The sequence below is a fragment of the Triticum urartu genome, chromosome 4A, assembly GCF_056163025.1.
Source record: "Triticum urartu cultivar PI428250 chromosome 4A, HENAU_Tu73, whole genome shotgun sequence".
NCBI lineage: Eukaryota > Viridiplantae > Streptophyta > Magnoliopsida > Poales > Poaceae > Triticum > Triticum urartu.
Window position 1 is genome coordinate 563695351 of NC_141876.1, and position 72089 is coordinate 563767439.

The 72089-nt window shown below is 43.6% G+C and overlaps 1 protein-coding gene and 1 pseudogene across 1 annotated transcript; one reads left to right on the forward strand and one right to left on the reverse strand.

Moving 5' to 3' along the window:
* The first annotated feature begins 1147 nt into the window (after positions 1 to 1147).
* On the forward strand, positions 1148 to 5043 carry LOC147976641 (uncharacterized). Its single transcript, XM_087518949.1, has 4 exons — positions 1148 to 1595; positions 2149 to 2332; positions 2415 to 3210; positions 5001 to 5043. Exons 1-3 carry the CDS (start codon positions 1237 to 1239, stop codon positions 3207 to 3209), a joined length of 1338 nt encoding a protein of 445 aa, XP_087375075.1. The 5' UTR covers positions 1148 to 1236; the 3' UTR covers position 3210; positions 5001 to 5043.
* A 23030-nt stretch (positions 5044 to 28073) lies between these two features.
* Positions 28074 to 28697, reverse strand: LOC125554194 (BURP domain-containing protein 4-like; annotated as a pseudogene).
* Between the last annotated feature and the right edge of the window lie 43392 nt (positions 28698 to 72089).

A 72089-nucleotide genomic window follows, 5' to 3' on the forward strand; every position in this document is an offset into this window, starting at 1 on the left:
ATCAAGCGCCACCATGATCCGGGAACACAGACATGTTTTCTACAGGGTCACTTCAAATCTGGATGCAGGGTATTGCCTTGGGTTTGGTCAAGTATCAAGACAAGTTAATTATTGGTAGGTCACGATCAAACTAGCACCTCAAACGCAAAACTAGAAAAAAAGAAGAAGAAGACAACAGTCCACGAGTGGGAAAGCAGAGAGGACCACGAACTCGGACTCCGCCTTGAGCCGCCCATGCGAATCCGCTGCCGAGTCGCTGCCTGGCAGCCGCCGGCCAATGCGCCTGTTTCCCGAGCCGCGGCCTTGCTCCGCCAAACTGTTGCCGCTGCACCCCTCCTTGGCATCGCTCCTTCACTGCTAAGGCCTGTTTCGAGCGACCTAGCCTCGCCCGCCCGCACGCCCGGACCGGGTCATTGTTCCGGTCGGCTCCGGCACACCCCTGCTGGCCTACACGCTTCCGGCCTGCGGCTTACGCGCCCGCGCGCCCCAGCCGCCTGCTCGTTGGTTTGACTCCGACTTACCGCCGATCCGCTGTGCCCGCGCGCCTGAGCCGCCCGCTCGTCGGTTTGGTTCCGCCTCGCCGTCCATCTGGACGCCCGCTAGCTCTGCCCGAGGCACCGCATCTCCGATTCTCCGGCCTCGCTCTGAGTCGCCATCGGGCTTGTACAGCCGTTCACGCTAGGACTCTCTCTTCTGCGCTAGGCCGCCTCGTCTCGTGCTTGAGACGCAGTCTGCCTAAGTCGCTGCAACGGGCTCATCCTCCGCCCTCCTTCTAGCACCCGCCCCCGAACCGCCTGCTGATTCTGTTCCATCGTTCAAGGGAGGATCTGAGACAGTCATTCAAAACCTGATGCCGACACGGATCTGGAGCAGTTTAGAGCAAGTATAATAAGGCTAACTCAGCTGGCTATAAGCCCTTCCACGTCAGCCAAATCACATCTGGAGGGGAGAGAAAGAGGGAGAGAGAAGCGAACGGGCGCTTCGTCAAGCGCCGGGCTGCGGCACAAGATACGAGAGCTTTGCGCCCGCTTGCAGCCCGTGGCGAGCGCTAGAGCCGGCGCTCTCGATCCCCTGCGCCTCTCCCGCCTCCCGCGCTTCTCCTTCCTCCTTCGCGCGCAAAAATCAGCCCGTGCCGTCGCCCCAAATAGCTTCCTCGCGCCAAATCAAGCCTTCCAAATTTCCCCAAATCGCCACCTCTCCCGAACCCTAGAACTGTCGCCGGCGCACATCAAGGAGATGGGTCAGCAGTCCAAACGGACACGCGCGCCGGCACCTCGTGAAGCCCCTCCACCAGCGCCTCTGCTCACCCCGCCGCCAGCGCATCTCCTAGTCCCGCCGCCGGCGCATCTGCTGGTCTCGCCGGCGCCTAAGTCCGCCCCGCCGCCGGGGATCCCATCGGCCTTCCCTTCAAAGCAGAGAACAAGCACTTGGATCCCCCCAAGACCACAAGAGTCTCTGGCGGCTAGTCTGCAGCAACCAAGTGAATCGGGTCCTACGGCTCAAGGTCCTTGTTGGGCACCGCCTGCCTGCATCGGTGGCTCTACATCACCTTGGTACATGGCTGGCAATATGGACTACTCTGATCCACAAGTATGGTATGAATTTTCTCCATTGCTTATCTCAACTCTGAATCGTGGTGTCATTTCTTAGAGCTGCTGACACTTGTATGATATGCTAGTTAGATGATACAACATCAGAAATCTATCTACTACTCTACTGTCTATTTTCAGAGTTCATTTTTATTAGCTTAGTAATGATAGAAAAAGAAAACTTTCTTCTGCTAGATGATCTTTCTTTGATGTACAGGAGCACGTGACTTCTCGTTTGCTGAATCTTGGATTGCAGTGTAGTGTAACTTTTCAGTTTCCACATGATAGTGTGTATGATATATGACTGCATAAACTATTTTTCCTTTAAATACTTGCTGTGATCAATTCAGATTTTTCTTTTAAATAGTTGTTGTGATCAATTCAGATTTTTCTTTTAAATAGTTGTTGTGATCAATTCAGATTATTTTTCCTTTAAATAGTTGTTGTGATCAACTAGTATGCATCTCAAATGTATTGTATTCAGATTTTACAAATATGAGTATATACTTGCATTTAGTTCGGTGCTGATCGCTCTTCGTTTCTTTATGTCGTTGGGCAGGGGAGTGGATTCTCACCCACCTGGTGGTTACCTTAGTTACTTTCAGAACACGGCAGGCCCCACACAACCTATGCACAATGGGAGTTCACCGCAACCAGTCAATGCTGGCGATGACACAAATGGTGGTGATTGTGGAAGGACCGAAAAACGCTTGCTATGGACAAAACAAGAAGATCTTCGATTGGTATGTCTCTTTTTGCATTCATGCTGGCTCCATGTGTTTCATTACTAGCAAATTCAATTAACCCCTTCTGATAATATTGTAGGTCAGTGCTTGGTTGAATAATTCCAATGACCCAATCCAATCAAACTACAGGAAGAATGAACAATATTGGAAAGATGTTACTGCTGTCTACAATAGTACCACCCCAAAAAACAGGGAACGACTAGTCAAGCAAGTGAAAGATCGCTTTGGGAGAATTAAGAAAAGGGTTGCATGGTTTTGCGCGAGTTATAAGGAGGCTAGTGCTTTGTATGCTAGTGGTGAATCTGATGCAGATTTAAAGAAGAGGGCAATGCAAACTTATGAGGAAGATCACAAAAAAGATGGTCCGTTTATGTTTGAGCATTGCTGGGAAATTCTTAAAAAGGAACCAAAATGGGACGCGTATTTGGAACGCCTAGAAGGTCTGGAGCCGGACAAGAGGAAGTTTAGTGTTGATGATGAAGTAGGGAAGCATTCCACTATAGATGATGATGATGATGAAGATGAACGTCCACCGGGTGGCAAGCAAGCTAAGGAGAAGCAGAAACGAAAAAGAAAGGATGAAGTTTGTATAATAGATCTTGAAGATGGGCTTCAAAAGTTTGTAGATGCCCAGAATGCAGCAAATGAAGGCCGCAAAGAGATGTTAGAGACCCAAAGGCGTGTTTCTGCTGAGAATCTTGAAGCACGGAAGCTTGCTCACCTTGCGGCAAAAGATCACAAAGAGTCGGTCATGCTAGAAACATATCGCTCATTGGTGATGCAAGACACAACCGGGATGCCTGAAGATGTGAGATCTGAGCATGTGTTGGCATTGAAGTGTTTAAGGGAGAAGCTATTTGGCAAAATGGTCTAAGGTATTTCCTACTGTCCGTTGTCTTAATTAAAAGTGGTCATGTACTTAAATTGTAGTCAATGGTCCAGTACTCTAGTTACATTGTAGTCAATGCAGTCCAGATAACCATGCAATAGTGGAAAAACTCATCTAGTCAATAGTCAAATTATACTTAACTTCTATGCATTCCAGATAACCATGGAGTGGAAAAACTCATGTAGTCAATAGTCAAATTACACTTAACTTCTATGCAGTCCATAGTAATTATACGCCCAGGTAAACAAGACACATCCATATAATGCTCCATCTCCTCTTCAAACTCTTCCACCCAAACCCATCTTCCTTCCTCTACTTCTCATCTTCCTACCAAGCCTACCGACCCATCTTCCTCACCCACCATGTCCGATTCATCATCATACACAGATGATTCTGATGAGCTAGCCCCATCCAAAATCATGGAAGCCTATGTTGCTGAGCAAAATGCCCTAGACTCCTTTGCTGAGAGGCTCATGATAAAAATCAAGGCTAGGCTCGGATATGGATCATTGCAGCGACGATACGGTCCAAGGAAGGTCATTCGGAGGGATCATGAAGGTGCTCACGAGCGTCTGGTGGAGGATTACTTTGCTGCAGATCCACTCTACCCCGAGAGTATGTTTCGTACAAGATTCCGTATGAATAGAGGTCTCTTCCTCTGCATTGTGAATGCCCTAGGTGAGTGGTCCCCCTATTTCACTTATAGGGCAGATTGTTCTAGTAGAATAGGGCTCTCGCCATTGCAAAAGTGTACAGCAGCCATGCGCATGCTAGCCTATGGCACCCCTGCAGACGCACTTGATGAGTACTTGAAGATTGGGAAGTGCACTGCATTAGAGTGTTTGGACAAGTTTGCAAAGGGGGTGATTCAGGTTTTTGGTGGGGAGTACTTGCGACGCCCCACACGGGAGGATGTTGAGCGTCTTCTTCAGGTTAACGAGTCTCGAGGTTTCCCTGGAATGCTAGGAAGTATTGATTGCATGCATTGGCGATGGGAGAAGTGTCCTCTTGCATGGAGGGGGCAATTCACCCGCGGCGATTATGGAGTACCAACGATGATCCTAGAAGCCGTTGCTTCCCAGGACCTTCGTATTTGGCATGCTTTTTTTGGAGTTGCTGGGTCAAATAATGATCTGAATGTGCTCAATCAATCCCCACTATTTTTTGATGCACTGAAAGGAGAAGGCCCTCAAGTCCAATTTTCTGTCAATGGGAATGAGTATACCACAGGTTACTACCTTGCTGATGGTATATACCCAGAATGGGCTGCCTTCATGAAGACTATACCACTTCCCCAAATAGAGAAGCACAAGTTGTTTGCCCAGAAGCAAGAAGGGGCAAGGAAAGATGTCGAGCGCGCTTTTGGGGTATTACAGTCCCGTTTTACCATTGTCCGTCGGCCTGCACGTCTATGGAAGAGAAAGAGTGTTGGAAGGATCATGAGGGCTTGTGTGATTCTCCACAATATGATAATCGAAGATGAGAGAGAGCAGGCAAAAATTCATATTGACTTGAATGAGATTCCGAGGGCTTCATTTGCTCTACCTCCCGAAGTGAATGTTGGTGGTAATCTATGTTTCGCAGATGTGTTGCGTAGAAAAGCTACTATTCGTGCTCGTCCACAGCATGCCCAACTTAAAAGTGATTTAGTCGAGCATATCTGGCATAAGTTTCAAAACAGCCATCATAATTAATCAAGGTGGGATATTGATATCTGCATGTTCATATTCCTTTTTTTACTGTAACCTTGATATGTTACATGCATTTTTATTTCAGGAGTGAGCTGTGATGTGGTGATTGCGGCAACTGTTATTTATAGGTATACTTTCTCTGATCTTAAATTGTTCTTTTCGTTAACCAAATAGTTCTGTACTCTATAGTTTAGTCAGTGTGAATATATTATTGCTCAAGAAATTTATTTGATCTGCCAACATGCTTGTATAGAGAGTGAGGTCTTCTTTATAGCTTGTTCCTCTTTCTATTGTTACAGTATTTGTTTTTACTGAACCTGTGTAGCTATACAGGATTTATAGAAGTGATTTTCTCCAGCATTACTACTCAGTGTTACTTCTTGATGTCACATGCTGTAAGTTTGCATTGGCTAAATTTTTAAGCTTGACCCGGTTCCTTTTCCATAAAGTGGTTGAAGGTTATTGATGCAAATGAGTGGTTGCTCCTTTCCAGCGAAGTACCCTCCATGCTTTATGACTTTTGTCATCGTCCAGATCAAAACTATGATTGTTGCTTGTGGTCGTGAATGGCTTGTTTGCCGGAGATGTTATCTATTATGTTTGCTGAATGCTTTCTTAAAGACTTATGTAATCTTAAGTAATTACTCATGATGCTATGGAGTAGTATGATGCTGTGTGACATGTTTGGAGTACTATGATGCTGTATGACATATGTTTGTTGCCTAAATGCCAGTCAGTCTTCCCATTTCCTGGTTGCATGGATGGCATGTATATGTATGCTCTTTGAAATGGCCACAAAGATGTTGTTTACTGTAGATCACAGCAGATCATATGCACCTGCAAGCAATAAATACTTCATATTAAATGGAGCCATGCTAATAGCCAGCCAAAACGCCAGACTACTATATGAGAGAAGGCTTTATGATGACGTGGCATTGCTATATAGCCAGCAGCCGGCTGTGCTATTATCTTTGCTCTTACTAGTACTCCATAATGCTAGCTGAAGAAGAGTTCACGTGAAATCCCAAGCACCACTAGTATCTGCACAAAAATTGAGGGCTAATTGATTTTGAGCACATGTACCTAAAAAGGGAAAAGGAAAAGAAGATGGTGTGGTGAAGGAAAATTGGTCCTCTGCGTAAAATCAAACAAAGATTCAATGGCCTCCAGTCTTCAATTACTGTGCGTAGCCACGTTTCCAAACTACAGAGTCGCCGCTGCGGGCCTGATTCCCCTGTCGTTGTTGAGTCACCCTCGGGCCTCGCTGCTGCTAAATCGCCACCACACTCGCCTCCTGTACAAGTCACCTCTGCGTAGAGCCACCGTCTGCTCCAAGTCACACCCCGCTTCTAAAGCCGTCGGCCATGCGGCTGCTGCGAGTCGCCCTGTGGCCTTGCCTTATTCAAACCGTCGTCGCGCCTCGCCTGTTCGAACCGACCTACGTCGGCTGCTCTGCAGTTCGCCGGCCGGCCGCTGGTTCCTTTGCCTCCGCACGCCGTTGAGGTGCCTGCCTCGATCCGCTGTCCGCGCGCTCGGGCTGAGTCGCCCTCGGGCCAACTCCGGTGTGCCCTGTACGGCCGCTCCAGCCGCTTCTTCCGCTGCGACTCGCCTCCGCTTTGACAAGGTGCCCCCTGCTGGCGTGATCTTGTCTCGCTAGTACAAAGCAAAAGAAAATGGGGGGTTCAGCCGGAGGATAATGGAGCTGTGCATGCATGCATGTTGATTCGAGGGATCCCAATGGGCCTGGATCATTATTCTTTACAAAAGGTGTCACACAAAGGGCGCGCACTAATATTGTTTTTACAATAGCGTTGTTCCATGCTGCTTGACGGATACGTGAACAAGTCACCGCCCCTGCTGCATCAACATCTGCGATTGACCCGCTTATCTGCGCCCGCATACAATGTAGTGGCCGACTCATCTGTTTGCTCTCGCGACCGACTTGGCCGTGATTAATTTCAGCTTCACCATGGTGATCATCTACTTTACGGTGGATAATTCCTGGCCTAACATATCAGGTGATATTCATCCAGTATATTTTTATATTACATATTACTTTCTTTAAAAAGAGCGATTACTTTGTCTTGTGAAGTTCTCCAATACAGGACAAGTTATATCACTGAGCTGTTGACTGACTCATACCGGTTTATATCACGGTCAAATATAGAGAATCTCAAGACAACTCCTCGAGTCGCCTTAAGACATGGGGGCTACAATGGCATGACTCAGCAAAATTGGCCAGTATCAATAATCCAGAACTCCGGGTCACTGAAGGGAAGATAACCCGGTCCCGGAGGCTACCGCCATATTGGTGAAAACTTAAAAGGCCGTCAGAAAATTTCCGGCTCAAAATAAAGATTCTGGTTTAAAATCCGGTTTAAGAGACATCTCTCTCCCACAAAGCTTTGAACCTCTCAAATCCAGTTCAAACATCTGGCTCAAGGTAAATTTATCTCTTACAAAGCTTTTAAACTCTCAAATCCGGTTCAAACATCCGGCTCAAGGATAATCTGTCTCTCACAAAGTTTTGAAGCTTTCAAATCCGGTTTAAAGTTCCGGTTCAAAAAGAATTAATCTCTCGCAAGATTCTAGTTCTCAGAAAAATTAAAGGTTGCCAAAGAGAACTTGCTGCCATGATGCACGGTTCAAATATGGGTGTCCTGCCTTATGGGCTCATCTTCATATGATTACTTGGGGGCTTTCTGTTCAAACATAGGTGTATTCACCAAAGAGAACATGGCGTCACTACCCTCTTGATGCGGCTATCAAGACAATATTATCATCAGGGGCCAAAGAGAGTTTGTTGCACACCACAACTCAAACATAGGCACCCGACGAGCACAGCTCAGAAATATATCACATGGGGGCTTCTGCTTGCAAAGCGGAGTCCTGTCCATTAATCTGGCTATCACGCCACAACAAAGCTTGGGAGCTTCACACCCAAGGGACCAAAGAGAGTCTTGTTGCTACGCACAACTCAAACATAGGCACTCATTGAGCACAGCTCACAAAGTTACTTGGGGGCTCTTTGTGTAAAGTAACAAAGAGTTTGAAAGGACCCTTGTAATTCGGTATCGACCCACGGCTTGGAAGCCTGGTATATTCACCTAAAACCCCGGGTTAACCTGCCTTCATCAAGTAAGCCACTCCTATCCAGGTAATCCTGGCATGACCCGCCGAACGTTTGACAAGTTACTCTTATACAGACCCTGAACTTGTCAAAGTTAAAATGACGATTGGTTAGTTGGAGGCCCATCTTAAAAGGCATTGTCAAATGGTTTAACTCAGTGGCCTGGCAGCCCATGAAAAGCCTCAAGTTTGGGCCTGGCAGCCCTTGAAAAGCCTCGACTACAAGTTTTTTCATTTTCTTTTTGTCAAAGTTTCTTCTCCTTTGATAAGGTTTTAAGGTAAACCGGCGTCCATTGACCCGGCCAGACTATAAGTCATTTCATCAGTCCGGTGTTTCTTAACCCGGCACAAGCTTTCAACTATCAGTTGTTAGTACAAACTCAATTATAAACCGGAGTTTTCTTAGCCCGGTCTGGCGTTGGCTATAAGTTGCCAGGATGATTATCCGGTGTTTATTACAACCCGACACGGTTTTATTACAAACCGGCAAAATATGACGGGAGTTATCATACTCAAGATTTGGGTTATCACCCTTACTAAAAAAAGTTGGTAAACCAACGATGTGATTCAATGTCACAGGTATGATTTATTTCATATTTGATTATTCTTAAGTGCAGCCTTGGTTATAAACCCGGGTTATATGTTGGGCATTATGACCCGTCCGGCGGTAAACCGCCAGGACACTTTAAACTTGTTGTATGCAGAAACAGGTTGAATAAAGCATAATTACAAATCACCAGTGTTTATTGACCCGGCCTGGCTTTGGACTATAAGTTGCCAGTATATATTTGGATTGCGCCATTGGAATTATGCGCTTATAAATCATTGGGTATATTATTCAAATAGCCAACATGGCTGGATTTTTATTATGGTTATCAATAACCAATATTATGATTAAGGTTTTCAAAGTCGCTTTAGCACAATGGCTATCATATTATCAATAGATATGATTTATTCTACAATTGAAGGGATAGTCCCGAGTTGCTGCAGGCTTACGACCTGGCACTTGGGGGCTACATTATTTTAGTTGAAATTACATCAAATACACAAGTCTCATGTCGCTGCAAGCATGCACCATGACACTTGGGGGCTAATGCAAAGTCATTTTTGCTCACCTTATTGAAGACCCGACTCATCACATTGTAATGAGCCGGCCCTTGGGGGCTACCAATTGCCTCTGTCAACAATTTAAGGTACAAAGCTTTTTATCCATTACATTGAAAGGTCCACTGCTCAGTTGGTAAAGCACAAGGCTCTTAACCTTGTGGACGTGAATTCAAGCCCCATGATGGGGGTTACATCATATGATGTTATTTCATTGAAGAATATATCAAAGTCCCAGCTCAATATTATCTTACTGAGCCGACCCTTGGGGGCTACACGTTGTTGTTCAAAATTTACAAGATTATATTTACAAAGTCCCTGCTCATTGTTGCATAATGACCCGGCCCTTGGGGGCTACACTGGTTGAAGTTTTATGAGCATCAAGCAATTATAAGTCCCAGGTTGCTGCAAGCATGACAACCCGGCACTCGGGGGCTACATATGTGGAATACTCAATTCTGACTAGTGACTGGGATGAACAACATGGATTTCTTCAAAATTGGTAGTATTTATATTGAAGCAAGTCTTAAGCCATCACTTTGTTCTGCTCAAGACTTGGGGGCTACAGGTATTATATTATTATCGAAGAAATATTTTCAAATTCTCTATTTGAGCAAACTAGATTGACCCGGCGTCACCAATCATTATGACCCTGTGGCTGCAACCCGGCGTCATCAATAATCATGAACCGGCATTGGCAACAATCATGACCCGAAATTATCAGTTTTTATAACCCAACAATGGTGGTAATCATAAACCGGCAAGTTCTACATCTTCAAGCCGGATGAATATCAGATGAGTATTTCAAGACAAATATTTCTTAAGTCGGCGCTTTGGAGGCCGACTCAAGTGGATTATTCTTCACAATATTTCTCTGTGAGAAACCAATCACAACAAATTGAGTATGAAGCTGGCTTATTGGCCTGGATTTTCTAGAAGAAGGAAATGACAAGGAATTAAGGATGATCAGGTGCCGGTTTACAAGAATTCTTAACCCGGAGCATAATCTGTCAAGTTTGTTCTTGTGTTTGTTTTACAGGATCAGTTTAACATGGATAAATCCAAATTAAACTGGGGGCTAATGTCGGGGATATACCCCGCGGCGTAAACAGGCCGAGAGTATAACCCGGCTGGACTTGGCGGTTTACTTGAGACCCGGTTTACACTTGGGGATTCACTGGCGACCCGCCCTGACCTGGCGGTTTACAAGCAACCCGCCAGAACATTATGACACACTGATGACCCGGCGGACGGGTCATATGAATGACAAGGCCCAAGGCCCAGAAGGCCGGTTTATGTTAATGGTGGGCCGGTTTAAGAGGAAAGGTGTGAGGAATATTTACCTTACAAGAAGTTAAGACCCGGACTTGTATCTGGTTTGTATTCGAAGGTAGACTAGTCCTAATCATAATAGGACTCCACATATAACCCGCCCCTCTAACTTATATAAGGAGAGGCAAGGCTCCCCAAAAGGGACAAGTTCCACAAGTTGGACAAGTTAGGTTTAGACAATAGCTCTCGAGATAGAGCACTCTTGTAACCGTGATCATCATGATCAATATCAATGAAGCAGGATGTAGGCTCCACCGTGAGGGGCCGAACCTGGGTAAAACATCGCGTCTCTCCTCCTGCTCAACCCCTCTCAAGCTACCACATAGATGTGTTGGCCTCGCGACTAAGTCCTGACACTAAGGACATCTGCCGTGACAATTCCACGACAGATTCGTCTCGTTGTTCTGAGCAACTTTCATGTATAAAACTTTTTCATCCGAGTTACAGATTATTTTCTATGATTTTTCAAAGATTTAAACAATATTTTGAAATTATTATTAATTCAAAAATAAAATAGTAAAATGCTTTTTTCCACCTTGTGTGGTGCCAGCCACAGTCAAAGACATGTGGGGCCAAGTCAAAGTAAACAACAGAGCAATCTGTTGACTGGGTCAAGCAGTGAATAGTGTATCGGTCCCGCGTGTCATTGTCTCGGAATAAACTAGGGCTAATTAAACTGGTTAATTAAAGGGGGGAGGTCCCACTTGCCATAGGTTAGTAACTAAACTAACCGGCCAGCCCATCTAGCAGTGGCCGAGCTGGGTACTTGCGTGCACACCCTCACGCACGTAACCATGGCCGAGCCATGGCCATGGCACGGCCGGCCAGCAGGAGCTGCGACGAGCGCAGCAGTAGGCAGCAGTAAAGCAGCAGGAGCAGCGGCAACAGATGGTGGCAGCGACAGCATGCCGAAGCAGCGTGGAACAGGGGTGAGCGGCGGCGACGACCAAACAACAGCACGCAGCGGGCAGTAAGCAGAGTAGCAGCACCAAGGCAGCAGCAGTGCCACTCAAAGCAGAAGCTCAGAGCACGCACATACGTACGCAAACGCCTCGGCAGAAGCAACAATGGGGCGCGGGCTCGGTGGCGTGGCCGCGGGGCGCTGCCCGAGGGGCGTAAGCGAGGTGAGGCAGGGCCCGGCTGGCGGGAGGCGCGCACTGAAGGGCGCCGGCGGCAACAAGAGGGCGCGGGGCCATGGACGGCAGCAGCATACGGGTGTGCGCGTGCGTACACGACCAAGGCGAACTCGTGGACGACGACTATGGCGCGGATCGAGTGTACAAGGAGGGGGGATGGAGGAGGAGCTCACCGCGGTGCGGATGACGAGCTCGGGGAGGCGGCGAGCGTACGAGCCGCCCCGGCTTGAGCTGATGCCCGGGACGGACGAAGCCGGCCGCCGCGGACCTCCTGGATGTCCTCCCACGCGAAGACGGCGACGGTGATGATGGTGCGGCGACGAAAGCTTCGGGTGCGTGCGGGGGAGCGACCAACAGCGCGAGGGAGGAAGAAGTGGCAGCTAGGGTTCGATCGGGGAAGAGAGGAGGGGCTTGAGGTGGCCTTGAGTCATCCGGGAGGCGTGGGATGGCCACCACGCACGGCATGGCCGATGGATGGGCGCCACGATCCCCCGTCTCTCTGTAGCAGGTAGAAGGAGAGGGAAGGTGGGCTGGGCCGGCCATTTGGCTAGTTGGGACAAAGTGCCTAGTAGAATAGGCCCTCCTCTTTTCCCTTTTTTTATTTTCTGATTATTTATTTCCTCTCTATTTTTCATTTAACTCCTGCACTAAATGACTTTTGCAAAAAGTGCTATTGGCCAGAATAAATACTAGGCGATATCTAGCACTGCTATAAAATGGTTGGGGTAATATTTGAAATCATTAGATATTTGATCAAATGCAAATGGATCAAAGTGGTTGTTTTAGTCACTGTTTTTGGGTGACAACTTTTAAATAAGCAAACAAGTGACCTAGTTTTACTCCACCCTAATTAACTATGTATTATTTGCCATCACATGAACTTTTTAGTTTTTCTTATTTTTAAATTTAAATTTTTCACTTGAAATTGGAATTGGAATTTGGTTTGGATCCTTATCAAGGGCAATTTGACTTAGTCAAACTTGATGGCATGGCACAATTAACGGAGGATTACTATTGCTTAATTATTCGGGCATCACAATTCTCCTCCACTACAAGAAATCTCGTCCCGAGATTTAAGAGGTAGCATAAGGGGGTTGGAACTGGTTACGAAATTCTATTGAGTCTCCTAAGTCTCGGTTGCTTTTTTTAAGATGTCGATCCATAGCGTTGATTTCGTCATTCCTATGCATCAATGCATCATGATGAAGTTGTCATCCTTTCTTCGGGAACTCCATCGTACTTATGAAAGAATAAAGGGTGGGTATTCTGGGGGAACGGTCCTCTGCAAGGTTGACTATCTGGTAGATAACATCGGGGAAGGTGGCGGAAAGTAACTCTCGAACTGAAACTTTAGAAAATACCGAGAGCAAAGTAAGAAAGTACCATGAGAAGTTTCAAGCGGGTAGGCAATCGCTCGAAGCCTGAAACAAAGTGTAAAAGGGGGTCCAGAGCAATGGGAATAAGTTTTGTGTTTGATACCAGAATAGATCACTAGGCAGGTGGCCCATGAATTACATACGAAGTCAAGCGTGAGGAATAACTTTGACAACAAGGTGTACAAGAGAGTCAGGTTTCAATCCTGGGACCTGTGGGTTATGGGTCAAGATGGCAACGGGCCCCCAAAACCCGCGTCCCCGCGGGTTTTTACCCTATTAGGGGACGGGGATGGGTGTCTTTTCATCCCCGCGGGGCTGTTGTTGGGCACATTACACAACCCGACGCGTTTCGTGGGTTTGCACCCGTTTCGTTAGTCCCCGAACCCGAAACCCGGCAAAATACTTTTTTTTACCAAGCACTGATCCAACACGGCCTAATCCAAAACTACTGAGCCTGAGCGACCGAGCCCCCACCCCCCAGCGTCGAAGGCCAAACCAACCCCTTGTTGGGTGGCCTTCGTGGAAGAGGAGGCAGAGGGCTTTCAAATCCGATTCCCGAGCCTCCATCCAACTTCAACGTCCGCAAGAAGTTAAAGACGAGGTGAGTAACCCTGATCTCTCACAATATGAGATGGATGGTGCTAGGGTTTGTGATGGATGATGTTAATTTTCTATGAATTCATGGATTAGATTTGCTAGGGTTTGGTTTAGACTATAGTATATGGTCTTTTTTCATGAAAGTTTCAGAAGTTAAGTTGAAGCTATTACACTTCTGCAGGAAAGAAAAAAATAGATTCGGAATCCTTGTACAAACAATATGCAGTGTTTTTTTCTGGTCATCATATTGCAGGCTACATGTACAAATTGCTACTGTTTTAGTAGACTTGCAAGAAATACCTATAGTAGAGTCCAGATTAAAATGATTTGTGAACTATAAATTCTATTTCAAAACTTATGTATTGGACCATTTCGTCTCGTTTGTGCTCGTGATTTGTGAACCAAGAATTCTATTTTAGAACTTGTGTAATTGCACATCTTGTTGAACCATGTATGGCTGAAAGCTAATCATCTTTGTTGCTGAAATCTGATCATCTTTGTTGCTGGAATGTTGTATCATGCTGCTGAAAAACACTCTATATAGCTGTTGAACCATCTAATATTGTTTTTTGTTGAAATTTGCTCAAGTTATGCTGCTGAAATCTGCTTTTTTGCTGTTGAAATGTTATTCTTTATCGCCACTATGTTTGTTTAAATATTTTGATTTTCTCGCAGGTTCCCCGTGGGTTCCCCGAAACCCGATGGGTTTAGGGGACGGGCGGAAAACTAGCCCCGCGCATAGTGATGGGGACGGGGACGGGTTTACAATTTTCTCGTGGGGATGGGTTTGGGATGGCAGAACCCGATGGGTTTCATCCCCGTTGCCATCTTGAGTTATGGGCCCACCATGTGGGATAAAAGTAGGAAGGGCACTCACATCTTGCGTGGTCATGAAAGCAAGGCCTGTCAGGGAATAGTCTGTCAGTTATGTCAGCAACAACGTCGGTACCAAGGGCGAGGGATGAAGAGAACCATTTTCCTGCTCGTTGAAACAAGGCGGACCAATAGGCAAAGTTCTCGTCCATCGGTGGTTACCAGAATGCCATCAACAAAAGCAACAGGGTCTTACTGACACGGTTGTACACAAAGGTGTTTACATAAGTATGTGAATATTATTGTTTAGATAATATAGATCACAAGATAGGTTAAACCAAACAATGGAAAGGAAAATATGATTATCAGATTAAACAGAACAATGGAAAGGAAAATGTGTTTAAACACATATTTCAGTGGTATACCCTTCCCAAGGACAAGTAGAGTATGATATCCATGACAGGATACCGAAGGCATGGTCATTTAGATAAAAGGGGTAAGAAGAATCATGATGTGTACCCATACAACGGTGTTTGGATAACTGATCAAGAAACATTTAGCATTGCGCTTTCAATGTTCTTATTGAAAATCGAAGTACCATAGACATGCTTCGAGATAGCATTGACATGGTCATTGGGTAAATATCAGACTTTGGATACACAAAGGATCCATCAAAAACAACTTATAGAATAAGCCTTACAATTTCCTCATGGACGAATGGCTAACCTTGCTAAAAAGGAAACTATAACGATAGGTCCTCCAGCCAGGGGTGCTAGGCATGACATCACCTTACTGGGTTATATAAAGACCAATGTTATGACTCTTGGAAAATGTTCCAACCATCATATCCGACCGAGGTTCAGATCCAATTGGTGTTAGGATACCTCAGACTCAGGATGCCTGAGAAGAAAAGGTGCAACACAAATTGACGAGATGACATCGCAAGATTCTCGGGAAATGAAATATGGAAGTGAGTTCCGAAACAAGAGTTCATCATTAAACCTAGGAGAGGATGAGGAAGTGGCTGATGGACTCAGCGACAATTCCTCGAGGTTTTCAAAAAGATGGATTTCCACAATTATGTGAACAAGGAGATAACATTTGTTAGACCAAATGATATAATGATGTATGTTTGAGGAAAACATCCACAATTAAACATTGGTTAAAAGGTGCACATGAAATATGGGTTGGGTTGGCGATTTAGCAACCATCACACTAAATTGGAATTATTGTCCATTAACTCCGAAGCAATAGGGTTGCTAGAAATATTAAATTCTCACAACAGAGTTCACTTATTGGTATTCCGGGTGGAACACGGGGACCAAGCAAAGAGTGGTGATGGTCCAAAGCATTACTGTATCAAGAATCCTTAAGAGGTGGTGAAACTCTCACAACATTATTGACATAAAAGACAGTAATATTTCAAGGTAGATCATAATACAAGCTGAATAGCAAGTTGCATCCATGTCATGAACAAGTTTGTGATGGAGGGAAGGCCATAAAGTTGTCGTTGATAACACAAATCCTCAAGGGGGAGGATGGTATTTCTCATCATGAATTCAATTGATATCCTAGAAGAGCTCAGAATACTGATGATGATCACGTCACAGTTGTCGAGAGATTTCATGAAGATATAATTGATTGGCGATGACATCAAGTTAAAGGAATGATGAAGCGAAAGGTTAGTGGAACCACGGATACGACACAAACTCGAAATCAAGCATTGATGTTCAAGTAAATACGATATGACAAGGAAGGTCGACGTAAGCTTAGCTCATCATCATAAATTGTGCCCCGGGAAGAAGGACCAGGTAGCACAGTTTAAAATTTTAACACAATAATGATATATCCAATCAGGCTAGGAATGACTTGAAGGATTAATAAACTCATAAGCAACGGAGATTATTTAGAGTTATTGAATCGGAGTGCGGAATTGATTCACTTATCGGTGTCCTTGAGTGTCTAACAACTCAGAACCCGGGGAAACTTGGAATCGGTGACAAATACTACTTGAAGAAGAACTCATAAGAAGTAATATGGTTCTGTGATATTATCGAGATACCACGGGATAATACTCCAAGGTAGATTATTATAGAGGTTGGACGGGCGCATTGATCTGCAGACGACAAGTGGTTTAACTTGTCCGAGAAATGGGATCAAAGAAGAAGAATCATGGTCGGAACCACGGTTGCAAAGGACTAAACATAGATACAAGACGAACTTATAACAAGGGGATTATTATTATTACAAGAAGCTTCGATGATAAGTTCCACATCGGGTCCATGGGCATGAACGCAAAGGCTCAAGGTTGACTCCCACTTTTTCAATGCACAACCTTTCATTTTACTTCTCGCTTTTGATGAAGTTGTAGTGTAGAATTTTTATCTGGCGAAACAACAAAAGAGTATGACTCGCAAAAACTTTTGGGTTCATATGGTTTGGGAAAGGCATAGGTTCAACCCATCGGGGCATCTTAGGAGCAAAAACCAACAATTTCAAGAATAAATAACACAAGCGCGATAGTATAGCATGCTTGAGAAAAGCAGAGGATACAATTTACCAAGGGCATTATGTATCCGAGGAAAGGCTCACAAGCTTATTGAATACGAAGGACGTTGTCAGATAAAATCCAACAAAGGATCTGATGTGAGCATCGGTACTCAACCAGAGGAAGAAAGAATGCAAGGAGATCAGATTATAGAAACAACTGACTAACTCAAAGCTCAATGCAAAGGAATTATGAATTCCAAGACAAGGGATCATAAGCAATGCTCTGATTAGGGATGGATAAGTTGAATAGCCTTATGGGTACAATCGATGGCAATTTGATTGGTCAAGATCCAGCTCATGTTCAAAATGACATTTGAGCCGGGAGGATGAATTTTAGTTTTGACTGATGATTGCGACCATTCACAATCATATCGAATCAACGGACTCAAAATGATAATGACAAAGGATGTCAATAAGATTACTATACTTATGGGATTAACCATAATGCAAGCAAGCAAGGATTTCAAGAGCAATAAGCTGCTGAGGATTTTTTGGAAGATCAAATAGTATTTAGAAGACTTTGGTAAAACACATGAACAACTTGGGAGAAACAAATCCTTGGTGTGTGTGAGGATTAATTTATAGGTGTATTCAGGTGACAAGGAACTACAAGGCAGTAGGCACAAGGATTCTCAGATCAACAACGAGTATTTCGGGGTATCTTGTAATAACAAGAGCAACTGGGGACTGAAGTAAGAATGGCAAGTGCATGTTGTTATCTATAGGGTTTGACGGTGGAAGGGATGCAAACGCAATGAGCACAAGCTCTCGGGATAACATCGGAGAGTACCTTCTGAATCTTATGGTGCAGCAGGCGATCATCTGTAATAAGGGGCTCTCCGAAAGGAAGTAATTACGAGAACCTAGAGTTAGAATTAGCAAAATCTTTTAACCCTATTAGAAGAGAGATCAGAGTCCCAAATTATAGACGAGGAATAAAAAGATCCTAATACCACCCCAATGGCGACCTGGGCCCATAAGCCACACAGCCATGTTAGTAAAAGTTTTGTAATGACTAGACTCAACTTCGGCCGAGGAGTGTGGAAGGGGGATTCCTACAGGCAGTTGGCTCTGATACGAACTTGTGACACCCCCGATTTGACCATACACTAATAATACACGCAAATGTGTACGATCAAGATCAAGGACTCACGGGAAGATATCACAACACAACTCTAGACACCAATTAAAATAATACAAGCTTTATATTACGAGCCAGGGGGCCTCGAGGGCTCGAATACATAAGCTCAAATACACAAGAGTCAGCGTAAGCAATAATATCTGAGTACAGACATAAGTCAAACAAATTTGCCTTAAGAAAGCTAGCAAAAAAGTAGCAACGATCGGAAAGGCAAGGCCTCCTGCCTGGGACCTCCTAACTACTCCTCGAAGCTGAACTCCACGTAGAATCATCCTCGGGATCCTCTGGCTCCTGGACTCCATCATATGATCGCATTAACCAGGAAAGGGAAAAAAGAAGTAGCAAAGCAACCATGAGTACTCATCCAAAGTACTCGCAAGCAAAGGGTAGTATCTGTGAACTGAAATGCAGAATGCCAGAATAAGAAGGGGATAGCTAGTCCTATCGAGGACTACGCTTCTGACAGCCTCCATCTTGCAGCATGTAGAAGAGAGTAGATGGTAAGTTCACCAAGTATCATCGCATAACATAATCCTATCTGGCGATCCTCTCCTCGTCGCCCTGTTAGAAAGCGATCACCGAGTTGTATCTGGCACTTGAAAGGGTGTGTTTTATTAAGTATCTGGTTCTAATTGTCATAAGGTCAAGGTACAACTCCGGATCATCCTTTTACCGAGGGACACGGCTATTTGAATAGATAAACTTCCCTGCAGGGGTGCACCACATTTCCCAACATGCTCGATCCCCTTTGGCCGGACACACTTTCCTGGTTCATGCCCCGCCTCGGGAGATCAACACGTCGCAGCCCCACCTAGGCACAACAGAGAGGTCAACATGCCGGTCTAAATCCTATGGCGCGGGGGTCTAGGCCCATCACCCATTGCACACCTGCATGTTGCGAACATGGCCGGAAAGAGACCTAGCCTCCCTAATACAAGAGAAGGCGTTCCAGTTCAATCCGGCGCGTGCCGCTTAGTCGCTGACGTAAAAAATGCTTCGGCTGATACCACGACGTCGAGTGCCCATAACTGTTCCCGCATAGTTGGTTAGTGCGTATAGGCCAGTTGACAGACTTAGATCAAATACCAAGATCTTGTTAAGCGTGTTATTTTGAAGTAATCGCGAACGCTGACCAGGGCCAGGCCCACCTCTCTCCTAGGTGGTCTCAACCTGCCCTGTCGCTCTGCCACAAAGTAACAGTCGGGGGCCGTCGGGAACCCAGGCCCACCACTACCTGGATGGAACCACCTGGCCCTTCAGCCCCCACATCGGAATCACTTGCGGGTACTCTACGAGCCGACCCGACTTTAGTCACCACATGTATCACATATTATGTATATAAGTATATACCCGTGATCACCTCCCAAGTGATCACGACCCGATAGTATAGCATGGCAGACGGACAAGAATGTAGGGCCACTGATGGAATACTAGCATTCTATACTAAGCATTTAGGATTGCAGGTAAAGGTAACAACAGTAGTAGCAAGGACAGGCTATGCATCAGAATAGGATTAACGGAAAACAGTAACATGCTACACTACTCTAATGCAAGCAGTAGAGAGAAGAATATGTGATATTTGGTGATCAAGAGGGGCTTGCCTGGTTGCTCTGGCAAGAAGGAGGGGTCATCTTCAATGTAGTCAAACACACAGACATCGACATCAGTCTCGGAGTATACCGGAAAGAAGTAACGGAGGGGGAACACAATAAATAATAGAGCAATCAAATGTAACACAAAGCAGCGGCAATACGTTGTGCTAGGAGTGACCTAACGTAGGGATAGGCGATACCAGCGAATGAGGGAAACATCCGGAAAGTATTCCCGGTGTTTCGCGTTTTCGGACAGATGAACCGGAGAGGGGAAATTGTGTATTCGCTATGCTAGGGATGTGTGGCAGGCGAACGGGCTGCGTATTCGGATTCGTCTCGTCGTTGTGAGCAACTTTCATGTATAAAACTTTTTCATCCGAGTTACGGATTATTTTCTACGATTTTTCAAAGATTCAAATAATATTCTGAAATTATTATTAATTCGAAAATAAAATAGTAAAATGCTTTTTTTCACCTTGTGCGGTGCCAGCCACAGTCAAAGACATGTGGGGCCAAGTCAAAGTAAACAACAGAGCAATCTGTTGACTGGGTCAAGCAGTGAATAGTGTATGGGTCCCGCATGTCATTGTCTCGAGATAAACTAGGGCTAATTAAACTGGTTAATTAAAGGGGGAGGTCCCACTTGCCATAGGTTAGTAACTACCCTAACCAATCTAATCCAATCCTAATTAATCTAAACTAACCGGCTAGCCCATCTAACAGTGGCCGAGCTGGGCACTTGCGTGCACACGCTCACGCACGTAACCATGGCCGAGCCGTGGCCATGGCACGGCCGGCCAGCAGCAGCTGCGACGAGCGCAGCAGTAGGCAGCAGTAAAGCAGCAGGAGCAGCGCAACAGATGGTGGCAGCGACAGCAGGCCGAAGCAGCGTGGAGCAGGGGCGAGCGGCGGCGACGACCAAACAACAGCACGCAGCGGGCAGTAAGCAGAGTAGCAGCGCCAAGGCAGCAGCAGTGCCACTCAGAGCAGAAGCTCAGAGCACGCACATACGTACGCGTACGCCCCGGCAGAAGCAGTAATGGGGCGCGGGCTCAGTGGCGTGGCCGCGGGGCGCTGCCGGGGGACGAAGCGAGGTGATGTAGGGCCCGGCTAGAGGGAGGCGCGCACTGGAGGGCGCCGGCGGCAGCAGGAGGGCGCGGGGCCATGGACGGCAGCAGCATACGGGTGTGCGTGTGCGTACACGACCAAGGCGAACTCGTGGATGACGACTATGGCGCGGATCAAGTGTACAAGGAGGGGGGGTGGAGGAGGAGCTCACCGCGGTGCGGATGACGAGCTCGGGGAGGCCGGATGTGGACCGGAATGGTGGGAATCAACGATGCCCGCCGGCAATGTACGTGATGAAGACGACGGCGATGGCGAGCGTACGAGCCGCCTCGGCTTGAGCTGATGCCCGGGACGGACGAAGCCGGCCGCCGCGGACGTCCTGGATGTCCTCCCACGCGAAGGCGGCGACGGTGGCCGTGACGGTCATGATGGTGCGGCGACGATAGCTTCGGGTGTGTGCGGGGGAGCGAGCAATGGCGCGAGGGAGGAAGAAGTGGCGGCTAGGGTTCGACCGGGGGAGAGAGGAGGGGCTTGAGGTGGCCTTGTAGTCATCGGGGAGGCGTGGGATGGCCGCCACGCACGGCATGGCCGACGGATGGGCGCCACGATCCCCCGTCTCTCTGTAGCAGGTAGAAGGAGAGGGGAGGTGGGCTAGGCTGGCCATTTGGCTAGTTGGGCCAAAGTGCCCAGTAGAATAGGCCCTCCTCTTTTCCCTTTTTATTTTCTGTTTTTTTATTTCCTCTCTATTTTCCATTTAATTCCTGCACTAAATGACTTTTGCAAAAAGTTCTATTGGCCAGAATAAATACTAGACGATATCTAGCACTGCTATAAAATGGTTGGGGTAATATTTAAAATCATTACATATTTGATCAATTGCAAATGGATCAAAGTGGTTGTTTTAGTCACTATTTTTGGGTGACAACTTTTAAATAAGCAAACAAGTGACCTAGTTTTACTCCACCCTAATTAATTATGGATTATTTGCCATCACATGAAATTTTTAGTTTTTCTTATTTTTGAATTTAAAATTTTCACTTGAAATTGGAATTTGAATTTGGCTTGGATCCTTATCAAGGGCAATTTGACTTAGTCAAACTTGATGACATGGCACCATTAACGGAGGATTACTATTGCTTAATTATCCGAGCGTCACACCATAAGTGGCTCTCATAATATATTCATAAGGCAATTTAATTTTCTTTCTTGGAAAGTGTTTCATGCCTTTCCTTAATGAAAATTGAAATCTAATGTTTCCTTCTTTCATATCAATAATTGCACCAATCGTTCTAAGGAAATGTCTATCAAGAATAATAGGACATGTAGGATTGCAATTTATATCTAGAACAATGAAATCTACGGGCACATGGTTCCTATTTGCAACAATAAGAACATCATTAATCCTTCCCATAGGTTTCTTAATAGTGGAATCCACAAGATGCAAATTTAAAGAACAATCTTCAAATTCATGAAAACCTAACACATCACATAAAGTTTTTGGAAACGTGGAAACACTAGCAGCCAAATCACACAAAGAATGGCGCTCATAATCTTTAATCTTAATCTTAATAGTAGGTTCCCACTCATTATAAAGTTTTCTAGGGATAGAAACTTCCAATTCAAGCTTTCCTTCAAAAGATTGTATCATAGCATCAACGATATGTTTAGTAAAAGCTTTGTTTTGATTATAAGCATGAGGAGAATTCAACATGGATTGAATCAAGTAAATACAATTTATTAAAGAACACTTACCATAATTAAATTCCTTGAAACCAAATGAGTGGGTTCATCGCTACTTAAAGTTTTGACCTCTCCAATCCCACTTTTATCAATTTTTGTATCAAGATCTAAAAACTCTGAATCATGGGGACTCCTTTTAACTAAAGTTGACTCATCTCCAGTCCCATCTTTATCAAGATTTATATTGGAAAACAAAGATTCAATAGGAGTCATATCAATCACTTTAAGATCTTCATCATTATTTTCACGAAAACTAGAAGAACACGTTTTTACAAACCAATGTTTTTTAGCACACATCTTAGCGGTTATTTCTTTGCACTCATCAATGGAAATTCTCATAGATTTCAGAGACTCATTGATATCATGCTTGAGTGGAATAGATCTAAGTTTTAAAGAATCAACATCAAGAGAAATTATATCCATGTCCTAGCCAAATCATCAATCTTAAGCTATTTTTCCTCAATCAAAGCACTAAAATTATTTTGCGAACTCATAAATTCTTTAACACTATTCTCAAAATCACAGGGCATCTTATTATAATTTCCATAATAATTGTTGTAGGAATTGTCATAATTATTAGAGAAATTACTAGGAAACGGCCTAGGATTAAAATTACCTCTATACGCATTATTACCAAAATTGTTCCTACCAACAAAATTCACATCCATAGATTCATTATTATTCTCAATCAAAGTAGACAAAGGCATATCATTAGTATCAATAGGAGCACTCCTGATAGAAAATAATTTCATAAGCTCATCCATCTTTCCACTCAAAACATTAATATCTCCAATCACATGCACTTTTTTACTAGTGGAAGATCTTTCGGTATGCCATTGAGAATAATGAACCATAATATTATCTAGGAGTTTAGTAGCTTCTCATAAAGTAATTTCCATAAAAGTACCTCCCGTAACCGAATCTAAAAGATTTCTAGAAGCAAAATTCAATCCGGCATAAAAAATTTGTATAATCATCCAGAAATTCAAACCATGAGTAGGGCAATTTCGTATCATCAATTTCATCCTCTCCCAAGATTGTGCAACATGTTCATGATCAAGTTCCTTAAAATTCATAATATCGTTCCTAAGGTAGATGATCTTAGCAGGAGGAAAATACTTGGAAATAAAAGCATCTTTACACTTATTCCATGAATCGATACTATTTTTAGGCAAAGATGAAAACCAAGTTTTAGCACGATCTCGAAGCGAGAACGGAAATAACTTCAATTTAACAATATCATTATCCACATCTTTTTTATTTTGCATATCACACAAATCAACGAAATTGTTTAGATGGGATGTGGCATCTTCACTAGGAAGGCCGGAAAATTGATCTTTCATAACAAGATTCAACAAAGCGGCATTAATTTCACAAGATTCCGCATTAGTAGCGGGAGCAATCGGAGTACAAATAAAATCATTGTTATTGGTATTGGAAAATTCACACAATTTGGTATTCTCTTGAGCCATCGTGACAAAGCAAGCAATCCAACACACGGGCACACAAAAAGCAAGGGAAGAATACGAACGGAAGAGGGGCAAAGAAAAGGCAAATCTTTTTGAAAATCGTTTTAGAAGTGGGGGAGAGGAAAATGAGAGGCCAATGGCGAATAATGTAATGCTAGAGATGAGAGTTTATGATGGGTACTTGGTATGTCTTGACTTGTCGTAGATCTTCCCGGCAATGGTGCCAGAAATTCTTCCTGCTACCTCTTGAGCTTGCGTTAGTTTTTCCCTTGAAGAGGAAAGGGTGATGCAGCAAAGTAGAGTAAGTATTTCCCTCAATTTGAGAACCAAGGTATCAATCCAGTAGGAGACAACGCACAAGTCACTGAATACCTGCACAAACAATCAAACAACTTGCACCCAACACGATAAAGGGGTTGTCAATCCCTTCATGGTCACTCGCAAAAGTGAGATCTGATGGAGATAGATAAACGGTAAAGTAAATATTTTTTGTATTTTTGATTTATAGATTGGAAAGTAAAAGATTGCAAAGGAAGTAAATCAGAAACTAAAATTGTAGATCAGAAACTTTTTATGATGGAAAATACACCCGGGGGCCATAGGTTTCACTAGAGGCTTCTCTCAAGATAGAAAATATTACGGTGGGTGAACAAGTTACTGTCGAGCAATTGATAGAAGAGCGAAAGTTATAACGATATCTAAGGCAAAGATCATGAATATAGGCATCACATCCGTGTCAAGTAGACCGACTCCTGCTTGCATCTACTACTATTACTCCACACATTGACCGCTATCCAGCATGCATCTAGAGTATTAAGTTCATAAAGAACAGAGTAACGCTTTAATCAAGATGACATGATGTAGAGGAATTAACTCAAGCAATATGATGAAAAACCCCATCTTTTTATCCTCGATGGCAACAATACAATACGTGTCTTGCTGCCCCTACTGTCACTGGGAAAGGGCACCGCAAGATTGAACCCAAAGCTAAGCACTTCTCCTATTGCAAGAAAAACCAATCTAGTTGGCCAAACCAAATCTATAGTTCGAACAGACTTGCAATGATATCAAATCATGCATATAAGAATTCAGAGAAGATTCAAATAATATTCATAGATAAGCTGATCATAAATCCACAATTCATCGGATCTCAGCAAACACACCGCAAAAAAGTATTACATCGAATAGATCTCCAAGAACATCGAGGAGAACATGGTATTGAGAATCAAAGAGAGAGAATAAGCCATCTACTCCCTCCGTCCTAGAATACTTGTCATCAAAATGGATAAAAAGGGAAGTATCTAGCACTAAAATACGTCTAGATACATCTCCTTTTATCCATTTTGATGACAAGTATTTCCGGACGGATGGAGAAACTACTAGCTATGGACCCGTAGGTCAGTGGTAAACTACACACGCTTCATCAGAAGGGCAATGGTATTGATGTAGAAGCTCTCCGTGATCGAATCCCCCTCCGGCAGGACATCAGAAAAGGCTCCTAGATGGGATCTCAAGGGTACAGAAGGTTGTGGCAGTGGAAAAGTGTTTTCGTGACTCTCTCTGTTGGTTTTGGGATATATAAGAATATATAGGCGAAGAAACTAGGTCAGTGGAGTCATGAGGGGCCCACAAGGGTGGGGGCGCGCCCTCCGTCCTTGTGGTCGCCTCATGGCTTCTCTGACTTGCACTCCAAGTCCTCTAGATGTCTTCTGGTCCAAGAAAAATCATCGCGAAAGTTTTGTTCCGTTTGGTATTCCTTTTCTGTGAAACTCTAAAACAAGGAAAAAAAATAGGAACTGGCACTGGCACTGGGCTCTAGGTTAATATGTTAGTCCCAGAAATAATATAAAATAGCGTATTAATGTATATAAAACATCCAAAACAGATAATATAATAGCATGGAACAATAAAAAATTATAGATACGTTGGAGACGTATCAAGTAGCAACCGCCTTACGAGGAGAGCACAATCCACCACCACGCGTCTGAGCCCTGGGGCGCGCCCTGGTGTCTTGTGGGGGTTGTGGGCCTCCTTTTGCATTGATTCCACCTCCCAAAAATCATATATAGTCCAAAATAATTCTCCGTAAAATTTTATTGCATTTGGACTTCGTTTGATATGGATATTCCGCGAAACAAAAAACATGCAACAAACAGAAACTCACACTGGGCAATGGATCTATATGTTAGTCCAATAAATCATATAAAATGTTGCCAAAAATATGTGAAAGTTGTGTAATATTGGCATGAAACAATAAAAAATTATAGATATAACGGAGATGTATGAGAGCCAAATCAATTATAAAAAATAGCTTATTGTGAATAGAATATTTACATGCTTATATCTCAGCTTATGGTGGAACCTACCCAAGATGGGTGAATCCCCTAGAGATCTTGGGTCGCTGCTCCGAGCATTTGCCTCCAGCTAGTATCGCATCTGCTAGATGCTGAGAGAAGAGAGGAGCACGAGAACGAAAGAAAATCGAAAGAGGCGAGGGCAGAGGAGTTGTTAAGCCAAGAGAAATCGCGTTGGCAAGAGGAGAGAGGTGACGGGAACGAGACTTGTGGTGAGGTTGGTTGATGCAAAAAGGTCGAGAGGGCAGAGAATATCTTGCTTAAGCAGTGTGGTCAAAAGGGTGGCATTGTAGAAACCGTACAAATCGCAGAACAAAAATATCCAGTCGGAAATCAAATCCAAACTGGCAAGAAAACCAAATCCACATGTCAACGCCCCGGTGCAGCTCTCCGTAACACTGGGAATTCACCCTAGCCGGGTTCTTAGCTAGTTCAAATTCTCTCTATATATATTCAGCTTCCTGTATATGCACTAATCTTTTGGTGTATTATAATTAACCCGGGCTTAGATATCTTAATTACCTTGCTCCATGTCATGGTGACTAAATAAAAATATGATATTGGAGAAATAGTCTAGTATCATAATAATTAACAATGGAGCCAAATGACAATTGAGCCTAACTCTGATGGTTAGGTTCTTTGTGGTGAAACTAGACCATCAGAGTGTAAGTTCTAAATTTGGCACCGGTGCACGCATTTACCTGCATATATTTCAGGATTTTCGGCGATGTTTGTTCAGCGGGAGGACACGTTTTCATTAACTACGAGGCACATGTGATGACTTCGTCAAGCTCAAGATATTATGTCGGTGTGCGTGTGTGCGTTTATAGGGGTGAGTATATGTGCGTGTATGTGACCGTCTTTGATTGTACTGTGTTAAAAAACAATGGAGCCAAATCAATGACAAAAAAGATTAGCTTATTGTGAATAGAATATTTACATGCTTATATCTCACCTTATATGTATAATCGGTGCTTGTTAAAAGTTTATTGATCTTCAACTTGATTATTCATGTTGGTTTGCCCATCACTTCTACGGGCAATGCACGACAAGTCGTGTTTCCCCATACAGTATCTAAGGGTCCGTTAGATGGTGACATCACATGAAAAGTAACGGGGACAGTTTTGCCCCAGGCACGCGTTCCTATGTTTGGTTGGGAAAGAGAACGTGAATGCACCCATTCCGTAAAAGGGAATGTAACCCTCAGATCTGGAACGCAACAGTTCCTCTAAATCGGCGGAACAACACATAATCCCATCCACTCACTCTTAACCATGTTCTAGCCCGTCTCTCGATTGCGCCACTCCCTCTCTCGTTTCTCCGGTAGTGCCGCACTACGGGGTATACGGTTAGAGGAGGATCAGTGGCGGTGTATCACCTAGCAGTGACCCCTTCTTCTCCTGAAGTTATATCTTCCAATGGCAGCGTCCGAGACATCGTGGACCTATCTCTCCTTCACTAGGGACGACCAAGATGACATAGGTCCACCTCTCCTTGACTATCGACGGGGTGGCGGAAGCCAACAATGGCTCGTCCGAGCAGACGAGAAGCATAACTAATAATGCGCACGTGCATCATCATTGGTAATTAATTAGAGTTACTTGGGATGCAATAAAAGAAAATCTTGGTCGGTAGCAGTCCAAAAACTCCCAGAATCTGGTGGTTATTAAGCATTTTTTAACAAAAATACAGCCACTCCGCACACTTTATTGATCGGATAACTAGATTACATAGTTCAATAGGAACTTTAAATATATCTAATAGAACATGATGTAATTGGTAGGCATGTAGTGACAAATAGGTTCATCACGCTTTCCGTCTAATAGCTCAAAGTACTGGGTGTCCCAATTAGATGTGTTCATGTGACACATGGCTATTGCCGTCACGCGCGGCATGCCATTTTTCAAACCCTTGAGTTGCACCCTCAAAGACTGCACCTCTTTCGGCCGATGGCAATAAAAGACCTCGTACGGAAAATCCATAGGATGGCATGGCATCATGTTATTGTTGAGTTGGGTGATCTGTTCCACAACGTACATGGAGTTGGGGGTCTCATTCCCATGAATCCTTGTAATGGCTGCTCGTGCACCACTGACCCCTAATTCTCTGGTGGCGAACCTTGACATTGCTTCACGAGATGCGAAGCACATGTGAGGCTCCTCCTTGTCAACCGGTTTGCCGCATGAACGAAGGGTGTCAGCTACCTGCTTTGCCTTGGTCGAGCCATGAGGTATCATGAAATGCGAAAGGATGGTTGTCAAGTACTTTGACTCCAATGGAGTAGAGGCAAAATGAACAAACTTTGGTGCACCATCTCATGCAAACATGGTTCCTTTAGGAAGTGTAGTGCCGATGTGCAAATTCTTCTCCAGGAATAACATGCCGGTTTGAACTTTTATATGCTTGTGTTTTGTTGGTGCTTCAATGTAGGAAGCCGCATTGTTATTAATTAAACCAACAGTTTAGCTGAAATACTGACATAGTAATGTTAATTTTGGAGATTAAATGCATATCTATTTCATGAGTATTAACAAACTAACACATCATATTAAAAATAATCTCAACTTGATATGGTAGCACAAGTACTTACGAGAGTGTGCATGATCTGGATCCCGATGTCCCGCATAAGCACTTGCATCAAAACCGGTTTTTTCTACAAAAAATAACAAAGTATGAGTTACTTCAGAACGAACATATTCTTCCACTTGATAAGAAACGTAGCACAAGTACTTACCAGAAGGTGGATGATCTGGATCCCAATGTACCGCATAAGCACTTGCACCAAATCCTTTCTCTTTTGAGGGGAATAATATGTGAGTTGATTAAGAATTAACACATTCTCCACTTGCTAAGATATCACAGGTACTTACCAGAAGGTGCACCATCTGGACTCCAAGATACCTTATAAGCGCTTGCCTCAAAACCTTTTTATTTTGCAAGAAATAACAAACCATGAGTTTTCAGGACTAACTTGGTAAGATAGCACAAATACTTACCAGAATGTGCAACTTCTGGGCTCCAAGTCACCTTGTAAGCACTTTCGCTGAAACCTTTTTCTTCTGTAGGAAATAACAAACTATGATTTTATTCCGGATTAACACATTCTCGACTTTGTGAGGTAGCACAAGTACTTACTGGAATGTGTATCTTCTGGTTTCCAATCCACCTTATAAGCACTTGCCCCAAAACCTTTTTCTTCTACAGGAAATAACAAACCATGAGTTCATTCAGGATTAACACATACTCGACTTGTGAGGTAGCACAAGTACTTACTCGAAGGTGGGTTCCAGTCCACCTTATAAGCACTTGCCCCAAAACCTTCTTCTTCTGCAAGAAATAACAAACCATGAGTTCATTCGGGACTAACACATTCTCTACTTGGTAAGGTAGCACAAGTACTTACTCGAAGGTGGGTTCCAATCCACCTTATAAGCACTTGCCCCAAAACATTTTTCTTCTGCAGGAAATAACAAACCATGAGTTCATCGAGACTAACACATTCTTGACTTGGTAAGGTAGCATAAGTACTTACTCGAAGGTGGGTTCCAATCCACCTTATAAGCACTTGCCCCAAAACCTTTTTCTTCTGTAGGAAATAACAAACTATGAGTATATTTTCTCAACATGGCAAGGTAGCACAAGTACTTACTTGAAGGGGAGTCCCAATGTACCGCATACGCACTTTCACCAAAATTGTCTTTTTCTAGAGGAAATAACAACCTATGAGTTAATTCACAATTAACAAATTTCTTTAGTTGGTAAGGTAGCACAAGTACTTACGAGGAGGATCCCAATGCACCGCATAAGCACTTTCACCAAAACCGTTTTCTTCTACAGTAAATAAGAGTTAGGCGTTGACTCACAATTAACAAATTTGTCAACTTGGGAAGGTAGCACAAGTATTTACTAGAATGTGCATGATCTGGATCCCAGTGAGCCGCATAAGCGCTCGCACCAAAAGCATTTTCTTCTGCAGGAAATAACAAACTATATGAGGTGATTCAGACTTGACACACCCTCAACTTGGTAATGCTAGCAATAGTACTTACGAGAAGATGGAGGTTCACCCCTGTCGCTGGACTCAGCAAAGGCCGGGACGAGAGAAAAAAACACTACTGCTATAAGCTTGATCGCCATTTCTAGATCATTATGAATTGAATTTCGTTGGGTGAGGAGGGCGGAAGGGTCTAGTTGCCTATTTATACAGCTCGGCCATTCTTTAGTTGTGGTAGGTAAAAAACACCCATTTTTACTAGCATTTACCGCATTCCATATATAGTTTGAAACTATATATGGAAAGAAATTAAATATTACTCCCTCCATTCTTAAATATTTATCTTTCTACAGATTTCAAATGGACTAATACATACGGATGTATATAGACATATTTTAGAGTGTAGATTCACTCATTTTGCTTTGTATGTAGTCACTTGTTGAAATCTCTAGAAAGACAAATATTTAGGAACGGAGGGAGTGCCTATCTTAGTTCCTAAGGGAACTTTGTACTCCTCCTGGTGCCATAGTATCTGACCAAAGATAATTCATGAGGAAACATTTTACTCCTATTCCTTAGTACTGATTAACTGCAAAAGTACCATTAAAAAACTGTCATGATATCTCTCCCCAAAATCACTGGCTTTAATTAACTGCCATAATAAGTGGGTTTTTACTTTTAGAAATTAATCTCTTGGATAGTCTGGACGGAATGGCACTGAACGATGTGAAACAATTGAGTGGATTTTTTTAGGTAATATCACCCGGAGTCACAAAACTTACATCACATGTTTAGTTTGATGCTAAAACTTTGAAAATACAGTTTTGTGGTCACCTAACTTGACTCAGCATGCATATACAGTCACAGTACACGTATGTCGCATATCCATCTGTATGGCACCACTTATCAGTGAGTAGTAGCAGCAGACACGAGATAGTTTTACAAAAACACATTCAGATTTTTTTTAGTTGCAGAGAAAGTCAACCACCACGACACATATTTGCACAAAATTCCTTCACATTTTTTATTTACTGAAAAACCCGACAACAGTACTACCATTATATGCGACAATTGACAATAGAAAATAGGGTCGCTGGGACTCACCTGCAAACAACAGGTTTAACACGGTACACTCCAGCCAATACAACCTCCAGGTTAGTCTATATAACACAGATAACTAACTTATATATTATTTCTGAGGAAGTTAACAAATTTTTTTTAGGGGTACAAACTTTTTTTGTTTTTTAGGGGTAGAACCAAGCTTTATTCATTAAAAACCACCAAATTTAGGATACATGTTTGGTCGTGGGGTTGGCCCAACCAAACATTTTTTTTGAGAAATACTATTTTTTATTGGAAGACAACACATGCGGAGCTTAAATGGGCAGCATATACTGCGGTCCATTTGCACACGCTATTTTTTTAAGATATTGTTTAAAAATAGTAATAAAGTTATGTTCAATTATTTATGTGTTAAATATATTATACATACAGATGATGATTAATAAATATAAACTTGTGCATTATATATGAAATATTCGTTAAAATGCAAGTAATAAATACACTTAAGATATTTGTAAACCATAAGTAATAAAATTAAGTTCAAATATTTACGTGTTAAAATACTATACATACAAACCATGATTAGTAAATAAAACATTTAAATATAAACCTATGTATTATATAAAATATATTTAATTGATATAGACATTGAAAATGTTTAGTAGATAAATATGTTTAATGGATCCAAGAAATATAAATTTGTGGCTTATATTTAAACTACGCAGAATGATGAATACAACCATTTGCTAAATATTTATGAATATTCACCTGTGTATAATTTTTACTCATGACTTATATTCAAAAACAATATAAATTAAATATTATCCATGATTGAATGTCCATATTAATAGTTTAAATTTAAAATTATGAATATTTTTAATCATGCAAAAATCAAACTACGCAAATGCGTGTATACTTATTGAAATGTTTGTATAATTTAAATAATATTTTTCGAATAATAATTATGAAAACAAAATATGTAGTACACAAATTTATATAACACACAGCTTTATATAATACTCAGGTTTATAAAATATTTAGTAAATATTTTTATCTTAAAAATTATTTGCCAAAAAATGTTTTTAGGGGTAAAACAATTTATATAAATACATGTGAAAAATATGTAACAACTACTTTTATATAACACACATGTTTTACAAATATCTTAAAAAAGTAGCGCGTTCAAAATGGGCAGAAATATACGCAGTACATTGAAGCTCCACATGCGTCACTTTTGAGTACATAGGAGTTCGTTATGGAGATTAGACATACTGAACTGGTGGTGAAAAGGATAAAGCGTTTTGTGTTAAAAGAGATGGTCGTTTCTTCGAGTCCTAGGGTATCCTGGGTTTTTTTTTGTTAATTTTGGTATAAATGTGTTGCAGTAATTGGCTTTTTCGTAAATAAAACATATGAGGGTGCTTTTTGTAAAAAATATGTCATGCCCAGCTCCATCGCTCACCTACAGGTGGGTCCATACACATGGATACACTCAGATACACGTACTATGACCGTATCTACGCGCCTGAGTCAAGTTAAGTGATCACAAAACCGTAGTTTTAAAGTTCTAGCACCAAATTGAACATACACCCCAAGTTCTATGACTCCGGATGATATTACCCTTTTTTTGTACTTCCATGACTTTATTTAATTAATAATCATATCCTTTACAATGAGAAAAATCAAGAAATCGGGAGGTTTTTCATGCCACACCCTTGACTCCTGACCCAAGAAACTAAAACAGGCAATAGTATATGTGCACACTCGTTTACATCATGTACACAACGATTTACCGTCGCCTTGTCGAAAGAACTCACTAACCTTCGACAAATGTCATTAATTACCGCACCTGACACCCGATAGTCGTCTGGATTCTGGATAGCTTAAACAATCTTCATAGAATCACTCTGAATGGACAAAGAAAAAATGTCCATCTCATCAACAAGTCGTTGTCCCAACAATAGCGCAAACACCTCCATCGTCGGACCGTCTATTACATTGGGTTTATATTCCGTGGCCGCGACAACAAAACCCCCCTTCGAGTCTTGTAAAATAGCACCACTCAGGGGCGGGGCTAAGGGGGACGAGCCCCCCACCCCAATGGTCGTGTCATACCTATGTATACAGTAATCTACGTCAAGTAGATTCGGGTCATGGGTGGCACCCACCTGATACTGGTTCTGTAAAATAAATACTGATGCAGCAATTGACAGAGATGGGGGCCGGGGGGAGTCGCAAGAACCCCTACCGCCTTTAAGGGAGCCTGGTGCAAACCTTTAATGAGTATTACTGATCCTTTGATTGCCGAAGCAGCTTCAGTTCGAGAAGGAATTATTTTTGCAGTGCTTCGGGGTTTCAACAAAGTGGTCACTGAGACAAGATCCCCTGGAGGTGGTGAACCTTTGGAACACTTGCCACAACTCTCATTCAGTAGTGGCACCTATGTTTTCAGAAATAGTAGAGCTGGTCAATAATTTTGATTCCTTTGTAATTCAACATATAATGTGATACGTCTCCAACCTATCTATAATTTTTGATTTTTCCATGCTATTATATTATCTGTTTTGGATGTTTATGGACTTTATTATGCACTTTTATATTATTTTGGGGACTAACCTATTAACCGAAAGCCCAGTGCAAATTGTTGTTTTTTTGCCTATTTCAGTGTTTCACAAAAAAAGAATATCAAATGGAATCCAAACGGAATGAAACCTTCGCGATGATCTTTTTTTGGAACAAACACAATCCAGGAGACTTGGAGTGGACGTCAAGGAAGCAGCGAGGCGACCACGAGGTAGGGTGGCGTGCCTAGGGGGCAGGCGCGCCCCCCACCCTCGTGGGCCCCTCGCAGCTCCACCGACCTACTTCTTTCGCCTGTATATACTCTTATACCCTGAAAGCATCCAGGAGAGCCACGAAACCACTTTTCCACCGCCACAACCTTCTGTACCCGTGAGATCCCATCAGGGGACCTTTTTCGGCGATCTGCCAAAGGGGGATACGATCACGGAGGGCTTCTACATCAACACCATAGCCTCTCCGATGATGTGTGAGTAGTTTACCACAGACCTTCGGGTCCATAGTTATTAGCTAGATGGCTTCTTCTCTCTCTTTGGATCTCAATACAAAGTTCTCCTCGATGTTTTTGGAGATCGATTCGATGTAATTCTTTTAGTGGTGTGTTTGCCAAGATCCGATGAATTGTGGGTTTATGATTAAGATTATCTATGCCCAATATTTGATTCTTCTCTGGATTTTTATATGCATGATTTGATATCTTTGCAAGTCTCTTCGAATTATCAGTTTGATTTGGCCTACTAGATTGATCTTTCTGGGAGAAGTGCTTAGCTTTGGGTTATATCTTGCGGTGTCCTTTCCCAGTGACAGCAGGGGCAGCAAGGCACGCATTGTATTGTTGCCATCGAGGATAAAAAGATGGGGTTTACATCATATTGCTTGAGTTTATCCATCATGCCTATGTTCATGATCATGCCTAGATATCATCATAACTATGCACTTTTCTATCAATTGCTCGGCAGTAATTTGTTCACCGACTGTAATATTTGCTATCTTGAGAGAATCCACTAGTGAAACCTATGGTTCCCGGGTCTACTTTACATCATATAAGTTTCCAATCTACAATTCTAGTCTACTATTTATTTTGCAATCTTTACTTTTCAATCTATACAACAAAAATACCAAAAATATTTATCTTATTATCTCTGTCAGATCTCACTTTCGTAAGTAACCGTGAAGGGATTGACAACCCCTTTATCGTGTTGGTTGCGAGGTTCTTGTTTGTTTGTGCAGGTACTAGGTGACTTACGTGTAGTTTCCTACTGGATTGATACCTTGGTTCTCAAAAACTGAGGGAAATACTTACCCTACTTTGCTGTATCACCCTTTCATCTTCAAGGGAAAACCAAGGCATGCTCAAGAGGTAGCAAGAAGGATTTCTAGCGTCGTTGCTAGGGAGATCGACGCGAAGTCAAGACATACTGAGTACCCATCACAAACTCTTATCCCTCGCATTACATTATTTGCCATTCACATCATGTTTTCCTCTCCCCCACTTCACCCTTGCCATTTTATTCGCCTCTTTTCCGTTTGACCTTTTTCTGTTCACCTTCTTTCGCTTGCCTCTTGTGTGATTGTTTGTTGGATTGATTGTTTGTCACGATGGCTCAAGATAATACTGAATTATGTGACTTTTCCAATACCAACAATAATGATTTTATTAGCACTCCGATTGCTCCTCTTACCGATGCTGAATCTTGTGAAATTAATACTGCTTTGCTGAATCTTGTCATGAAAGATCAATTTGCTGGCCTTCCTAGTGAAGATGCCGCTACCCATCTAAAGAGCTTTGTTGATTTATGTGATGTGCAAAAGAAGAAAGACGTGGATAATGATATTGTTAAATTGAAGCGTTTTCGCTTAGAGATCGTGCTAAAACTTGGTTCTCTTCTTTGCCTAAAAATAGTATTGATTCATGGAATAAGTGGAAAGATGCTTTTATCTCTAAGTATTTTCCTCCCGCTAAGATCATCTCTCTTAGAAACGAAATTATGAACTTTAAGAAACTTGATCATGAGCACGTTGCATAAGCTTGGGAGAGGATGAAATTAATGATACGTAATTGCCCTACACATGGTTTGAATTTATGGATGATTATACAGAAATTTTTATGCTGGATTGAATTTTGCTTCTAGAAATCTTTTAGATTCGGCCGTGGGAGCACTTTCATGGAAATCACTTTAGGAGAAGCAACTAAACTCCTATATAATATTATGGTTAATTATTCTCAATGGCACCCTGAAAGTTCTACTAACAAAAAAGTTCATGCGATTGAAGAGATTAATGTTTTGAGTGGAAAGATGGATGAACTTATGAAATTGTTTGCTAATAAGAGTGTTTCTTCTGATCCTAATGATATGCCTTTGTCCACTTTTATTGAGAATAATAATGAATCTATGGATGTGAATTTTGTTGGTAGGAACAATTTTGGTAACAACGCGTATAGAGGAAATTTTAATTCTAGGCCATTTCCTAGCAATTCCTCTAATAATTATGGTAATTCCTACAACAACTCTTATGGAAATTTTAATAAGATGCCCTCTGATTTTGAGACTAGTGTTAAAGAATTTATGAATTCGCAAAAGAATTTCAATGCTTTGCTTGAAGAAAAATTGCTTAAGATTGATGAGTTGGCTAGGAACGTGGATAGAATTTCTCTTGATGTTGATTCTTTGAAAGTTAGATCTATTCCACCTAAGCATGATATCAATGAGTCTCTCAAAGCCATGAGAATTTCCATTGATGAGTGCAAAGAAAGAACCGCTAGGATGCATGCTAAAAAAGATTGCTTTGTGAAGGCGTGTTCTTCTAGTTTTCATGATAATTATGATGAAGATCTAAAAGTGATTAGTGTGTCTCCTATTAAATCATATAGGAATCTTAATAAATATGGGACTGGATATGAGTCAACTTTAGTTAGAAGGCGTCCCAATGATTCGGAGTTTTTAGATCTTGATGCAAAAATTGGTAAAAGTGGGATTGAAGAGGTCAAAACTTTACATAGCAATGAACCCACTATTTTGGATTTCAAGGAATTTAATTATGATAATTGCTCTTTGATAGATTTTATTTCCTTGTTGCAATCCTTGCTAAATTCTCCTCATGGTTATGATCAAAACAAAGCTTTTTACTAAACATATCGTTGATGCTTTAATGCAATCCCATAAAGAAAAACTTGAACTAGAAGTTTCTATTCCTAGAAAACTTTATGATGAGTGGGAACCTACTATTAAAATTAAGATTAAAGATCATGAATGCTATGCTTTATGTGATTTGGGTGCTAGTGTTTCCACGATTCCAAAAACTTTGTGTGATGTGTTTGGTTTCCGTGAATTTGATGATTGTTCTTTAAATTTGCATCTTGCAGATTCCACCATTAAGAAACCTATGGGAAGGATTAATGATGTTCTTATTGTTGAAAATAGGAATTATTTTCCCATAGATTTCATTGTTCTTGATATAGATTGCAATCCTACATGTCCTATTATTCTTGGTAGACCTTTCCTTAGAACGATTGGTGCAATTATTGACATGAAAGAAGGAAATATTAGATTCCAATTTCCGTTAAGGAAAGGCATGCAACACTTTCCTAGAAAGAAAATTAAATTACCTTATGAATCTATTATGAGAGCCACATATGGATTGCATACCAAAGATGACAATACCTAGATCTATTCTTGTTTTTATGCCTAGCTAGGGGCGTTAAACGATAGCGCTTGTTGGGAGGCAACCCAATTTTATTTTTGTTTCTTGCCTTTTGTTCCTGTTTATTAATAAATAAATCATCTATCCTCTGTTATGATTGTATTTTTTTATGTTTTAATTAGTGTTTGTGACAAGTAAAGCCTTTAGGACCTTCTTGGGTGATTGTTATTTGATCTTGCTGAAAAAACAGAAAGTATGCGCTCACGAGAATAATTTTCATTTTTAACCAGAGGGCGATAAAATACTGATTCCAACTGCAGTAGATAAATATACAAATTATTTAGGATGTCCTAATTTCTAAGGATTTTTGGAGTTACAGAAGTACTCGGAACCTACAGATTACTACAGACTGTTCCTTTTTTGATAGATTCTGTTTTACGTGTGTTGTTTGCTTATTTTGATGAATCTATGGCTAGTATCGGGGGGCATGAACCATAGAGAAGTTGGAATACAGTAGGTTTAACACCAATATAAATAAAGAATGAGTTTATTATAGTACCTTAAGGTGGTGATTTGTTTTCTTATACTAACGGAGCTCATGAGATTTTCTGTTGAGTTCTGTGTTGTGAAGTTTTCAAGTTTTTGGGTAAAGATTTGATGGATTTTGGAATAAGGAGTGGCAAGAGCCTAATCTTGGGGATGCCCAAGGCACCCCAAGGTAAAATTCGAGGACAACCAAAAGCCTAAGCTTGGGGATGCCCCGGAAGGCATCCCCTCTTTCGTCTTCATCTATCGGTAACTTTACTTGAGGCTATATTTTTATTCACCACATGATATGTGTTTTGCTTGGAGCGTCTTCTATGACTTGAGTCTTTGCCTTTTAGTTTACCAAAATCATCCTTGTTGTACACACCTTTTCGAGAGACATACATGATTCGGAATTTATTACAATACTCTATGTGCTTCACTTATATCTTTTGAGCTAGATAATTTTGCTCTAGTGCTTCACTTGTATCTTTTTAGAGCACGGTGGTGGTTTTATTTTATAGAAATTATTGATCTCTCATGCTTCACTTATATTATTTTGAGAGTCTTTTAGAACAACATGGTAATTTGCTTTGGTTATGAAATTAGTCCTAATATGATAGACACCCAGGATGGGTATAATAAAAACCTTCATATAGAGTGCATTAAATGTTATGAGAAGTTTGATTCTTGATAGTTGTTTTGAGATATAAATGTGGTAATATTAGAGTTGTGCTAGTTGAGTAATTATGGAATTGAGAAATACTTGTGTTGAAGTTGGCAAGTCCCATAGCATGCACATATGGTAAAAGTTGTGTGACAAATTTGAAGCATGGGGGGTTCTTTGATTGCTTTCCTTATGAGTGGCGGTCGGGGACAAGCGATGGTCTTTTCCTACCAATCTATCCCCCTAGGAGCATGCACGTAGTGCTTGGTTTTGATGACTTGTAGATTTTTGCAATAAGTATGTGAGTTCTTTATGACTAATGTTGAGTCCATGGATTATACGCACTCTCACCCTTCCATCATTGCTAGCCTCTTCGGTACCATGCATTGCCCTTTCTCACCTGAAGAGTTGGTGCAAACTTCGCCGGTGCATCCAAACCCCGTGATATGATACGCTCTATCACACATAAGCCTCCTTATATCTTCATCAAAACAACCACCATACCTACCTATTATGGCATTTCCATAGCCATTTCGTGATATATTGCCATGCAACTTTCCACCGTTCCGTTTATTATGACATGCTCCATCATTGTCATATTGCTTTGCATGATCATGTAGTTGACATCGTATTTGTGGCAAAGCCACCTTCATAATTTTTTCATACATGTCACTCTTGATTCATTGCATATCCCGGTACACCGCCGGAGGCATTCACATAGAGTCATATTTTGTTCTAAGTATCGAGTTGTAATTATTGAGTTGTAAGTAAATAAAAGTGTGATGATTTTCATTATTAGAGCATTGTCCCATGTGAGTAAATTTCTTCGAAAAAACAGAAAGGCCATAAAAAAAGAGCCCCAAAAAATGAGAGAAAAAGAGAGAAGGGGCAATGTTACTATCCTTTTTCCACACACGTGCTTCAAAGTAGCACCATGATCTTCATGATAGAGAGTCTCTTATGTTGTCACTTTCATATACTAGTGGGATTTTTTTTCATTATAGAACTTGGCTTGTATATTCCAACAATGGGCTTCCTCAAAGTGCCCTAGGTCTTCGTGAGCAAGCAAGTTGGATGCACACCCACTTAGTTTCTTTTGTTGAGCTTTCATATATTTATAGCTCTAGTGCATCTGTTGCATGGCAATCCCTACTCCTTGCATTGACATCAATTGATGGGCATCTCCATAGCCCGTTGATTAGCCGCGTCAATGTGAGACTTCCTCCCTTTTTATCTTCTCACACAACCTCCATCATCATATTCTACTCCACCCATAGTGCTATATACATGGCTCACGCTCATATATTGCGTGAAAGTTGAAAGAGTTTGAAAATACTAAAGTATGAAACAATTGCTTGGCTTGTCATTGGGGTTGTGCATGATGGGAGCATTTTGTGTGACGAAAATGAAGCATGACCAAACTATATGATTTTGTAGGGATAAGCTTTCTTTGGCTATTTTATTTTGATAAGACATGATTGCTTGGTTAGCATTGCTTGGAGTATTATTATTTTTATGTTAATATTAAACTTCTATCTAGAATCTTTTGGATCTAAACATTCATGCCGCAATAAAGAGAATACATTGACCATTATGTTAGGTAGCATTCCACATCAAAAATTCTATTTTTATCATTTACCTACTCGAGGACGAGCAAGAATTAAGCTTGGGGATGCTTGATACGTCTCCAACGTATCTATAATTTTTGATTGTTCCATGCTATTATATTATCTGTTTTGGATGTTTATGGGATTTATTATGCACTTTTATATTATTTTTGGGACTAACCTATTAACCGAAGGCCCAGTGCAAATTGTTGTTTTTTTGCCTATTTCAGTGTTTCGCAGAAAAGGAATATCAAACGGAATCCAAACGGAATGAAACCTTCGCGAGGATCTTTTTTGGAACAAACGCAATCCAGGAGACTTGGAGTGGACGTCAAGGAAGCAGCGAAGCGGCCACGAGGTAGGGCGGCACGCCCAGGGGGGCCAGGCGCGCCCCCACCCTCGTGGGCCCCTCACAGCTCCACCGACCTACTTCTTTCGCCTATATATATACTCTTATACCCTGAAAACATCCAGGAGAGCCACAAAACCACTTTTCCACCACCGCAACCTTCTGTACCCGTGAGATCCCATCTGGGGACCTTTTTCGGCGATCTGCTGGAGGGGGATTCGATCATGGAGGGCTTCTACATCAACACCATAGCCTCTCCGATGATGTGTGAGTAGTTTACCACAGACCTTTGGGTCCATAGTTATTAGTTAGATGGCTTCTTCTCTCTCTTTGGATCTCAATATAAAGTTCTCCTCAATGTTCTTGGAGATCTATTCAATGTAATTCTTTTAGCGGTGTGTTTGCCGAGATCCAATGAATTGTGGGTTTATGATTAAGATTATCTATGAACAATATTTGATTCTTCTCTGAATTCTTATATGCATGATTTGATATATTTGCAAGTCTCTTCGAATTATCAGTTTGGTTTGGCCTACTAGATTGATCTTTCTTACAATGGGAGAAGTGCTTAGCTTTGGGTTCAATCTTGCGGTGTCCTTTCCCAGTGACAACAGGGGCAGCAAGGCACGTATAGTATTGTTGCCATCGAGGATAAAAAGATGGGGTTTATATCATATTGCTTGATTTTATCCCTCTACATCATTTCATCTTGCCTAATGCGTTACTCTGTTCTTTTGAACTTAATACTCTAGATGCATGCTGGATAGCGGTCGATGTATGGAGTAATAGTAGTAGATGCAAAATCGTTTCGGTCTACTTGACACGGACGTGATGCCTATGTTCATTATCATGCCTAGATATCATCGTAACTTTGCGCTTTTCTAACAATTGCTCGGCAGTAATTTGTTAACCCACCGTAATATTTGCTATCTTGAGATAATCCACTAGTGAAACCTATGGTTCCCGTGTCTACTTTACATCATATAAGTTTCCGATCTACAATTCTAGTTTACTATTTATTTTGCAATCTTTACTTTTTAATCTATACAACAAAAATACCAAAAATATTTATCTTATTATCTCTATCATATCTCACTTTCGTAAGTGACCGTGAAGGGATTAACAACCCCTTTATCGCGTTGGTTGCGAGGTTCTTGTTTGTTTGTGCAGGTACTAGGTGACTTGCATGTAGTCTCCTACTGGATTGATACCTTGGTTCTCAAAAACTGAGGGAAATACTTATGCTACTTTGCTGCATCACCCTTTCCTCTTCAAGGGAAAACCAATGCATGCTCAAGAGGTAGCATAATGTGATCAGCCAACAGTCATTACTGATCAGTAGTCTTCAGGCACGTGCTCTCCCCCATCCTGACCATCTCACCAACGGCGTCTGCAGCAGTACCAAGTGCAAGCATGCTTAGAGCAGTCGGGCACTTCTGCTTGGCCGAGAAATAGAGTTGGTCGCAGCAATCCCTTCTGAGCTTGAAGTAGTCGTCGTGTGCCTCCACTCCCTCCACAATGCGCAAAAATAATGGTTTCCGCATGCGAAAACGGCGATGGAACCATGGATCATCCGTGAAAGTAGGCTTGGGAGCAAAGTTGTCATTGTGCAATAGCTTTGCTCTAGACACCCTGTCCCGGTTGATCACTCTTCTCCCTTTGATTGAGCCCTTGAAGTTGAGAATGTGCTCCATTTGCCAGTCCATTTCCTCTTGCATGCTCATGAGCATGATCATGCCCACTGCTTCGCCCGAATCCGACGAATCAAAGAACTCATGTTGAATCATTTTGTCAAGCTCCGTCGGTCCATACTCCTCGTCCAATGAAACATCGGAATCCATCATTTACCTAACAAAATAACATAAAATGTGGTTGGACAATGTGTCGAACACATCAAGCGCTAGGCGGAGTCAGAGAGTTGCCAGAACTATCACCACGGTGTTCGGGCCGGTGACGACGTCCCCCGCGGCGAGGATGGGTGGGCCCTTCCGGAGCTGGCGGCAGAGATCCTGGGAACAGCTGCGGAGCGGGCACGGTGGCGGAGCGCGAGACAGATGGCGCTGAGGAGGAAGAAGAGAGGAGATAGCAAATGGATCCAGCTGGTCTTCGGGGTGGATTTCATGCAACTGGGGGTGAGGTCGGACTGTCAGGTCCAACATGGCGGGTGTACCCGGGCACGCCCGGGCGCCCCCGTATCCGCCCCATATTTGGGCTAGATATGGGGGTGTCGGTCAGCCCGGGTGTTTGAGGGCCGTTTGAGGGGCCCGTTGTCGATGTCAAAACTGGGAGATCTCGGGTAGGGGGTCCCGAACTGTGTGTTTGAGGATCTAAGGTAACAAGAGACAGGGACACGATGTTTACCCAAGTTCGGGCCCTCTTGATGGAGGTAATACCCTACTTCTTGCTTGATTATCTTGTATGAATATGATGTTTACAAGAGTTGATCTACCTCAAGATCGTAATGGCTAAACCCTAGATGTCTAGCCTGTATGATTACGATTATCCTTGCCTCTACGGACTAAACCCTTCGGTTTATATAGACATCGGAGGGACCTAGGGTTGTACAGAGTCGGTTTACAGAGAAAGGAATCGTCATATCCGAACACGGGGGGGGGGGGGGGGGAGTCTTCTGTCTTGTATCTTCACGGCCCATTAGTCTGGCCCATGTCACATAGCCCGGATGCCCGAGGACCCCTTAATCCAGGACTCCCTTAGTAGCCCCTGAACCTGGCTTCAATGACAATGTGTCCGGCGCGCAGATTGTCTTCGGCATTGCAAGGCGGGTTCCTCCTCCGAACACTTCAAAGTAGTCCTCGAACATAGAAAACATGTCCGGCTCTGCGAACAGACACCACATACAACCACAACAGGGTATAATATATAACAAGTCCCATCTACTAATGACTTTGGTGGCGAGACGTTACGTCCCTTGCCTGGTTATTATTTTGAACCGTCTTTTCAGCCTCTCGCTCCACGTTATGAGGCGTGGTCTTTATTGGCACATCTTGTCAAAGCAGAGATCGTTCCCGCTTATCACGGGATTCTTATCAATATGGGCGTGGGTAATCCAACCGTGTCGTTTGCACGATCCCTTGGGAATAGGAGAGCTTTAAGGCCTGTGAGTAGGCGTTCGATATTCATCGCCTTTATAAAGTGGCACATACCCATCTTTCTCCCCCATGCCTACCTCTTCCTCAGCCTTTCCAGCCCCGAGCTCCAGCGCCCAGGTCTCGATTTCTTTCATTGCTACCTGCTACCTCTTGAGCACTCGTTGGTTTTCCCTTGAAGAGGAAAGGGTGATGCAGTAAAGCAGCGTAAGTATTTCCCTCAGTTTTTGAGAACCAAGGTATCAATCCAGTAGGAGACCACGCGCGAGTCACCTCGTACCTACACAAACAAATAAGAACCTCGCAACCAACGCGATAAAGGGGTTGTCAATCCCTTCACGGCCACTTGCAAGAGTGAGATCTGATAGAGATGATAATAATAAGATAAATATTTTTGGTATTTTTATGATATAGATTGAAAGTAAAAGATAGCAAAATAAAGTAGATTGGAAACATGTATGATGGAAAATAGACTCGAGGGCCATAGGTTTCACTACTGGCTTCTCTCAAGATAGAATAAGTATTACGGTGGGTAAACAAATTACTATTGAGCAATTGATAGAAAAGCGAATAATTATGAGAATATCTAGGCATGATCATGTATATAGGCATCACGTCCGAGACAAGTAGACCGAAATGATTCTGCATCTACTACTATTACTCCACACATCAACCGCTATGCAGCATGCATCTAGAGTGTTAAGTTCATAAGAACAGAGTAACGCCTTAAGCAAGATGACATGATGTAGAGGGATAAACTCATGCAATATGATATAAACCCAATCTTTTTATCCTCGATGGCAACAATACAATACGTGTCGTTTCCCTTTCTGTCACTGGGATCGAGCACCGCAAGATTGAACCCAAAGCTAAGAACTTGTCCCATTGCAAGAAAGATCAATCTAGTAGGCCAAACCAAACTGATAATTCGAAGAGACTTGCAAAGATAAACCAATCATACATAAAAGAATTCAGAGAAGATTCAAATATTGTTCATAGATAAACTTGATCATAAACCCACAATTCATCGGATCTCGACAAACACACCGCAAAAGAAGATTACATCGAATAGATCTCTAAGAGAATCGAGGAGAACTTTGTATTGAGATCCAAAGAGAGAGAAGAAGCCATCTAGCTACTAGCTATGGACCCGAAGGTCTGAAGTAAACTACTCACACATCATCGGAGAGGCCATGGAGTTGATGTAGAGGCCCTCCGTGATCAATGCCCCCTCCGGCGGAGCTCCGAAATAGGCCCCAAGATGGGATCTATTGGGTACAGAAGGTTGTGGCGGTGGAATTAAGTTTTCGTGGTGATCCTGGATGTTTGGGGGGTATATGGATATATATATAGGAGGAAGAAGTACGTCGGTGGAGCAATGAGGGGCCCATGAGGGTGGAGGGCGCGCCCCCTGCCTCGTGGCCTCCTTGATTGATTCTTGAGTCCACTCCAAGTCTCCTGGATCACGTTTGTTCCAAAAATAACGCTCCCGAAGGTTTCATTCCGTTTGGACTCCGTTTGATATTCCTTTTCGGCGAAACTCTAAAATAGGCAAAAATTACAACAATTTGGGCTGGGCCTCCGGTTAATAGGTTAGTCCCAAAAATAATATTAAAGTGTAAAAATAATCCCATTAACATCCAAAATAGATAATATAATAGCATGGAGCAATCAAAAATTATAGATACGTTGGAGACGTATCAGCATCCCCAAGCTTAATTCCTACTCGCCCTCGAGTAGGTAAATGATAAAAACAGAATTTTTGATGTGGAATGCTTCCTAACATATTTCTCAATTTAATTTTTCTTTATTGTGGCATGAATGTTCAGATCCGAAAGATTCAAGATAAAAGTTTAATATTGACATAGAAATAATAATATTTCTAGCATACTAACTAAGCAATCATGTCTTCTCAAAAGAACATGGCCAAAGAAAGTTATCCCTACAAAATCATATAGTCTGGCTATGCTCTATCTTGATCACACAAAATATTAAATCATGCACAACCCTGATGACAAGCCAATCAATTGTTTCATACTTTTGATGTTCTCAAACTCTTTCAATCTTCACGCAGTATATGAGCGTGAGCCATGGATATAGCACTATGGTGGAATAGAATGGTGGTTGTGGAGAAGACAAAAAGGAGAAGATAGTCTCACATCAACTAGGCGTGATACGGGCTATGGAGATGCCCATTAATAGATATCAATGTGAGTGAGTAGGGATTGCCATGCAACGGATGCACTAGAGCTATAAGTGTATGAAAGCTCAACAAAAGAAACTAAGTGGGTGTACATCCAACTTGCTTGCTCACGAAGACCTAGGGAAATTTGAGGAAGCCCATCATTGGAATATACAAGACAAGTTCTATAATGTAAAATTCTCACTAGTTTATGAAAGTGACAACATAAGAGACTCTCTATCATGAAGATCATGGTGCTACTTTGAAGCAAAAGTGTGGAAAAAGGATAGTAACATTGCCCCTTCTCTCTTTTTCTCTAATTTCATTTTTTCTCTTTTTTGGGCCTTTTTCTTTTTCTTTTTTGGCCTCTTTTTTTTCGTCCGGAGTCTCATCCCGACTTGTGGGGGAATCATAGTCTCAATCATCCTTTCCTCACTGGGACAATGCTCTAATAATGATGATCATCACACTTCTTTTTACTTACAACTCAAGAATTACAACTCAATACTTAGAACAAAATATGACTCTATGTGAATGCCTCCGGCGGTGTATTGGGATATGCAATGAATCAAGAGTGACATGTATAAAAAAAATTATGAACGGTGGCTTTGCCACAAATACGATGTCAACTACATGATCTTGCAAAGCAATATGACAATGATGAAGCGTGTCATAGCAAACGGAACGGTGGAAAGTTGCATGGCAATATATCTCGGAATGGCTATGGAAATGCCATAAAAGGTAGGTATGGTGGCTGTTTTGAGGAATGTATATGGTGGGTTTATGGTACCGGCGAAAGTTGCATGGTACTAGAGAGGCTAGCAATTGTGGAAGGGTGAGGGTGCGTATAATCCATGGACTCAACATTAGTCATAAAGAACTCACATACTTATTGCAAAAATCTATTAGTTATCGAAACAAAGTACTACGTGCATGCTCCTAGGGGGATAGATTGGTAGGAAAAGACCATCGCTCGTCCCCGGCCGCCACTCATAAGGAAGGCAATCAATAAAGAAATCATGCTCCGACTTCATCACATAACGGTTCACCATACGTGCATGCTACGGGAATCACAAACTTCAACACAAGTATTTCTCAAATTCACTACTACTCAACTAGCATGACTCTAATATCACCCTCTCCATATCTCAAAACAATCATCAAGTATCAAACTTCTCTTAGTATTCAATGCACTTATATGAAAGTTTTTATTATGCCTAAAAGCAAATTGCCATGTTGTTCTAAAGGACTCTCAAAATAATATAAGTGAAGCATGAGATATAAATTATTTCTATAAAATAGAACCACCGCCGTGCTCTGAAAGATATAAGTGAAGTACTAGAGCAAAAACTATATAGCTCAAAAGATATAGGTGAAGCACATAGAGTATTCTAATAAATTCTAGTTCACGTGTCTCTCTCTCAGAAGGTGTGTACAGCAAGGATGATTGTGGTAAACTAAAAAGCAAAGACTCAAATCATACAAGACGCTCCAAGCAAAACACATATCATGTGGTGAATAAAAATATAGCTCCAAGTAAAGTTACCGATGAACGAAGACAAAAGAGGGGATGCCTTCTGGGGCATCCCCAAGCTCAGGCTTTTTGGTGTCCTTGTATTTTACCTTGGGGTGCCATGGGCATCCCCAAGATTAGTCTCTTGCCACTACTTGTTCCATAATGCATCGAATCTTTACCCAAAACTTGAAAACTTCACAACACAAAACTTAACAAGAGAATCTCGTGAGCTCCGTTAGCGAAAGAAAACAAAACACCACTTCAAGGTACTGTAATGAACTCATTATTTATTTATATTGGTGTTAAACCTACTGTATTGCAACTTCTCTATGGTTTATAAACTCTTTTACTAGCCATAGATTCATCAAAATAAGCAAACAACACGCGAAAAACAGAATCTGTCAAAAACAGAACAGTCTGTAGTAATCTGTAACTAACGCAAACTTATGGAACCCAAAAAATCTAAAATAAATTTCTGGACGTGAGTAATTTATTTATTAATCATATTAAAAAATAATTAACTAAATATCACTCTCCAATAAACAATGGCAGCAATTCTCGTGAGCGCTAAAGTTTCTGTTTTTTACAGCAAGATCAAAAAGACTTTCCCCAAGTCTTCCCAACGGTTCTACTTGGCACAAACACTAATTAAACACAAAAAACACAACCAAAACAGAGGCTAGATAAATTTTTTATTACTAAACAGGAGCAAAAAGCAAGGAATAAAAATAAAATTGGGTTGCCTCCCAACAAGCGCTATCGTTTAACTCCCTTAGCTAGGCATAAAAGCAAGGACAGATCTAGGTATTGCCATCTTTGGTAGGCAATCCATAAGTGGTCTCATAATAGATTCATATGGTAATTTAACTTTATTTCTAGGGAAATGTTCCATGCCTTTCCTTAATGGAAATTGGAATTTAATATTCCCTTCCTTCATATCAATAATTGCACCAATCGTTCTAAGGAAAGGTCTATGAAGAATAATAGGACATGAAGGATTGCAATCTATATAAAGAACAATGAAATATACGGGCACATAATTCCTATTTGCAACGATAAGAACATCATTAATCTTTCCCATAGGTTTCTTAATAGTGGAATCCGCAAGGTGCAAGTTTAGAGAACAATCATCAAATTCACGGAAACCTAGAAAATCACACAAAGTATTTGGAATCGTGGAAACACTAGCACCCAAATCACACAAAGCATAGCACTCATGATCTTTAATTTTAATTTTAATTGTAGGTTCCCACTCATCATAAAGTTTTCTAGGGATAGAAACTTCCAACTCAAGCTTTTCTTCATAAGATTGCATCAAAGCATCAACGATATGTTTAGTAAAAGCTTTATTTTGACTATAAGCATGAGGAGAATTTAGCACGGATTGCAACAAGGAAATACAATCTAGCAAAGATAAATTATCATAATTAAATTACTTGAAATCCAAGATAGTGGGTTCATTGCTATTTACAGTTTTAACCTCTTCAATCCCACTTTTACCAACTTTTGCATCAAGATCTAAAAAATCCGAATCATTGGGACGCCTTCTAACTAAAGTTGACTTATCTCTAGTCCCATCATTATCAAGATTCATATTGCAAAACAATGATTTAATAGGGGACACATCAATCACTTTTAGATCTTCATCCTTATTATCGTGAAAACTAGAGGAACACACTTTTACAAAACAATCTCTTTTAGCACGCATCCTAGCAGTTCTTTCTTTGCACTCATCAATGGAAATTATCATGGCTTTGAGAGACTCATTGATATCATGCTTAGGTGGAATAGATCTAAGTTTCAAAGAATCAACATCAAGAGAAATTCTATCCACGTTCCTAGCCAACTCATCAATCTTAAGCAATTTTTCTTCAATCAAAGCATTGAAACTCTTTTGTGAAGTAATAAATTCTTATTATAATTTCCATAAGAATTGTTGTAGGAATTACCATAATTATTAGAGGAATTACTAGGAAACGGCCTAGAATTAAAATTACCTCTATACGCGTTATTACCAAAATTGTTCCTACCAACAAAATTCACACCCATAGATTCATTATTATTCTCAATCAAAGTAGACAAAGGCATATCATTTGGATCAGTAGGAGCACTCTCATTAGCAAACAATTTCATAAGTTCATCCATCTTTCCACTCAAAACATTAATCTCTTCAATTGCATGCACCTTTTTACTAGTAGATCTTTCAGTGTGCCATTGATAATAATTAACCATAATATTATCTAGGAGTTTGGTAGCTTCTCCTAAAGTGATTTCCATAAAAGTGCCTCCCGCGGCTGAATGTAAAAGATTTCTAGAAGCAAAATTCAATATGGAATAATTTTTTTGTATAATCATCCATAAATTCAAACCATGTGTTGGGTAATTACATATAATTGATTTCATCCTCTCCCAAGCTTGTGCAACATGATCAAGTTTCTTAAAATTCATAATATCATTTCTAAGAGAGAGGATCTTAGCGGGAGGAAAATACTTAGAGATAAAAGCATCTTTGCACTTACTCCATGAATCAATACTATTTTTAGGCAAAGATGAAAACCAAGCTTTAGCACGATCTCTAAGCGAAAATGGAAATAGCTTAAGTTTAACAATATCATTATCCACATCTTTCTTCTTTTGAATGTCACACAAATCAACAAAGTTGTTTAGATGGGAAGCGGCATCTTCACTAGGAAGGCCAGAAAACGGATATTTCATGACAAGATTCAGCAAAGCAGTATTAATTTCACAAGATTCAGCATCAGTAAGAGGAGCAATCGGAGTGCTAATAAAATCATTATTGTTGGTATTGGCAAAGTCACACAGTTTAGTATTATCTTGAGCCATCGTGACAAGCAAGCAATCAAACACACAAGCAAACAAGAAACAAGCGAAAAAGAGGTGAATGGAAATATAGGGCGAATAAAACAGCAAGGGTGAAGTGGGGGAGAGGAAAACGAGAGGCAAATGGCAAATAATGTAATGTGAAGGATAAGAGTTGTGATGGGTACTTGGTATGTCTTGACTTGGCATAGATCTCCCCGGCAACGACGCGAGAAATCCTTCTTGCTACCTCTTGAGCACTGCGTTGGTTTTCCCTTAAAGAGGAAAGGGTGATGCAGTAAAGCAGCGTAAGTATTTCCCTCAGTTTTTGAGAACCAAGGTATCAATCTAGTAGGAGACCACGCGCGAGTCACCTCGTACCTACAAAAACAAATAAGAACCTCGCAACCAATGCGATAAAGGGGTTGTCAATCCCTTCACGGCCACTTGCAAGAGTGAGATCTGATAGAGATTATAATAATAAGATAAATATTTTTGGTATTTTTATGATATAGATTGAAAGTAAAAGATAGCAAACTAAAGTAGATTGGAAACTTGTATGATGGAAAATAGACCCGGGGGCCATAGGTTTCACTAGTGGCTTCTCTCAAGATAGAATAAGTATTACGGTGGGTAAACAAATTACTGTCGAGCAATTGATAGAAAAGCGAATAATTATGAGAATATCTAGGCATGATCATATATATAGGCATCACGTCCGAGACAAGTAGACTGAAATGATTCTGCATCTACTACTATTACTCCACACATCGACCTCTATCTAGCATGCATCTAGAGTGTTAAGTTCATAAGAACAGAGTAACGCCTTAAGCAAGATGACATGATGTAGAGGGATAAACTCATGCAATATGATATAAACCCCATCTTTTTATCCTCGATGGCAACAATAAAATATGTGTCGTTTCCCTTTCTATCACTGGGATCGAGCACTGCAAGATTGAACCGAAAGCTAAGCACTTCTCCCATTGCAAGAAAGATCAATCTAGTAGGCCAAACCAAACTGATAATTCAAAGAGACTTGCAAAGATAAACCAATCATACATAAAAGAATTCAGAGAAGATTCAAATATTGTTCGTAGATAAACTTTACCATAAACCCACAATTCATCAGATCTCGACAAACACACCGCAAAAGAAGATTACATCGAATAGATCTCCAAGAGAATCGAGGAGAACTTTGTATTGTGATCCAAAGAGAGAGAAGAAGCCATCTAGATACTATCTATGGACCCGAAGGTCTGAAGTAAACTACTCACGCATCATCGGAGAGGCCATGGAGTTGATGTAGAGGCCCTCCGTGATCAATGCCCCCTCCAGTGAAGCTCCGAAAAAGGCCCCAAGATGGGATCTCTTGGGTACATAAGGTTGCGGTGGTGGAATTAGGTTTTCATGGTGCTCCTGGATGTTTGGGGGTATATGGATATATATAGGAGGAAGAAGTACGTCGGTGGAGCAACGAGGGTGGAGGGCGCACCTAGGGGGTGGCCGCGGCCCCCTGCCTCGTGGCCTCCTCGATTGATTCTTGACGTCCACTCCAAGTCTCCTGGATCACGTTTGTTCCAAAAATAATGCTCCCGAAGGTTTCATTCCGTTTGGACTCCGTTTGATATTCCTTTTCGGTGGAACTCTAAAATAGGCAAAAAAACAGAAATTTGGGCTGGGACTCCGGTTAATAGGGTAGTCCCAAAAATAATATATAAGTGTAAAAATAAGCCCATTAACATCCAAAATAGATAATATAATAGCATGGAGCAATCAAAAATTATAGATACGCTGGAGACGTATCACTACCAAGCCTTCTAGTCATGTCCGAATCTAGCTCCCAAGGCAGGTGGACGGCCTCCTCGGTCACCGAGGAAGATATCGTGAAGCTCCGGGAGGCGAGGTACCTGCCTGTGGAAATCCCCCGCAGGCTCCCTGCAAAGGGGCAGGTTATCCCCACACCAAAATCAGGCAAGAGGGTTGTATTCATCTCTCACTTCCTCCGTGGGCTAGGGTTCGCTCTCCACCCCTTCGTTCGTGGCCTTATGTTCTATTATGGGCTGGATTTTCATGACCTAGCCCGGGACTCCTTTCTCCACATGTCGACGTTCATTATTGTGTATGAAGCCTTTCTCCGCATCCCCCCACACTTCGGCCTATGGCTCAAGACCTTCAGTGTGAAGCCGAAGATAGTCGACGGGGAGCAGGCGAGTGCGGCGACGCTATGGTGAGCAAGCTCGCCAATACTGTCTGGCCAAAGGGCACCTTCTCGGAAACATCCAACTTATGGCAACGGGAGTGGTTTTACATCACCGAACCTTGCGGTACCAAATGGGCAGCCACGCCTGCGTTCCAATCTGACCCTCCATTGCGACTCGCATCATGGACTAATAAGGGGCTTGACTGGGGATCAACTGATGAAGTACAGACGCTGCAAAGTCGTATCCAGAGCATCCTCGAAAAGGACACCGGCCTCATTAACGTGATCCAGGTGATGCTAGTCCGCCGGGTTCTCCTGTGTCAGCGATGGCCTCTCCACATGTGGGAGTTCAATCCGGAAGGGCAGCGGACCCTTCAGCAATTCTTCAACTCAACGCACAGAGGGATGTGGAAACTATTCTTTAAGACTCGAAATCAGTGGCCGGACACGTCCAAGGACATCGACCTCGACTGCAACCATCCGAATACCCCGGTAAGTACCCAACTCCTGAACGCAATTGTGGCACCCCGGCTCAGAGAAAACCGGAACGCCCCGTATTCCAGCCCAGAGTTCAAGGTGAAATCTTCTGGAATACGACACAACTTAGTATAGAACAAACCAACTCTCTATTATAACACAAATAGGAATACAAGGGTTCCGATATTACAATGAAACATCAGCACGGCGACACTACGCCAACCACGCTTGCTCTACACAAGCAGCATAACAACTCGAGGCAGCGGAACAACTACTGGCAGCGGAACAACGACGACGATGATGGACTCCAATCCGCAGGGACTCTGGCTGGAACGTTTATCCTAGCTCGCGAACACAGGAACAACACCAAACAAGCAAGCAATCCAGACACGACCTGCAAACTGGCATGACACGCCAGGTTAGTACATTGAATGTACTTGCAAGCTCATAATAACCATAAGAATTCAAGACAAACAACAGCATGGCAATTACAGGTAAAGCAGGAATTATCATGAGATCATCAAGATACATGGCATAAACAACATGAACATAATATCGCTAGAACAATATGAGCATGGCATGTACATATAAACATGATGAAACTATCATGCAACATGATGACACTATATGCACCACTTATTCCATTCGGGTTACCTCGTAACCATCACATGCATCACTTACCCACCTCGGACATTACACGATCATCTCAGGATCAAATCAAGCTTGGTATAAACAATATCGTAGTAATCATTAAATGACCACAAGGAGCTTGATCTTTACCCATGATTCTTGTACAACATCACGAATATCCAACAACTCGGTATCCTCGATACCACGGTGATCTTTCCGGCGATCACAACCATGACCAACACTTGGTCTCAAACCACTACTAGGGAAAACCTTATACACAGAATCTTAGCAGCAACGCGGCACAAAAAGAAGCGCTACTACTAATTAGCAGTAGCGCTGGTTTTTAACCCTCGCTACTACTAAGTTGATAGTAGTAGCGCGGGTTTTTAACCCTCGCTACTACTAAGCGGTCTCTACCGTGCCCCCCGACACATGCCATAGTAGTAGCGAGGGGTATAAACCTGTGCTACTACTAAGTTTATAGTAGTAGCGCGGTTTTATACCCCTCGCTACTACTAAGTACGAGGTAGGTGAAGTCACCATATCCTCGGCCGAATCCCCATCTCCTCCCCCAAATCCCTCCTCTCTTCCACCACTCTCTCCTCTCACTTTCCATACGCTCTCACATGGACCTCTTGCCCATGCACCCATCCTCCTCCATGGCACCGAAAGAGGCCACCGCCTCGCGCCACCGGCGTCTAGGAGCTCGCTGGTCTTCCACCGATGTCTAGGAGGCCGCTGCCCCGCGCCACCACACCGGAGCACCTTGCCACCGGTGACTAGCTCCGCTGCTCCCTACATCACCTTCCTCTCTCCCTTGGTTTTCCTTTTCTCTCTCTCTGGTTTGACTCACCCTCCCATGTCCATGCCCGTGCAGGTAGTCGCCATGGATGACCCAGAGCTATCTGGCATGGTCGGGAAGAGGAGCCCCATGCCGCGGCCTGGCTCTTCCATAGAAACGGGCCCTCTCCAACAGCCACTGCTGGATCTGGTCTTCCGCTGTCCGTTCATGCCTCCGGCGACGCCAATCATCGCTAGATCTTACCATTGCTGCCATTGACAGCACGCACGGGATCGAGATTTTTTTTGTTTTTGAAAGTAATAGCAGTAGCATGGGGTATAAGACCCGCTATAGCTAATTAGCAGTAGCGTTTTTTGCAACGCACGCTACAGCTAACCATGTAAAGCAGTAGCGTGCGTCAACACGCGCTACTGCTACAAGTTAGATGTGGCGCCGTATCAGTAGCGCGGGCACCCGCGCTACTGATACACCCAAAACCCGCGCTGCTGCTAGGCTTTTCCCTAGTAGTGAACGGTGACCTTTCCGGCGATCACAACCATGACCAACACTTGGTCTCAAACGGTGATCTTTCCGACGATCACAACCAACTTATCTCATCACCGAACCAGGGTTGTTATTAAACACATTATTATTATTACTGTTGACTCACAGCGTGACCGACACGAACTGGGCCCTTATCCACGGGCACGGCTATCGATAGATTTAATATACACTCTGCAGAGGTTAGTATGCTGTACCCACACCATGGAACCCATGGCCTCGCACTCCTATTTGGGTGGACCAACGGCGTTCCGACAAAACCGTCCTATTGCCATGACACTCTCCCGGCCACTCCGACCAACTCCCCTCTGGGCTAGGTCATGGGTGGCCCCGTGCCTACCAAAGGCACCAACGACCACCGTCGTGGCAAAACGGTCCCAAACGGGGACAATCCAGATATAACAATAACGAGCACACAAGGTTATGTCTCCTTACCAGGCCAGGGTACCGCACGCCCATAACCTTCCCTCGTTGGAGGCACCGGCGAGAGGCACGACAATAGACCCAGTTAGGACCTTCCCATAAAGGTAAGCGTGGTTGCACTGGTCAGCTCGATATGGTAGCACCATGACTCAGCCAACAGTTGTTCAAGTTCAATTTAATCCGGTTAAACTTGAATGAAATATGCTGATCCATGATAAAATAATATGATGCAATTACAATGCATGAGCATGATATCAACATAATCATGAGGGTACAACATAACTATCCACCATATCAACAATGAATCATATCCAACTGAGCATGGCATGCTGACTAGCATGAACATCACAAGTACATACTTCTCAGAAACATAGCATGACCACTAGCATCAACAATAAATATCATGCAAGAACATATCAACAATGCCATCATGCAAGCATTTAACCAACTGGATGCAATGGAACATGCATAACAACGGTACTCGGGACAGACGACAGTCATGCACCGAAGACCATCACCAACCTCAACATGTACTACTAGAAAGCATAAGTATGAAAGGAATACTAGCAACTAGCAGGGCATGATAACCAGGTGCATAACAACATAGCAAGAAAGTAAGCACTAACCAAGAATCACTACCGAACAACAATAACCATATTTTAAACAAGCAAATGGTTAATAAATATTCAAGTTGAAAACCATGGCTACTGCATGACTATCATGCAAGTGGGTTTTTTGGCTTGCCTGGGGATGAAGAATGCTCCGGGGAGCAGTGCAGTGAAGCCGCGGAAAGACTCAGTGGAAAAGGTTCTCTCTCGGAGGGGCTGATTTGGGGCAAGGGAAAAAGGTCATTTTCATAGTGTCAAACCATAATGAAAATGGTTCCAACAGAATGGGCTCGGCGAGCCGAAGACGTGGGCGTTGGATTCACCTCAATCGGAGTCTCGAGCAAAAAGTTATAGCCTAGCGAAGTTCAGGGACCAATCTATAAAAAGATTTCTACAAACAGTCCCCTGGAGGACAAAATAGAAAATGTATTTCAGCGAATGCGCTTTCAGAACTGAGGAAAATGTGCTTTCCTAAAAGGAAAACGTATTCAAAGGAATACATGTCCACTTACTCCACGTCAGCAGAGTGCGGGGCCAGCCTCTGGGTCGCTGATGGGTGGGGGCCACGGCATCTCTTCTCTCTCCTCCCGCCTCCATCGTCCTCCTCGCGACTGTGTCGGTGTCAAAACCGGCGGATCTCGGGTAGGGGGTCCCGAACTGTGCGTCTAGGATCGATGGTAACAGGAGACGGGGGACACGATGTTTACCCAGGTTCGGGCCCTCTCTATGAAGGTAATACCCTACTTCCTGCTTGATTGATCTTGATGAATATGAGTATTACAAGAGTTGATCTACCACGAGATCATAATGGCTAAACCCTAGAAGTCTAGCCTATGTGGGTATAGTAATGAGTATATGTGGTGTCCTTTCCGGACTATCCCCTTCAGTTTATACAGACATCGAGGGGATCTAGGGTTTACATGGAGTCGGTTACATAAGAAGGAATCTCCAGTCACCAAGCTTGCCTTCCACGCCATGTAGAGTCCAATCCGGACACGGTGCAGTCTTCATCCTTCATGTCTTCACAGCCCATCAGTCTGGCCCATGAATAACAGGCCGGACGCCCGAGGACCCCTTAGTCCAGGACTCCCTCAGTAGCCACTGAACCTGGCTTTTAATGACGAGGTGTCCGGTGCACTGATTGTCTTCGGCATTGTAAGGCGGGTTCCCCTTTTTCCGAACTCCAAGATAGTCTTCGGATGCAATGATTGTATCCTGACCTATTACGCACACCATACACAACCGCGGAGAGAGTATAATATTTGCACGAATCTAATCTGTTGACAGCTTTTTTCCAAGACGACATCGCGTCTCTCCGGTTATATTTTCGAACCATTTTTCTTCTGCCATTCCACGCTTCGAGACATGGTTGCTATTGGCACGTCTTGTCAAAACAGAGATCGTGTCCCCTTATTGCGGGATTCTCATCAATGCGGGCATGGGTAACTCAACCGGGCCGTTTATACAGCCCTAGGGAACAGGCGAATCCTAAGTCAAGTGAGGAGGCGTTTAATATTTGTTGCCTTTATAAGGGGATAAGGATTCCCTCTTCCTCTCATGCTCTCTCTCTGTCTCTACCTTTTCGATCTCAAGCTCCAGTGCCCAAGTTCTCATCTCCTTTCCACTCAAGCAACCATGTCCGGATCTGGTGGTCAGGGCAAGTGGATGGTGTCCTCCATCAAGGAGGAGGACATTACTAAGCTACGGGCGGCCGGATATTTGGCGAAGGAGATCGCCCATCGTCTGCCAGCCGAGGGATAACTCGTCCCCATGCCGGAGCCCATAGAGAGGGTAGTATTCATCCCCTATTTCTTCCGCGGGCTAGGGTTTCCACTCCACCCTTTCATCCGCGGGCTGATGTACTATTACGAGATAGATTTCCATGATCTGTCCCCGAATTGCTTCCTCAACATCTCGGTGTTTATCGTCGTGTGAGAGGCCTTCCTCCGCATCCATCCCCACTTCAGGCTGTGGCTCAAAGTCTTCAGTGTGAAGCCGAAGGTGGTGGATGGCTAGCACGCGGAGTGCGGAGGGGCCATGGTGAGCAAGCTATCCAACGTCTCCTGACCCAAAGGCACCTTTGTGGAGACAGTAAAGGAATGGCAGAAGCAGTGGTTCTACATCACAGAACCTCACGGCACCACCTGGGCCACAGCTGCCGAATTCCACTCCAGTGCTCCCATGCGACTCACCTCCTGGGTCGAGAAGAGTCCGGACTAGTGTTCACCCGACGAGCTGATAGCGCTGCAGACGCGCGTTCAAAGCATGGTGACCAAGGACGTCAAGCTTGTTGATGTTGTCCATGTGATGCTAGTCCGCCAAATTCTTCCGTGCCAGCGCCGAAGCCGCCGTTTATGGGAGTTCAATTCAAAGAAGAACCAGACCCTAAAAAGGCTCTTCGAGACTTCTCACGAAGGGGCTTGTAAGTTGCTCTTTAAGGGCAACGAGAAGCCACCGGCCACGGACTCAGACCGTGGTTACAATTGTAAACACTCCGCTAGCGAGGTATGTTACTTTTTACATATTCCCAACTTAAATGTTTCGAGGATGATGTCTGAGATCTTAGTATTGCTCCCTCAGGACTGGGTGGAGAGGGCGAAGCGGATCCAGTGTCCGGCTCCGTTGCCCGAAGAACCAGTCATCCCGCGCCTGGCGAAGATGCTGGTGTCAGTGCCATATACGGCGCCGAAGAAGAAGGCCAAGGGGGCCAAGAGTGGCCCCCGTCGCAAGGGCACTTCGGACGCGATGTCCAAAGATGACGAGGCCCATTCCTCTGTCCCTGAGGACAATGACGAGGAAGAGGAGGAGGAGGAGGAAAACAACCCTCCTCCCGAGGAGAAGAAGAAGAACAGGGTGGCCTCGGCACATCTGGAGGCGAAAGCGCCCAAAAAGGGGAAGGGCGCGCCAGCGGTCAACACCGCGTGGGACATTGATAGTAGTCCAGAATGTTGCCCCCATACTAGGCCCCAGGCCGCATCGTAAGTGACATGGCTTATTTATGGGCATGCCCAGCCCTTTCTTTTTATTATTCTAACATGGTTAATCCATGCTATTGCAGTCCGGCCCGTGACCTTATCCAGCGATCCTCATCTGGAGGTTCGTTGGCACTGTCGGTGATGGCGAGCATGTCGCCACCGCCTGCTTACTCCCCCGGGGCCAGGGACGACACCGAGGTGTTATCCCGGAGGACCGCTCCGAAGGGAGGAGCCCAGGATGTTGTCCGGGAGGCGCCACAAGGCGGGACCTCCGCGGCCGGACACATGGGGGAGCCAATCCCCATGGAGACTGGCAAGGAGGGCCGTATCCAGTTCGGCCCTCAGCTGAATACGATTCTGGAGACACATATGGCTCCGGAGTCGGGCGAGCAACCCCCTTTGAAGGAGGGGGGTGCGTCGCCTCCACCGGTGGCTCCTGTCCATCAAGGAGCGCCAGATGACCTGATGGGGGAGCTACGAAGAGCCTCCATCATGGACGAGCACCGTATCCTTATGGGTGTGGTGATCGAGAAGGTTTAGTCCGCCAAGAGTGGACTGAATGAAGCCTGTAGCAGCCTGTTAACAGGTTTCGAGGTAAGAAAGAGAAAAACCCCGTATAGTCTGTAGCCCCTGAGATGTTGTCCGGTGTTCGGCAAGGAGAACCGGACAGGGGAACAATCCTTAATTATAAGAGGGTAATTGAATATGTATCGATAAGCAGGCGTCCCTGTTGGCCGTGACCTCGCATACTGCCAAGGTCTCCGAGCTGAAGCGGATGCTGGAGCGGACCGAGAACAAGCTCGGCGAGGTTAAGGTTCGGCTCTAGGAGAAGCAAGGTGAGGAACGACTATTTTCTCTGGTGCCAGTGTTGCCGTCCTTTGAGCGGCGGGGCTTGGGGCAGCGTTCGGGCCGCCGGTGCTTGGACCGTGTCTCGGAGGTTTTATTCGCATCTGGTTCTTCTTTGTCGTCGCCAGATCCTTTAGGTGTATCAACCATGTACACGTCGTACGAAGAGGTAGCCGTCCAACGTCTAGTGAATGGAAGGTCTTGGCCTTGCTCCTTGTCGGCATCGTCATCCAGACCGTCGATGTCTTCGGAGCCATAGTCAAGCACGTCGATTAAGTCATCGACGGTGGCTATGAAGTGGGTGTCGGGTGATACGTCTCCAACGTATCTATAATTTTTGATTGCTCCATGCTATATTATCTACTGTTTTAGGCAATATTGGGCTTTATTTTCCACTTTTATATTACTTTTGGGACTAACCTTTTAACCGGAGGCCCAGCCCAGATTTGCTGTTTTATGCCTATTTCAGTGTTTTGAAGAAAAGGAATATCAGACGGAGTCGAAACGGAACGAAATCAACTAGAGAAGTTATTTTTGGAAGGAAACACACCCGATGGACTTGGACCCCACGTCAAGGAAGGAACGAGGTGCTCACGAGGGTGGGGGGCGCCCCCCCAGGGCGCGCCCCCTGTCTCGTTGGACCCTCGTGGCTCCGCTGACGTACCTCCTGCACCCATATATACTTACGTGACCTAAAACTTCCAGAACGCAACGTAGATCGGGAGTTCCGCTGCCAGAAGCCTCCATGCCAACCCCTTTGCTATTATATTTGGATCCTATGATGTTTCTTCCCCCCTCTACTCTCTTATAATGAATTGAGTTTCCCCTTTGAAGTAATCTTATCGGATTGAGTCTTTAAAGATTTGAGAACACTTGATGTATGTCTTGCCGTGGATATCTGTGGTGACAATGGGATATCACGTGATTCACTTGATGTATGATTTGGTGACCAACTTGCGGGTTCCACCCATGAACCTATGCATAGGGGTTGGCACACGTTTTCGTCGTGATTCTCCGGTAGAACTTTGGGGCACTCTTTGAGGTCCTTTGTGTTGGTTGAATAGATGAATCTGAGATTGTGTGATGCATATCGTATAATCATACCCACGGATACTTGAGGTGACATTGGAGTATCTAGGTGACATTAGGGTTTTGGTTGATTTGTGTCTTAAGGTGTTATTCTAGTACAAACTCTAGGGCTGTTTGTGACACTTGTAGGAATAGCCCAACGGATTGATTGGAAAGAATAACTTTGAGGTGGTTTCGTACCCTACCATAATCTCTTCGTTCGTTCTCCGCTATTAGTGACTTTGGAGTGACTCTTTGTTGCATGTTGAGGGATAGTTGTGTGCTCCAATTATGTTAGTATTGTTGAGGGAACTTACACTAGCGAAAGTATGAACCCTAGGCCTTATTTCCTATCATTGCAATACCGTTTACGCTCACTTTTATCACTTGCTACCTTGCCGTTTTTATTATTTCAGATTACAAATACCTTTATCTACTATCTATATACCACTTGTTTCACCATCTCTTCGTCGAACTAGTGCACCTATACAATTTACCATTGTATTGGGTGTGTTGGGGACACAAGAGACTCTTTGTTATTTGGTTGGGGGGTTTCTTGAGAGAGACCATCTTCATCCTACACCTCCTACGGATTGATAAACCTTAGGTCATCCACTTGAGGGAAATTTGCTACTGTCCTACAAACCTCTGCTCTTGGAGGCCCAACAACGTCTACAAGAAGAAGGTTGTGTAGTAGACATCAAGCTCTTTTCTGGCGCCGTTGCCGGGGAGGTTAGCGCTTTAAGGTATATCTTTAGATCTTGCAATCGAGTCTTTTAGTTTCTTGTTTTATCACTAGTTTAGTTTATAAAAGAAAATTACAAAAAAATGGAATTGAGTTTGTCTCATACGCTTCACCTTTTTAATATCTTTCGTGAGTATGATGGAAATGATAATTGTGCTCAAGTGCTAGAAGAAGAAATCTATAAAATGTTTGGCACTAAATATTTGAATGATGAGCATGATTGCAATGTTGTTAGTATGAATTCCTTGAATATCCATGATGCTAATGATATGCAAAGCCACAAGTTTGGGGAAGCTATGTTTGATGAAGATGATATTTTTCCCCAAGTTTTGATGAGCAAATTTACTATGATGAAAGCATGCCTCCTACCTATGATGATTATTGTGATGACACATATGCTTTAAATAATAATAATAACAATGAACCTTGTCATCTTGATCTTAATTTTCAATCACATGATAGTTATTTTGTTGAGTTTGCTCCCACTATTATTCATGAGAAGAATTTTTGCTTATGTGGAGAGTAGTAATTTTTCTATGCTTGTAGATCATGAAAATAATGCTTTAGGTGCTGGTTATATTGTTGAATTCATTCATGATGCTACTGAAAATTATTATGAGGGAGGAACATATGCTTGTAGGAATTGCAATAATATCAAGTTTCCTCTCTATGTTTTGAAAATCTCGAAGTTTTGCTTGCTTTACCTTCCTATGCTAATTGATTATTGTTTCCATAAGTTGTTTGCTCACAAAATCCATATGCATAGGAAGTATGTTAGACTTAAATGTGCTAGTCATATTATTAATGATGCTCTCTTTATGTTTCAATTCTTATCTTTTATGTGAGCATCATTGAAATCATCATGCCTAGCTAGGGGCATTAAACGATAGCGCTTGTTGGGAGGCAACCCAAATTTATTTTTGTTCCTTGCTTTTTGTTCCTGTTTAGTAATAAATAATTCATATAGCCTCTGTTTAGATGTGGTTTTATGCTTTTAATTAGTGTTTGTGCCAAGTAGAACCTTTGGGAAAGACTTTGGAGAAGTCTTATTGATCATGCTGTAAAAAACAGAAACTTTAGCGCTCACGAGAATTGCTGCCATTTTTATTTGGAGAGTGCTATTTAGTTAATTCTTTTTGAAGATTATTAATAGATAAATTACTCAGGTACAGCAATTTATTTGAGAATTTTATGAGTTCGTGAAGTATACGTTTGATTCAGATTACTACAGACTGTTCTGTTTTTGACAGATTCTGTTTTTCGTGTGTTGTTTGCTTATTTTGATGAATCTATGGCTAGTAAAATAGTTTATAAACCATAGAGAAGTTGGAATACAGTAGGTTTAACACCAATATAAATAAAGAATGAGTTCATTACATTACCTTGAAGTGGTGATTTATTTTCTTATACTAACGGAGCTTATGAGTTTTTCTGTTAAGTTTTGTGTTGTGAAGTTTTCATGTTTTGGGTAAGGATTCGATGGACTATGGAACAAGGAGTGGAAAGAACCTAAGCTTGGGGATGCCCATGGAACCCCAAGGTAATATTAAAGGATATCCAAGAGCCTAAGCTTGGGGATGCCCCGGAAGGCATCCCCTCTTTCGTCTTCGTTCATCGGTAACTTTACTTGGAGCTATATTTTTATTCGCCACATGATATGTGTTTTGCTTGGAGGGTCAATTTATTTTTTTAGGATTTGCTTGCTGTTATTTATAACAATGTTTTGCATCTTTTATTTCAATAAAAGTGGCATTGATAGCCTTTACTATGCCTATGTTACAAGTATACATGTTGCTGTTTGAAAACAGAAAGTTTACCGCTGTTGCAATAATTCCCTAGAAAAGTCAGAATGTGATAAAATGTTGAAACCTTTTTCATATTAAGCTATGACAAATTTACAACAGTGGGGATTTTATTTAATAATTTTTGGAGCTAGGGAAGTATGGATGTTGCAGCATTCTTTACAGGCTATCCTGTTTAGGCAGATTGCTGTTATGTTTGCATTGTTTGCATATGTTTGCTTCTTTAATGATTCTATTTGAGGATAGGACTATTAAATATGTAGAGGCATTTAGTATTCAATGTTGAATAACAATTTTAGTGATTTGCTACAGCAGAGTATGATAAGGTTTTTGCAATGGTTTATACTAACTTATCTCACGAGTCCTTGTTGAGTTTTGTGTGGATGAAGCTTTTGAGATTTAGGGAGACCTTGATATGAGTGGAATTAAGGAGACACAAAAGCTCAAGCTTGGGGATGACCAAGGCACCCCAAGATAATATTTCAAGAAGTCTCAAGCGTCTAGGCTTGGGGATGCCCCGGTTGGCATCCCACCTTTCTTCTTCAACAACTATCGGTTAGTATCAGTTGATCCTAAGTTTTTGCTTCTTCACATGATGTTTGCTATTCTTAGATGTCATTTTATTTTGTTTTGCTTGCTGTTTGAATAGAATACCAAGATCTGAAATTATTAAATGTTAGAGAGTCTTCACATAGTTGCATAATTATTCGACTACTCATTGATCTTCACTTATATCTTTCGGAGTAGTTTGTCATTTGCTCTAGTGCTTCACTTATATCTTTTAGAGCATGGTGGTAGTTTTATTTTGAAGAAATAAATGAACTCTCATGCTTCACTTAGATTATTTTGAGAGTCTTAATAGCATGGTAATTTTCTTAAAATCCTAATATGCTAGGTATTCAAGAATAATAAAATTCTCTTATGAGTGTGTTGAATACTAGGAGAAGTTTGATACTTGATAATTGTTTTGAGATATGGAGATGGTGATATTAAAGTCATGCTAGTTGAGTGGTTGTGAATTTGAGAAATACTTGTGTTGAAGTTTGTGATTCCCGTAGCATGCACGTATGGTGAACCGTTATGTGATAAAGTCGGAGCATGATTTATTTATTGATTGTCCTCCTTATGAGTGGCGGTCGGGGACGAGCGATGGTCTTTTCCTACCAATCTATCCCCCTAGGAGCATGCGCGTAATACTTTGCTTTGATAACTAATAGATTTTTGCAATAAGTATGTGAGTTCTTTATGACTAATGTTGAGTCCATGGATTATACGCACTCTCACCCTTCCACCATTGCTAGCCTCTCTAGTACCGCGCAACTTTCGCCGGTACCATAAACCAACCATATACCTTCCTCAAAAAGCCACCATACCTACCTATTATGGCATTTCCATAGCCATTCCGAGATATATTTCCATGCAACTTTGCACCGTTCCGTTATTATGACACACTCCATCATTGTCATATTGCTTAGCATGATCATGTAGTTGACATCGTATTTGTGGCAAAGCCACCGTTCATAATTCTTTCATACATGTCACTCATGCATCATTGCACATCCTGGTACACCGCCGGAGGCATTCATATAGAGTCATCTTTGTTCTAGTATCGAGTTGTATCATTGAGTTGTAAATAAATAGAAGTGTGATGATCCTCATTCAATAGAGCATTGTCCCCCCCAAAAAAGAGAAAGGCCAAAAAAAGGGAAAGGCCAAATAAAAAAATAAAGGCCAAATAAAAAAAAGGAAGGACAAATAAAAAATAAAAATATATAAAAGGGACAATGCTACTATCCTTTTTCCACACTTGTGCTTCAAAGTAGCACCATGGTCTTCATATAAAGAGTCTCTTGAGTTATCACTTTCATATACTAGTGGGAATCTTTCATTATAGAACTTGGCTTGTATATTCCAATGATGGGCTTCCTCAAAATGCCCTAGGTCTTCGTGAGCAAGCGAGTTGGATGCACACTGTCGGTGTAAAAACCGGCGGATCTCGGGTAGGGGGTCCCGAACTGTGCGTCTAGGCCGGATGGTAATAGGAGGCAAGGGACACGAAGTTTTACCCAGGTTTGGGCCCTCTCGATGGAGGTAAAACCCTACGTCCTGCTTGATTAATATTGATGATATGGGTAGTACAAGAGTAGATCTACCATGAGATCGGAGAGGCTAAACCCTAGAAGCTAGCCTATGGTATGATTGTTGTTGTGTATGTTGTCCTACGGACTAAAACCCTCTGGTTTATATAGACACCGGAGAGGGTTAGGGTTACACAAAGTCGGTTACAATGGTAGGAGATCTGCATATCCGTATCGCCAAGCTTGCCTTCCACGCCAAGGAAAGTCCCTTCCGGACATGGGACGAAGTCTTCAATCTCGTATCTTCATAGTCTAGGAGTCCGGCTGAAGGTATAGTCCGGCCATCCGGACACCCCCTAATCCAGGACTCCCTCAGTAGCACCTGAACCAGGCTTCAATGACGACGAGTCCGGCGCGCAGATTGTCTTCGGCATTGCAAGGCGGGTTCCTCCTCCAAGTACTTCATAGAAGATTTTGAACACAAAGATAGTGTCCGGCTCTGCAAAATAAGTTTCCACATATTGCCATAGAGAGAATAAAATTTACACAAATCTAATCTGCTGACGTATTCCGTAGTGTGACACACCATGGCCAAGCCTTTATCCGAGTCGTTTCATTATCCCACCTCAGCGCGTCATGCGAGGCGGTTTCCTTGGCACGTCTTGTTAAAGCAGAGATCGTGTTCCCTTATTCTGGGATTCTCATCAATACGGGCGTGGGTAACCCAACCGCGCCATTGATTACGGCGCTTGGAGATAAGCGAGTTTTACCAGGCTGGTGGGGACATGTAGTTGCGTCCACCCATATAAGGGGATAAGGATCCACCTTTTCACCTACGCCTTCTTCCTCCTTTGCTTATCCATTCTCGCGCACTCGAGCTCCAGCGCCCAAGTCCGCACTCCCCACCTCAACCTTCTCCAGCCATGTCCGGAGTGGGAGGCAAGTGGATGGTCTCCTCTGTCACGGAGGGACACATCAAAAAACTGAGGAAGGCCGGATACCTGTCTAACGATATTGCATACCGGCTTCCCGAAAAGGGGCAGCTCATCCCCACCCCTAGGCCCCATGAGAGGGTGGTGTTCCTCCCCCATTTCCTCTGCGGACTAGGCTTCCCTCTTCACCCATTTGTCCGGGGGCTCATGTTCTACTATGGCCTGGATTTCCACGATCTGGCCCCAAACTTTGTCCTCAACATCTCGGCGTTTATCGTCGTGTGCGAGGCTTTCCTCCGCATCCGCCCCCATTTCGGCCTATGGCTCAAGACTTTCAATGTCAAGCCGAAGGTGGTGCGCGGCAACTAGGCGGAATGCGGAGGCGCCATGGTGGGCAAGATGGCCAACGTCTTATGGCTCGAGGGCTCCTTTGTGGAGACCCTGAAGGGGTGGCAATTGGGGTGGTTTTACATCACCGAGCCACGCGACCCCGAATGGGTCGCACCCCCCGAGTTTCGATCCGGACCCCCTACGCGGCTCACCACCTGGAAGGAGACGGGCCTGTCGTGGGGTAAAAAAGGAGAGCTGACCGGACTCCAAACATGCGTCCAAACCCTGGTGGACAAGAAGCTCAAACTTGTCAACGTAGTCCAGGTTATGCTCATCCGCCTGATCCTCCCGTGTCAACAACGGGCTTTCAACCCGTGGGAGTTCGACCCGGCGCGGCACCAAACTCTGAGCAGGCTCTTCGACACGACATACGAAGAGGCCTAGAAGGTGCTTTTCAAGGGCGCCGAGGCCCCCGCATCCGCTACCGAGGATCGCGGATTCAGTACGCAGCGTCACGCTCATGCGGTAAGCTGTTTTTTTCCTTTTACAAGGTATCAGTTTTTCATAGTTTGACTCCATGCGGGATCTAAGCTCCCTTACCTTTGACAGGATTGGCAGGTGACATCCGGACAGATCAACTGTCCGGCTCCTTTGCCCGAAGGCCCAGCGGACGCTCGCTTGGCGAAGCTGCTGGTTCCGGCACCCTATGTGGTGCCGGAGAAGAAGGTCGCAAAAAGGCCACGGGGACTCGGAAGAGTGCCCGGCGCCAGGAGGTGTCGGATCCATCACCCGACGGTTCCGAGGCGCATTCCTCCCGTGAAGACGAGGAGGAAGAAGAAGAGACCTCTCCCCCTCCAGCGGGAGGAGAGAAGAAAAGGAAGGCCGCCCTCTCTGGGGAGGCCGGAGGGTCCAAGAAGGGGAAAACCCTTCATCCGGACTACTCCACCGACGCCGACGACGGCGGAGAGGAGTGGCCGCCCAGGGCCAAGCCCCTGGCAAAATCGTAAGTATCCGGATACCAGAGTAATTCATAGTATTCGTTTATTGCACAGCTTTCCCTTATGTCGAATATGTTTATGCAGCCCACCCAAAGACCGGCTCGACGCGTCGTCGAGCGGCTCACTGGACTCGTCGGATGTGAACTCGCTTCCGACGGCTTCCTCCCCCCGCCCTATGGACGACACCGAAGTGTTGTCCCAACAGGTTCCAAGCCCCGGAGGTGGTCCTGGAGGCGCCGCAAGGCGACCTCCCGGACTCCAGGAGTAAAGGGGATGAAACCCCCCCGGGCTCCAAGTCCGGCTCTAGGCCGGACACCGCTCCGGAACCTTCAAAGGTTCCAGAGTCCGGCGGGGGACCTCCTTCCTAGAGGAGCAAGCCCACCGTGCCGGTGGCCCCCGTCCAACCGGAGGCGCCGGACAATCTGTTGGAGGCGCTCCAAGGCGCCTCCATCGACGAGGAGCACCGCACCATTATGAGTGCGGTGGTCCAGAAGGTTCAGTCTGCCAAGAGCGGACTGACTGAAGCTTGTACAAGCCTTCTAACAGGCTTTGAGGTAAGTAAAGAATGTGTAAATAATATTACCGCATAGACAGTAGCCCCTGAGGCTCTGTTTGGTGTTCGGGAAGAAAAGCCGAATAGAGGATCAAATAAAATTCGTAGGAGTCTAACAAAAAGGAGTCAATATGCGTATGCAGGCTTCGCTGCTGGCGTCCGCCGCACTGACTATGGAAGTGGACATGCTAAAGCAGAACCTCAAGCGCTCCGAGCAAGAGCTCGGGCATGCCAAGAAGCAGCTCGAGGACAATGAAGGTAAGAAATACCTTGTTTAAATATATATAAAAAGGTGCAATTACAAAAAATGACAGGATTATCGTGGCTATTGTAGGGGCCACGTCTGAGGTGGCGACCCTTAAACAAGCGCTGGTCGAGGCCGAGAAGAAGGCGGCCACGGAGCGCACCGAGCGGGAGAAGTATAAGGCCGAGGTTGGCAAGGTACGACAAGAGCTCCAGGCTCTTATGGAAAAACATGAGAGTTTGGAGCTTGACTCAAAGACGCGAGCGTCCGAGCTCGCGGTGGCTATTGAAAATGCCAAGTCTGCCAAGGCCGAATCCCAGAAGACCCTCCAGGAGTTGGATGAGGTGAAAAAGATAGTGGCGGGTAAGGCATTCTTTATGCAAAGCAAACACATAAACGTGAGTTACTTGTTGCTTACCCGAATCCGGAGCTCTCCAGGAGCGTTCACAGATCTTCCCCGGAGTGTGTCTGATGCTGCCGCATTCTATCGAGCCGAGGAGGGCAGTTCGACAGAGAAGGTGTTCTGGTCTCAGTATGCTGAGGCCAGACACCCCGTGCCCCTGAGCGACCAGCTGAAGCAACTGGTCGAGCTCCACAAGGCGGCCGAACAGGCCATGAAGGGCCTCATAGTTCGACTATGGCCTGGAGGGGCTCTGCCTGGGAGCTATTTCGGGCTGGTGCGGCGGCTGGTGGAGGCCTGTCCAAGGCTCGAAGTCATCAAGCGCTCCGTCTGCATTGAAGGTGCCCGTAGGGCCCTTGCCCGTGCTAAGGTGCACTGGGGCAAGCTGGATGCTAAGAAGCTTGTCAAGGACGGGCCACCGCCGGGGAAAGAGCATCGCAAGCCCGAGAATTATTATAAGGATGTTCTGAAGGGTGCCTGCCTTGTGGCGGATGAATGTTCTAGGGATGTAATTTTTGAGTGAAACTTGCTCGTTTTGTCCTGTGCGCTGAAAACTTGTTCATATGCGCTAAGCAATGCTGTTGGAATTTAAAATATTACCTTCTGTGTGGCTGTTTATCAATTCTGAGAGATGGCAAGTCGTCGGCTTCTGCCCCCGTGCCGCTAGTGCTAGGGTGTTCGGGGATAAACCTGAGCGCTCTTTTTCCCATGTTTGGGTCCTTCGAGGGAGGCGCTCAGCCCAACGAACAAGGCAATCAGACTATAATGCGTGAACACTCTCACTTAGCCATAGAATTCTATAATTTTAAATTTCGGCGAAGCCCCTGGTATTCGGAAGACCGAGTTCGGGGCGCTATCCACGCCTTGGCCGGACAGAGCCGGCTCCTCGCTCTAAGCGGCATAAGTCGTTAGGGACTCGAAAAACCTCTTGAATAGCGACCAGCTCTCGCTTCATCATGACAGTCAGTTTTAGCTTTCTCCACTGAGGTGCTCGACCCAGCTCAACTGGGGCACAATTGCAGTGGTTCTCCTAGTGCTACCTTAGCCGATATAGCGGAACGTAAGGCACCAAAACATAGGAGCTGGGCAAACCCAACTATTGACCCAAGACATGATTCGGAGCTGATGCATATAATGCTATAAGTTCGGGGTGCCACACTTGTTAAAGTGTTCGGACTTCTCACACCATATTGAGGGGTACTAAAGCCCCTGGCGTATTTAGGCCGTACCAAAGTGTACGGGTGCAATATGTCGTTAAGGAACATATATATATATATAAAGTAATGCAAAAATAGACAAAAGCTATGCATTGTTTATTAAAGAGGGCTGCGATCAAAGCAGAACGATACAAATAATGTGATAAGCAAAAGGTTGGACTATGTAACATGTCCGTTCCAGGGGCAACCTGTGGAATAGTATGCGAAACAGGTATACTGCTCGTGATAGAGACCACCTGGGAGTTCCGTAATGCGGCGCGGCTTGTCTGCTTCCCTGGTTCTTGCATCGTTCGTGTGGCAATTGAACTGCCGAACAGGCCTTCCGAAGTGTGGAGTCCTGAAAGTAAGAGAAAATTAAAAAATCCGCAGCCCCTGGTGCGGTTTAAGCCGTGTTTCGGGCGTGCCGTGATGGTGCCCCTTCCCCTGTACCCATGGTATTTCTAGAGCGTAGTTATGTACGCGAAGTACTGGTGTCACATTTTTGCGAGGGCTGGGGTTGGGGCCGCATTGCTATGCCTGCTCGGATCGTGCCAGGCGGTCTTGTTGTAGGTTACTCCAGGCATGCTTGACGGTGTCCGGTCGTTGAATGGCCGGGCTGGAGAACTGCCTGGAGAGGCTGCTTTGTACTTTTGCTGCAAGGGCCGCCATGTGCTCCTCCGTTCGGAGGGAGCGTTCGGTGTTTCCATTGACTGTAATTACTCCTCAAGGGCCTGGCATCTTGAGCTTAAGGTATGCGTAGTGCGGTACCGCATTGAACTTGGCGAATGCGGTTCGCCCGAGCAGTGCGTGATAGCCACTGTGGAATGGGACTATGTCGAAGATTAACTCCTCGCTTCGGAAATTATCCAGAGATCCGAAGACCACTTCAAGTGTGACTGAGCCTGTAGAGTTGGCCTCTACACCTGGCATTACGCCTTTAAAGGTCATTTTGGTGGGCTTAATCCTCGAGGGATCTATGCCCATTTTCCGCACTGTATCCTGGTAAAGCAGGTTCAGGCTACTGCCGCCGTCCATAAGGACTCTAGTGAGATGAAATCCGTCAATAATTGGGTCCAGAACCAATGCGGCGAATCCGCCATGACGGATGCTAGTGGGATGGTCCCTTCGATCAAAGGTGATCGGGCAGGAGGACCATGGGTTGAACTTTGGGGCGACTGGCTCTACCGCGTATACATCCCTTAACGCGCGCTTCCGCTCCCTTTTGGGGACGTGGGTTGCGTATATCATGTTCACCGTCCGCACTTTTGGGGGAAAACCCTTCTGTCCACTGTTGTTCGGCGGCCGGGGCTCCTCATCGTCGTTGCTATGCAGCCCCTTGTCTTCATTTTCAGCGTTTAACTTGCCTGCCTGCTTGAACACCCAACAATCCCTGTTGGTGTGATTGGCCGGTTTTTCGGGGGTGCCATGTATCTGGCACAAGCGGTCGAGTATTCGGTCCAAACTGGACGGGCCCCTAGGATTCCTTTTGAATGGCTTTTTCCGCTGACCGGATTTAGAGCCTCTGAATCCGGCATTAACTGCCGTATCCTCAGCATTGTTGCCGTTAATGCGGCGCTTCTGCTTGTTGCGACGCGACCTGCCACTATTGTCCCTGGTATCCGAATTACCAGGGTTCTTGGTCATATTGTCGCTACGAGCAAGCCAGCTGTCTTCTCCCGCGCAAAAGAGGGTCATGAGTGTTGTGAGTGCTGCCATAGACTTCGGCTTTTCCTGTCCAAGGTGCCGGGCAAGCCACTCGTCACGGATATTGTGCTTGAAGGCTGCTAGGGCCTCAGCATCCGGACAGTCAACTATTTGATTTTTCTTTGTTAGGAACCGTGTCCAGAATTGCCTGGCCGATTCCTCTGGCTG

Coding starts and splice junctions, on each gene's coding strand:
- LOC147976641 (XM_087518949.1), top strand. CDS start 1,237: ATGGGTCAGCAGTCCAAACGGACACGCGCGCCGGCACCTCGTGAAGCC. Junction 1,596..2,148: donor TACTCTGATCCACAAGTATG/GTATGAATTTTC, acceptor GTCGTTGGGCAG/GGGAGTGGATTCTCACCCAC. Junction 2,333..2,414: donor AACAAGAAGATCTTCGATTG/GTATGTCTCTTT, acceptor ATAATATTGTAG/GTCAGTGCTTGGTTGAATAA.